The 60,948-nt window shown below is 42.7% G+C and overlaps 1 protein-coding gene and 2 long non-coding RNA genes across 4 annotated transcripts; 2 read left to right on the forward strand and 1 right to left on the reverse strand.

Annotated features, from left to right (window-relative positions):
• Positions 1-21,363: 21,363 nt before the first annotated feature.
• LOC308593361 lies at positions 21,364-27,034 on the reverse strand. Its single transcript, XR_014010914.1, has 3 exons — positions 26,241-27,034; positions 22,089-22,299; positions 21,364-21,441 (listed from the first exon to the last, which is right to left on the reverse strand). It is a non-coding gene; the product is annotated as an uncharacterized lncRNA (long non-coding RNA).
• A 3,513-nt stretch (positions 27,035-30,547) lies between these two features.
• Positions 30,548-40,750, forward strand: TMEM200C (transmembrane protein 200C). 2 transcript variants are annotated; one of them, XM_081205614.1, is made up of 2 exons: positions 30,548-30,688; positions 36,277-40,750. In XM_081205614.1, the coding sequence occupies exon 2, from the start codon at positions 36,320-36,322 to the stop codon at positions 38,009-38,011; it is 1,692 nt and encodes a 563-aa protein (XP_081061740.1). In that variant the 5' UTR covers positions 30,548-30,688; positions 36,277-36,319; the 3' UTR covers positions 38,012-40,750. The 2 variants fall into 2 exon arrangements, with proteins under 2 accessions (XP_081061740.1, XP_081061739.1); XM_081205613.1 differs by lacking the exon at positions 30,548-30,688 and adding an exon at positions 30,985-31,324.
• A 12,743-nt stretch (positions 40,751-53,493) lies between these two features.
• Positions 53,494-60,525, forward strand: LOC308593358. Its single transcript, XR_014010911.1, has 3 exons — positions 53,494-53,607; positions 54,270-55,372; positions 60,210-60,525. It is a non-coding gene; the product is annotated as an uncharacterized lncRNA (long non-coding RNA).
• Positions 60,526-60,948: the final 423 nt, after the last annotated feature.

Genomic DNA, 60,948 nt, shown 5'->3' on the forward strand with positions numbered 1-60,948 from the left:
AACCTCATTCACAGGCTAAAGCCTCCTTGCTTATGTCTGTGGGAGCACTAGTGAAGGAAGTTATGGCACCAAGCCATCTGCTAAAACGTGTAATTAACTCAATGTAATATTTGCATAATAGGTACTATATACTTAAAGACTCAGTTAACATGATACAAGCAATAAAAGGACTTTTCATTATGGCATGATTGCTTATTTGATTCAGTGTGCATATCTATGTAATGAGACTGTTGATTAGCAATATACTTGAGTGTCTCTGTACTCCCTATGGCTGGTTCTTCAAAATACACCACCTATTTCTGATGACAGTCATAAGGTCTCGATCACTTCCCCCCTAATAGTTTCAAACTATTTTCGTGGTTACTTCTTATCTTAAATTTGGAGTACACCTGCTCCAAAGATGCACATTATCCTATTGTTGCAACTTGTATAAGCGACTCGTACCTCAGCCTTAATGCAACTGATTCATGGGTACAAGGCTCATCCACACTTACCTTTGCTCCACATTTCTAGGCATGGGTTCAGGCTTTTTTCTTCTGCCATTTCCCCCATGAAAATCTACTCTTTACCACTGAACACCATCTATCGAAAACCCGAATTGCTGTTTGCTCTGATTCAATGGTAAAGATCAGCAACGGTGAGGGAGAGGGCTCAGACACAGACCAGGAAAGTGCAGATCTGTGCTCTGAAAGCACAGTACAAAATGTACGGTAAGTGATGATGAGCCCACGGCTGCTTCAGAGGAAAGAAAAATATATGAGGAGATCCAGTCACAAATTGTTTGCACCATGTGTAGTTTAGCTTAGAATCCCTTGCTAGTGATAGATAAAGTGGGAGTTCCAGTCTTCCTTCTCAATACAAACCAATTACTAGATAAGGAGGAGTTTCACATTTCTTACTGAATACAAAACAATCTATTTCTAGTAGTCGGGGGATTAATACTTGTGTTCTGTCCTGTGTTATCTGCAGAATTTGTTACTGTGCACATTGAAAATATGCTAGAAAATATGCTTTATGTGCTTGGCAATAACATATTTTCTGTACCTATAGATTTCTGTTTTTGTTGCATCTGTTCTCAAAGATATTTTTTTCTGGGAGGCAAAGACAAAATAGGCAGAACCATATGTGTAGATGCTGGGCCACACACACAACCTATCATGGGCCAGGTTGCTCACCAAGGCAAGATGGTTTGAGCATATAACACCAATTTTGGCCAAACTGAACTGACTGCCAGTTAGTTTCCAGGCCCAATTCAAAGTGCTGCTTTTGATTTATAAAGACCTAAATGGCTCAGGACCACAGTACCTCAAGGACCACTTCTCTCCATATGAACTGACCCAAACCCTGCAACCATCATCCGAGGCCCACAAGCGGTCAGGAGGGCGGCAGCACGAGAACTGTGGTGGCTCCCCATTTGTGGAATGCTCTCCCCATGGAAGCTTGTCTGGTACCTTCGTTACATATCTTTAGGCACCATACAAAATCATTCCTCTTGTCCCAAGCCTTTGGCTAATTAAACAATTAATGGCCTTTTAAACTGTGGAGGTGGGCTATTGTTTGTCTGTCTGTTTGCTTGCTTGCTTGCTTGCTTGCTTGCTTGTTACTATGTTACACATTTTTGTGTTTTTATATTGTAAACCACCTTGGATGAAGGGCGGTATAGCAATGTAATAAAAATAAAAATAACGTGGAACATTTGGCCCTCCAGATGTTGCTGGACTACAGCTCCCATCATCTCCGACCATTGGCCATGCTGGCTGGGGCTGATGGGAGCTGGATCCATCTGGAGGGCCACAGGTCCCCCCACCTCTGACTTATTGCTTCCTATTCTAGATGCAATAGAGCAGGCATAGGCAAACTCAGCCCTCCAGATGTTTTGGGACTACAACTCCCATCATTCCTAGCTAACAGGACCAGTGGTCAGGGATGATGGGAGCTGTAGTCCCAAAACATCTGGAGGGCCGAGTTTGCCTGTGCCTGCAATAGAGGATGAATGCCCAACGTATGCACAAGTGATTTTGTCTTTCCCATCCACAATTAGCCATTTCACAAATGCATAAAGAAAAGAACATGGTGGCAAGGTCAGTGCAATGCAAACATGCCAACGGAGCCCATCCAAAGCTCTTGCCAGTGTGTTTGCACTGCATGGACTTTGCTGACAACTCACCCATCTGTGTCCTGGTATGCAGTGGTGAATCATCTGAAGAGAGGTCAGGCGAGTGCCACAGCCCCACTGTGCCTTCTGCTACTGGGCAAGAGTAGTGGAGGCACCCTGCAGGCCACTTTGTTTATCAAGACTGATCATTGATGGTCCAAACCTAAATCCACTAGCCTTTAGACCAGCCTTCTCTGATTGGGTGCTTTCCAGTTGTTCTGGACTACAACTCCCATCAGCTCTGGCCATGCTGGCCGGGGCTGATGGGATTTGTAGTCCAAAGCAATCGGAGAGCACCAAGTTGACGAACACTGACGTAAATAATCTCACATGAAGGATGTCAGCCTTGGTATTATAAATCAGTGTTTTATGTATTGCTCTTCTAAGTCTCCAAGGCTGAAACTTGGTATATGCATATTGCAAATCCCGGGGGTGGGTGCAGTTTAATGAATGTGTTTCCTGCAATGTGCTCGCTATATCTTGCATACTATAGCAGAAGGAATAAAATAACTCCTAGTTGCAATTTACTTCTCAGGCAGTAAGGGACTATGGTAATTCCAGGATTAGTTCTTCATTTGAAAGGTCTGTTTGCTATATCTAGGGCATTAAGCAAGCCCTAGTTTGTAAATCTTCTGGTATCCCCCCCCCCCTTTTAATTAACAGCCTTAAATAGGACTGTGAGATTATAAATTAGACACAACATGTTTTCTTTTATCAGGTGCCAGCTTCATCACAGAGACACAATTCTGAGTACGATATGCTCTCATTTGACCATTTCTAACTAACCTGATTTGAACACTTGGATTGCGTCCTGCTTTCCTCCCTATTTTGTTTTTTCTTAATAGGCTGCAGTGTTTTCTTCAATCAACCAAGGTCTGCTTAACGGCCTGTAAGATTGTTGCAACAAGGTTTCTTTCTGTTATTAAGCAAACATAGTGCATCTTTAAAATTAAAAAACCCTTATGACAGAAAACCTAGCTTATGTGTTATCTTTTATCTTGCATATGGAAAGGAAAATATTGATGATTTCTCATTAATTCCTCATCTTACTTGATTTTTGGTTTGATCAGTGAAGCCAATGCACATCATTATCAACAACTCATTACTTTTTGTCTATTATTTGTGTCGCTGACCCCTCCTCCCCCTTAGTCATTCTAAGGCTGAAATTGTATGTGAATTAACCTGCAAGGAAGCTCCAGAAAAGTGAGACTTATTTCCGGGCAAACATATTTATGCCCGTAGGCACTTACCAGGGAGTATGTGCAACAGAAAACTGTGGCGCTTACTTCTCAATAGATATGTACAGGATTTCACTGCATGAAGTTCTGGTTTTGAATGCCCCTGCCACACTCACACACTAAGTCAGCTTCTCAAGTCACAGTTTCTCAGTTGCTGCCCTCTATTTGCTAATCATTTAATGCTTTCCCCTATGATTCCTTTTTAAAAAAGATTAATTATTATTATTATTATTATTATTATTATTATTATTATTATTATTATTATTATACATCAAGGTTAAGGTACATAAAAGTAAAACATACAGAACAATATTAATAAGAAAACAAAAAATGTGAGACAGTCACATATTAAATCAATGGCATGTATGTTCCGAATCTATGTCAAATATACTCCCAAATGTTCCATGACTACTGGGATGATGAAGAATACCTTCAAAGTTAATTATATGCTCAATAAATTTATACCATATGACATAAACTTTATCTGTTTCCGGACCATTTCTTTGAGCCTTTACTTTAAAAGTAAGCTTTTCCAGCAGAGCAATTTCCACATTTCCTTATACCACAGACTCAGCAAGTTGTAGTGTGACTGCTTCCAAAATCTGGCGATTATGAAATCTAGTTTTGAATGCCCCAACCACACTCACACGCACTAAGTCAGCTTTGGGCATTAATCAAGTCACAGTTTCTCAGTTGCTACCACAATAAAGAAAAATATTAACTCTTTACAAATAATATTTTGAGAATTATAAAAAAGGTGACAATGCCGACTGAGGGCTCATTTGTATATTTTGGCCAGTTATTTGGTTCATTTCATTAAAAACCTCTGACCAGAATGTGAATGTTTCTTTGCATGACCACCACATATGGAAAAATGTACCAATTTCACCACAATTTCTCCCGCAACTGGGGGATAAGGGTGCATTAATTCTATTCAGTTTGATGTTTTGGGACTACAATTCCCACCATCCCTGATCACTGGTCCTGTTAGCTAGGGATGATGGGAGTTGTAGTCCCAAAACATCTGGAGGGCCGAGTTTGCCTGTGCCTGTTTTAAAGAGTTTCCCCTCATTCTTGCTGAGACTGATTTAAAAAGAATTCTAAACCAGACGGCTTCCCACTGATCTCATTCCTCTGTGATTCATATGCTTTTCCCTTTCTGCTTTCTTTTTTCTAAATACAACAAACAAGACATCAAATTAAAACACAACATAAAAATAACCATAAAGGCAAGAGGGGTAAACTACAAGATAATAAAAAAATCAAGCTTTAAAAAATAATAACAATAAAGCTTAAAAATGAATGGAGAATAAATGGTGGGATACAAGGTTCATATTTATACAAAATGTATCAAATTATTCATAAATATTGCCAAATAAAATAGTAGTAATTTGTGAATCATGAGATGGTTTGGTCATGTGAGTCATGAACAGTCTCTAAAGGCATACTGTACAAAGATGTAAGATGTATGTAGGGTCGCGGGAGGCGCTGTGGTCTAAACCACAGAGCCTAGGGTCAATCAGAAGGTCGGCAGTTCGAATCCCCGTGATGGGGTGAGCTCCCGTTGTTCGGTCCCAGCTCCTGCCCACCTAGCAGTTTGAAAGGACGTCAAGTACAAGTAGATAAATAGGTACCGCTCCAGTGGGAAGGTTTCCGTGCGCTACTCTGGTTCACCAAAAGCGGCTTAGTCATGCTGGCCACATGACCCGGAAGCTGTTTGCAGACAAATGCCAGCTCCCTCGGCCTATAGAGTGAGATGAGCGCCGCAACCCTAGAGTTGTCATTGACTGGAACTAACGGTCAGGGGGTACCTTTACCTTTACAAGTATAGGACTGCATCATCCCTTGTGGCATGTATCTTATGATTCTGTTTTTCATTTTCCTACTGAAACTGAACTGAGCACATAGTCTCCCCTTATTCATCTTCAAATTCTGTCTTCTTTCCTACATCTGCTCCCTCTTCCTGTGTCAAATTCTAGACAGTATAAGCTTCTCAGGAAAGGGGCTTAGCTTTTGTTCATTACACGATAGCAGCCTTCCCCAATCTGGTGCATACAATTCCCATCAACCTCAGCCATCATGGTCAACAGTTAGGGATCATGAGAGCTGTAGTCCAGATTCCTCTGGGCGGGGCTCCTTGGTTTGGGAAGGCTGCTCTATTAGCACTTTACAAAGAATAAAAGGAATAACAGAAAAACGGTCATGTTGAGTTTTGGCAAATAAAATGAAGGTTGTGTTATTATTAGGATAAATATTTGTGCCATCTTTTTCTGCCAACTCACTCCCAAAGACTGAAAAGATACAATAACCTCTCATTTCTAATATACATTAAAAACTTGGGACAGAGCCTAGAAAAGTTTTCAGACATCACCTTTAGCCATTTTCATTTAAGTTAGTATATAATTATTTTTCACTTCCCATGTAAAACAAACAAAGGAGAGACAGAGAGAAAGACTTAGCAAAAAAAGGTTGACCTTTCTTGGCATCTTTCCCTACTCTGGCATGGCAGATATTTTGGAGTATAACCACATCTGGAATAGGCTGAACACTGTTTACTTAAACTGAGGGACCAGCTACCCTGAGCACAGCAGTCTTAACAGGACAAGGCCTCCATTTTCTGGATGTTCACCCTTACAATAGGGGAAATTCCATGACTAGTAGGACATCAACTGGAATGGGTTGTGAGATCACTACTATCTTCTTACACGGTTAATCATATAGATTATTTTCAAATTACTTCAAATAATAATACTTTCAAACAATTGCATTATTATTATTATTATTATTATTATTATTGATAAAGAAGACTAAACTAAGCAGGTATAATGCAGCATGCGCAATAGGACTTAGGGGCACATTTTCAGTTAGGCTCTTTGCGCTATCTCTGCAGGGTGTTAATTCCCACATGGGTATGGCCATTTATTATGCTACCTGACTTTGTATGCAGTTTCTGGAACAAAAAAAATATACTGTATTTTTTGCACCATAACACTCACTTTTTTCCTCCTAGAAAGTAAGGGGAAATGTCTGTGCGTGTTATGGAGGGAATGCCTACGGGTGGCATGCCTATGGATTTTCCTCCTCTAAAAACTACGTGCGTGTTATGGTCGGGTGCGTGTTATAGAGCGAAAAATACGGTACCTTTCCCAATTGTAAGAAACTGAAAAATTGATGCCTTAGTCATCTCACTCACCATTTCCTCTTTTTAATCTGACACCTAGGAATCCACATTATCTTAGGCCCCATCTATACTGCACATTTGAAGCAATTTCACACCACTTCAAACACCCATGACTTCCCTCAGAGAGTCCTGTGACATGTAGTTTGCCAAGAGTCCTTAGGAGATCCTGTTCCCCTCAGAGAGCTACAATTCCCAGACTTCTCTGGAAGTATGGAGAATTTATTGATAAACCACTCTGAAAATTGGAGCTCAGTGAGGGGCATAGGGCTCTCCAGTTCTCTATTGTGCCAAGATAATCTTTGACCCTATTTCTGCAGTCTAATGTGTTAGCTACCCCATCAAATTTGGTGTCATTTGCAAATACTCCTTCATCCAAATCACTTATAAAGAATTGTAGAGGTACAATTCTGTGATTCTGTGTTGATCAACAACTAACTGAGGACAGTACTAGGAATGTATGTACGTCCCTCAATCCATTCCCACATTCATTTGCATTTCATTCAGTATTTTCCATTTTACTGCAACTGTTTTATTTTGCAGAAGTCTTTTTTGCCATTTGCCACTATATATCTCCCCTAAATGGAGTGGGTGAGAATGTTACAAGATCACAGGCAAGTAATACTGTTTGAGCAAACCATATAATAATGAGCAAATATGCAAATGACAATTTCAAGCTGACATAATGTTTACTTTTTCTTGAACTATAACACCAATTTAATGTGAGTTATGCAAGAAACTGTATTATAAGTCCACATATTTGACTTAGGCTCTTGTGAACAGCAGTTCCCAAGATGCAATCCTTATTATATATTGGCTAAATTAATATCTCAAGTATATTTTTGCAGTTCTAATTTTACCTAAATATGAATTTGTATGCATAAATACAGATAAATATACAAAAGAAAGTAATAAAATAGTTTTAAAAGTCTGTTTTAGCAGTTACTTTTCCTGCTTCAGATAATGATCTTAGCATGGGTACAACGTCTTATTATTTAGGGTTACAGTCCCTTTGTTAGGGAGGGAAATCTGCATATAGAAGCTTCCATGCCCAAAGCAATCTCCAGAACCCATTAATAATCCCATGGATAATGCCAGTGGACCTCTGTTCATAAATTGTAATGAAAGAGTGTTTAAACAATGCAGGCTAGTCTGGCCTCCCCTACCCACTGCCAGCCTATTCCCTATCCATGCCTCCTCCTGTACTGCCACTCACAGCAGACATACTTCCTTGCCATATGACCATTTGGACGATGCTGGAAAATGCATATTGATGTCAATGGGTAGAGCTCCTCTGTGCAAGGTGGGTCTCTGCCTGACCCAGTCAAGGTCCCTTCACATATAGTAGAGCTCTATCCAGACACACCAGTATGTGTGGAGCTGCTTCTCCATAGTGCCATTGGAAGTGATTTGTTGTATCAGTGGCAGGCAGCAGGGTCTGTGTCAACTTTGCTGAAGACGTAACTTAATAGAAGGATTGTCTGCTAAGGCCTCAGCTTTGTTCAATAGCAGCTGACAGGGTGGGGTGACACTGCTCACCTGGCTTCTCAAGCAGAGGTTGCTTGAGAAGGGCCTTCTCAGTAGTGGCGCCCGCCCAGTGGAATGCCCTCCCATCAGATGTCAAGGAAATAAACAACTATCTGACTTTTAGAAGACATCTGAGGGCAGCCCTGTTTAGGGAAGTTTTTAATGTTTGATGTTAAATCTATTATTATAATTCTGTTGGGAGCCACCCAGAGTGGCTGGGGAAACCCAGCCAGATGGGCAGGGTATAAATAATAAATTACAATTATCATTATTACCAGAAGTGGGAAGGACAAAGAAAGACAGTTTGTTGTGGTGCACAGAGACATACCTAGGCTCCCTTGCACCCTTGGCAAGAAGCCATATCAGCACTCTGCTGATGCCTTTGTCCATCCACTGTAGCCTGGCAAGGAGATGTATCGACACCCCTCATATCCAGAGAAAAGCATGACACAATTCAATAATCACAAATGACTCGTAAACTAGGCATTTAACAGCACAATCCAATAAAGCATAGCGGACCCTGAGGATCATCAAGATGACAGAGTTGATGTACACCATTATGAAATACAAAAAATCATACAGAGGTCGCCCCCCCCCAAATGTACTGAGCCCTCCCTCCCCCTGTGCCACATGTTTGACACACCATAATGATGTGCCAATGAGAACTTTGCAGCATCACTTCCCCAAAGGCTGGTAAGTCTGCGAACAGCCCCAAAGGAATATCCACATCAGGACCCAACTAACCTGGAGAGCATGGATGGGTTCTTCCTTGCACCTGTCTAGCATCTTGCCGTGCTCATTATTATGAGATTACTTCGTATCAAGTTTCGCTGTACTTCGGCTGCTAACTCATTATATATATTCTCCAAATAGCACAAAACAGTTAAAGTAGAAAGTCACAGATAGCTAGCAGAAATCATTAGTGTGACGGGGATGCTTGCCTTACTTGCTAACTTTTCTCATTATCTTAAAGCTTGTGAAGATGACTAGGTTAGGGTGGGTTTTTTTATCCTCCATTTTATCAAGTTCTGTTTTCAGCAAACAACACAGACGAGACCTAATCCTTATCAGATTAGTGGGTTTACCTTCCATCGCTATCCTAAATGTCTTCCTGCTTCCGCTCACCCTTTTCATATGTCAGTGAGCCTCACTGAGGCATAAAATGTTGTTAGAGAGTTCTGAATGCCTCTGAGTAGAGAGGAGAGAGCTGTGGCACATGTCGTCTCTGACCCATTTTTCACTTTTCTCACCCTTCTCTGTCCACCAGTGTGTGATTCCATCCCCTGGAAAGGAGGGGAGGAATGAAATTTAAAAGGCCTGTGTGACTGCAGCTTCTCTCCAAGGGAAGGAAGGGAGAACTCTTGCAAAATAGTGCAGTGCCTCCACTTTGATCCCTTTAAACCAGGGGTGGGGAACTGGCAGTCATCCAGACAATGTTGGCCTCCAACTAGTGATGGAGTAGAAATTCGATTTTGTTTGCATTCTAATGAGAAGCTACCTAATTTGCCTAACTTTTTATTGGCATGTTGTCCCCAACTAGTTTACAACAGCTGCGAGTAAATGCAGTTGGTGTGGGAGAGCTTGGTGCTTAAGCATGAGCAATAGTTTGGAGCCAGACTCAAACCCTTGAACTCAGGGGTTCTTGTGGGACTAGATATAGCTGTGGAGCTAGCCAGAAGCTGATTACTTACTTACCTTCTTACTTACTTACTTACTTACTTACTTACTTACTTACTTATTTACTTACTTACACACACACACACACACACCAGTGCACACTAATTTGATCCTGTATGTAGGGAGAGGAAGCACAGAATTGTAGCAAGTACTGGTCTCCTAGAACCAAAAGAGGTATGAAAAGGGTGGAGGAAAGGTTGACTTCATGCAGACAAAGTCTCTGCTTGCTTGGGGAAAACCCTGAAGAAGAGGGGACTTAGCTGGCTGCAGGGAGGTGGGCGCTTTCAGTCTTGTAACTGATACATAAGACAAGACCTCCTGGGGATGAGCTGCTGTGCTCATTAGGCCTGACACTCTGCCAAGTCCGTGCAGATCGTTTTCTTGCTAATAACTTGCAGTGTGATATTTACTGCTGGTTCGCTCCTGCCAATTGGAGCGCTTCCACCCCCACTGTCATAGTCATTGCCCACCATCTGCTGGCAAGCCTGGATGTAGGAGGGGCAGCAGAGGGCACTTCGATCAGGCTTCACTCAGATCTAGAACTTGGCTTGGCTTTGGGCATGCAGCAGGGCTTCTGAATTCCGGCCAATGCCACTCCATGCCACCTAAGAAGGCTTCCTCCAAACAGCGGTAGAGCATATGCCCAGTAGTATTTTTGAGGGATGCAGTCAATTTCTGACATACACAAAAGGCCAACTCTGGTAAATGGTAGACTACAATCTACTGTGTTTGCAGTGCTCTTTAGAGCTTGTGTTAAAGACGCTATTATTCCCTCTGGATATAATTACCAGTTTTGTATAAGTCCTAAGAGAGGTCATATTAATCACTGAAGCAATGGAAGGCTTGAGGAAAACTCTGAAATCACTGAAAGGAGGCAGAGCAGGATTTTGGTACAGCAATTACTGTAAGAATAAAACATTTTCAGATGACTGCCCCACCAGTAATTTTACAGAATGTTCTAATTAAGGGCCAAGAGCCATTCTTGTTGAAACCAGCATAGCTTGCAATTTTACCGCTCAGCTGTTAGTACTTATTTTAGCCTGAAGTTTGGCATTAAAGCCAACAGCCCAATATAAAATATTCTGGTTTTTTAATTTTTAAAAAATGTATTTTTGTGTTTTGGGCCAAGTTTATTATTCTATAGGAAACAGAAATTGTTTTTGTGCAGCTCTAGGCTACCAGCTAGTGCTGTTTCTATGAAATTTGGGGACATGCTGAAAGGCTACATTAGCTCAGCCCAGAATGCATGCCATAAGATATGTCCAGATCAATAATGTGAGCATATGTTTTTATTGTTTATTATTCATTTGCAACATTTATAGGCTGCCCTGTAATAAAGATATAGGGGACAGCCTGTGGCTTATTGGTAGAGCACTGGAACTGCATGCAAAAGAGCTCATGTTTGATCTCCAGCAACTCTAAGGCTGGGAGAGACTCTTGTTCAAAACCCCTGGAAAGCAACTGTCAGTCAATACTGAGCTAGTTAGACCAGTGGTCTGACTCAGTACAGGTCAGCTTCATCCGTAGGAATGCGTTCTTAAAGTTGTCAAAGCGGCTCGTAACAAGAAATGAAGCAATTTATGATTTAATGACTTAAAATAATGTACTGATTGATAGAACATAAAACTACAAATTGTTGGGAATAAACTCAATTTAAACACATGACAGGGCAAGGGGGCTGGGAAAATAAAAAGTAGGTGCAGCTAGGAGATTGTTGAGAGGGTTATCACAGAAAAGGCCCTCTTTTCTATTGTCACCCACAGATCCTCAGGTCAGGGGTTCTTGGGTCGGTTTGTGATTTCAGTTATTATTTGTGGTTTGTTATTATTTTTGTATTATAATTTTAAATTTCTGAAATTCACAATTTGACTTCAAATCTAATAAACAAATTGACTTCCCACTCATACCTCCACATTAAACCCTTTTTCCATTCTTATCTATTACAGAAATTCCTCTGCTACAATTGCATAATCAGTTTTAGCGTAATGTTAGATTATGTTCTCTCTTTGCGTTGTTTGGTTTCCACCCACAAATGACTGTTGTATTTCATAATCACAGAATTGTAGAGTTGGAAGGGGTCCTGAGTGTCACCTAGTCCATCTCTTGCCCTGCAGAAATCCTTTGCCCAATGTGGAGCTTGACCCAGTAGACCTCATGCTGTACTGACTGAGCTTTTGTCTGTATGGATGATGGTTTGTGGCCAGGGGAGCTTTTTTTCCAGCTCAGGTGATGCATTCCCTTCTGGGCAAATTGTGCAGGGCCAGAGGCAAAAGAGGACAAAGCAATAAATGCGACTTTTCCCTTTGTAAAGGAGGCTGCTCACACATCACTCTTTATCCTCCTTCCAGCAAGCAGGAAGCATGATTGGAGTTCAAGAATATGTTCCAGCCAGGTGAAAATGCTCAAGTAGGGTGCCAAGCAAGGATGATAATGGCTATGGCTCAGAAGTGTGTGTGGCCTTGTCCCAAAGGCCAGATAAAATGGCACAGGGTCTCCCATCCACAGCTTGTGGTTTAAATAGATAGTTTCTGGAAAGCAAATGGCCTATTTTTCATGATATTGCTGGGCAAAGCAAAGAGATTTAGGGATCCTGCCATATCCCTGAAGATCCAATGCACAGCTCTGGTTGTCCACTGCACCTCCTGTTTATGCAGCAGCTCAGCATGTTGTTGTTTTCTCCATGCACCGCAACCTTGGGGAGGGGATTGGGAATGGCAATGAGCAACACACCCCACCTAATCTTCATGGCGAGCCGCCGAGGTTGAGCTGCTTGATGCCTCGAAACAGTGACCATGTGGAGAGATTTAAAGCAGCCATAACATGTGCAGCAGCAGAAAGAGAGAGATGTCACGGCTGAGTTCATTCATAAGCAGAAGAGAAGTTCCCTAAGCTCTAAGCTGCAGATGGAGAAAAGACCAAATCTCCTGAATAAACTCCACACAGTTAAATTTTGATAACAAAATAAAGTAATGTTACAAACCAACTTTAAAGGTCAATGCAACTTTTTTTTTTTTAAGGGCAGATTCTGCAATTTAACCTAAACTGAGAAGTTCATTGCTTCCCTATTTGCTCCAGTGAAATAAATGAGACTATTTCTGGAGCTGAAGCACTACTTAATGGGATAGAGTTGGATTGCAAGAGAGGAAAGCAATTAACTAATAGCATTTGAAAGCTTTGGCTTTTCCTTTGGTCCCGATTAATAAGAGAAAGGTCCAGCCTGTATCCAAATAGTGCATATATATATATATTATTTCACAGCTCACAGAGAATACAATGCGTGCCATGGGCCTGCCACATCTATCACTTAAAGATTTGTGTAATTCATTGCATTAAATCCTGTTCTCCATCTGCCACAGGGGAAAGCAAACTGGATCCAGCAGTTTGGTTTTTTAAATACACAATTCTATAGTTTAGTTTCTTCCAGTTTATGTAGAGTCCTTTTTCTCAGAGTATCTTCAAAATGTTAGCAAAAAGATTTATGCAAAAGAACTTCCTCTCCCTCTCCTCCCCCCCCCAATGCCCTCTGCACCTCTCCTGCCTACCACACCAAATCTGCTCAGGAAGGGTAGGGAAAAGCCCAGATCAGAGGGGGAGCAGGGTAAGGGGGGCAGCAAGTACTGTTGCATGAGCAGAAGTCACTTCTTTGGGAAAAAACTTTGTTGGATACAACTCAAAGTCACAAAATAAAAAGTCTCTTGAGGTTTTCTTTGTCCGTCACGCTACATCTGGAAAACAGCAAAGTATTGCAATTCTCAAAACATTCATAGCTCTTTCTTAATCATACCGTTTTAATACTTGATGCTGAAACAGTGTAGTAAGGATGGGCATGCTTGAAGGACATATCTCAAGTCAGTGAGCTGAACTGAGAAACAGACAAGCAGGTTTCTGAGTAGCACATCAAAGCAGGAGGTTTCTCTCTCTTGTGTAATATGTCATGAATGATCTGCCTGATTAATTACTCACTTGCACTTAAGCACAACATCTGAGACCCAATCTAATAACATTAGCACCCAAGAGGTTTTTTAAAAAAGAATGATGTCAACATCAGGAACGCAGCCAAGCATAACCCTTTACAGAAGGCTCTGTAGAAGGGGGTGCTCAGGTATCAGCTAGAAATCAGTGGGTAATCTAAAGATTAGCAGAAAACTAACAGCAGCTCACACTGTTCTTCTCATAAGTAACCTTTTCATTATCCTTTGAAAAAACAATGGCAAAATTGCCATGGTTTGCGTTGTAAAAAACACAACTCCAAGAGTAATGTTTCAAAATTGACTATATGGCACCATTCCTCTCAAATATAAGAGCAGTTCTTCAGCTCAGCTTGTTTTATGAAAATCTACTTACTTGATCTTTATGGATCAACATTTTTGAACGTTACAGGCTCCACCTTGTAGGAGGCCACTGGAAGGGCTTTTAGATACAAATACAACTCGTCCTGCGCTTGGTTGTGGATAAGGATTGCTAAGTATTCTCTTTGGGATTTCTTGCCTTAGCAGCCAGGAGAGGGGCTTCTTCCTGACACACCCGTGCCTTCAGCAATATTACATGCCTTAAAATAGGTAGTAAACAATCATTCCAGTGCCATTTGGGACCCCATTTGCATCCCCTGTGGTGTTGGCTAAGTACGTTCAACAATCTGAGCATTTGATGGGGCTGCAACAAATTTAGTCAGCGGCAAGGAGCAAAGCTTGTATTTCAGGCAGGCAGTCATTTGTGAGATCACTTCGCCCACATAGAATTGTAGAGTTGTTACTCCTTTCTCTTGCATGGGCTCACTTACATCTGATTGCTCTATCTAAATAGTGTTTGACTAATAGAAGGAAACTGACTTAGGTCTGTTGCTTCCTCTTTAATATACCGTAAATCTGGATTTCCATGTGTCCAGCTAAAATAGTGATGGCCATTCTGTTCTTGTGTAATTTACACAATGTGTCTCTCTGCTGGTCTTACCTTTTATGGGAGATGGAGAGCATGAGAGGAATTGTGATAACCTTCTTAACAGCATATAGAGTATATATGCAATATAGTTGTAGTTTGCCCATGTCGTGAGTAGACTTACTTGGCCTGGTATCAGAGTCTTCTCTGTGACACAGATGACATATTCTTGCAGGATAATGAGTCATACTTTCTTTTAGCTTTAACCTGAAAACCTTCCTTTTCTGTTCTCTGAATAGTGATTGACAGTCTCACTTTCTCTCAGCATTTTGTGACACTTGTTTTTAAGAATGTTTATATAATTAGTCTATCCTCCTTTTATTTCTTTCACTGAAATTAGACACCACGAAAGAGTCACCAATGTCTGGAAACTCTGATTCATGGCTGTTTTTGATAGAAGAGGTCTTGCCGTGTTAACACATCTTCCATTTTAAGTTCTAGCAATCACAATGAGATAACCTGCTGAAATATACTGATCTTTCTTTAAGAACAAAAGCCCTGCATCAGTTAATACTTATATGTGGGAGTTGGAATATAAGTAGTGCAATTTATGTATCCCACACAAGCTGAATATCGAACATATGCTACAATTCATGAATGATAGGCAATATTACCCAAATTGACTTTGCTTGTGGTACATGTCTTCCCCTTCCTTGCAAGCTCCCTGCAGCCCTCATGCACCCTAAGAAATCCCCCAACCACCCAGAGCAGATTTCAGGGTTTGGGGTGTGCAGAGGAGAGGAGAGCATGTAGAAATCTTGTTGTGTGAGCAGAAGTCCTTTCAGCTGGTGCAATGCAAAAACCTTGAGTCACAGCAGGCTTTACTGACAAGGGTGTGTGGCACCATCAACGGTCCTCGGCTGCAGATCTATGGGATCATAGTGAGATGTGAGGGGAGAGGAGGTTTCTCAGATGCTTGAGAACCATAGTAAAAACTTGAATCTAGCTCAGTACTGAATTGGCAGAAATTGGTGACTCCAAAGTATGTGGCACTGACATGAGAATTGGTATTGTTTGCTGCTGCTGTCATGGACCATGAATCTGGGAGAAGCCCACCAGAAGATGGTGGGGAGGCTCAAACCTGGAACCAGTCTTGGATTGAGGGCTAATCCCCATGCCTGTACCCTAAACATCTGGCTGCAAGGTATAGACCAAGAATATGTTGTTTGGATTGGGAAGCTATGGAGAACTCAATCTGATTTTTTTAAAAAAATGGCTGATTGGCAAAAAGCAGTCTTGGGAGGGTTGCAAGGATGCTTCTGTGACTTTTGGAGACTGAAGATGCTTTAGGACTAATACTGCTGGGCTACAGACTGCACACGTTCAGGTGCAAATCTTTGGGTGGGCAAGTGCACATAAACTGCCTGCAGCAAGGACTTGCATGCCCACTTTTCACACTTAAGTCGTATGCCCTAAAAGGGACAATTGAACATGAACATAAACACTACAGTGAGATGTGTGAGCTGGCTGCCGTCTGATGCCCACACATATTAAATGTGGGTGGGGTATGCATGACTACCAGCTTCATATTTTACACAAAACCAGAATATGTGAGTCACTTCTGTATCCTGATCCACCGTCCCCACTTTAGCATAATGACCAAAGCTTTTGATAAAGTGCTGAGTAATTTGGTGATGAATCAGACTTTACATACATAACACCCATGGAATACTTATACAAAATGCCAAGCACATCAGAATGACCATTGCCAGTTGTAATGAAGAAAATAATTCAGTAGATTAGCACATGGGTGTCTACAGGAATTTTTCAGGGATGGGTGTATGAAAAATAAATGCTCCAAATAAACGTGACTAGAACAGGTATAGCATTTCTGGTACGTCAGGTGAGTGAGAGGCAGTGAGGCTTGGGTAGCCCTGGCTTCCGGGCGAAGACTAGGCATGGCTGTCAGTAGCACCCATTGAATTCTATTGAACAAAAATAAAGTGGAACAAGTGGCAAAACTGCCAGAGGAGGTAGCAATACATCTTCTGCCCCCCCCAAAAAAATGGGTTACCAAAGGCAGCAAAACATTCAGCCCATGTCACACGGATGTCTTTGAGCACACACCTGAATTTTATGCCATATAAGGGTCAGAGGTTGGCCTTGCCCAACACTGGAACCTGAATTCTCATTGGATAAGGAGCAGGACCCCCAGCACATCTCCACTTTGCCAGCGACCCTGAAGTGCCACTTGACTGGGACATCCCTGACCCACATCAGCTTTCTAGGTTCCTGGTCAGCTCTCTCTTTCACAGACACACACTCACACCGCTTCCCCTGGGCCACAGGAACAGAGGAGATGGCAAGCTGAATAGGAGCTTCTGCACCACCACCAAAGTGCTTGACTCCTCAGGAGAAGGGGAAGCACATGGAAGCACCTGTCCTGTTTAGCACTTGATTGAGAACCAGGAAGGGGTGAAGCTCCCAACTCCTACATAATTCTCAGTCCAATCTGTTTCTTTGCTGAATCAGCAATAAATGAATGTTCACCTCTTTAAAATGAAACATCAGGCATAAATCTCACTGTCACCTACACTTAGTATCCCCACTGCTACCAGGAGAGACTGCTTCTGGGAGAAAATGTGTGTCTGCAAACAACACAAAGATTCACCTTGCCATATGCAGGTCCTCTCCTTACTCACTACTCAAATACTTATTTCAGTTTTGTCACTTTCACTTCAAAGCAACTCTCCAGTTTTCCACAAATGTAAATGAGAACAGATTTTTGTTCCTTACATTTACAGTGCTAGCCAGCATCAAATCCTAAATGATTCCAGGTGTTTTGAAAACACAACTCTCCAACTGTTAAATCACTTCTTTGCTAATGTCGAACATATTTTTCCTAATGACAAAGTATTTAGTCAGAACATGGCATTGAAATATTTGTAATTTACTGTCACCAAAACTTCTAATACCACAATACGTGCTTTGTTTCCTAAAAATAAAACAAATCCCCTTTTATTGCAAGACAGGCTTTCCTAAAGGACTCTCCACCCACAAGCCCAAAACTATTTTAACCATGGCAACTTAAAGCAGTAAAACTGCCACCTGCTTTTAATTTTGCACCAGCATATTATTTGCAGTCCATCCTAACCCAAAGGCTCATGGGACAGCCAGTGTGGTCTAGTGGATAGAGTTTGAACTTGGCCTGCAGAGTCCTGGTCTCAGATATCCAGTTAGCCCCTTTTTGCTTCACCTTAAATGAGCCTGTGCCAGCCTACTACTCTACAACTTTCAACTATAGCTACAATGGCCATGGTGGCAGGAGCTAATGGGAATTGTAGTCCAAAACATCTGAAGGGCACTGGGTTGGCAAAAGCTGCCTAGTGGTTTATTTTAACTATTATTTTTAAAAGAAGAAAGGGTTAGCGTCTTAGGAAGAGGAGGATAATGTGTGATAAAATTATGAATGGTCCTGGTAACATATTTATTTTCTCAGGTATGTTATGACGATTTGAAGTGTTAGCAGCAGCTATTTGTGTAGATAAATTTTATTTTATGTATTGAGATTATAGGGTTAGGAAGAAATAAGCCTCTTACCCATGTCAATTTTTATTAAAAGCTCCCCCTGCCTTGCAAAGGACCCTGATGTTATCACCCAACCTCCTATTGAGTAAGCAGCTTCAGGGGAATTTTATTTAGGAATATGATATGGAGACAAATTAATTCCTCAAATAATATAGCCCCTATCAGATCACATTCCTCCTCCCCCAAATTGCATGCAAGCACATGTGCGCACACAAACCTACGTCATATTTTTGTCCATTGATTTCAATAGGTCTACTCAGAGTAAGACCTAGTCAGACAAAACCCAATATGTCTAGTTTGTCACACCATGTATATTGTTGGCAATTAACTCTCAGAATAAACCAGTGCTTTCTATATTATTGGATTCCACCAAAGTAGTTGAAGACTATAGTTTGTGCAATTTTGATTTTCTTTGAAGATTGTGATACAACATTCTATTGAAAGCAGCTCTAGTGTTCTAATTCCTCCTTCATCTTTACCCTGCTTCATTGTGTTCATATGCCTAAGTGATTTCCAATTTTTAATGCTGTTAATGTCCTCCCACTAAAAAAAAAAAAGTTCAAACCAATTGTATTTGTCACAGATTAATAAATCCTCTTATTATGAGCAGACAAGCCAGTGGTTACATTTCTAACTGAGCAATCTGTTAGGTTCAATTTGGGCTATGTGCCAGTGTCATTTTAGGCATAGCAGAGCAGAGCAAAGCAATTGAAACTGCCCAACATATAAATAAGGTAATGCATGCGGATTACTGAATGTCCCTTCTTCGACATTTTCTATACACAACTCAAGTTATGTGAAAGGGAGGTGACCCTGATGCTCTCCATTTCACTGAATTCACTTCAATAATAATAATAATAATAATAATAATAATTTATTATTTATACCCCGCCCATCTGGCTGGGCCTCCCCAGCCACTCTGGGCGGCTTCCATAAAAACCAAAAATACAGTAAAATGTCATATGTTAAAAACTTCCCTGAACAGGGCTGCCTTAAGATGTCTCCTGAATGTCAGGTAGTTGTTTATCGCTTTGACATCTGCTGGAAGGGCGTTCCACAGGGCGGGCGCCACTACCGAGAAGGCCCTCTGCCTGGTTCCCTGTAGCTTTGCTTCTCGCAGTGAGGGAACCGCCAGAAGGCCCTCGGCGCTGGACCTCAGTGTCCGGGCAGACTGATGGGGGTGGAGACGCTCCTTCAGGTATACTGGACCGAGGCCGTTTAGGGCTTTAAAGGTCAGCACCAACACTTTGAATTGTGCTCGGAAACGTACTGGGAGCCAATGCAGGTCTTTCAAGACCGGTGTTATATGGTCTCGGCGGCCGCTCCCAGTCACCAGTCTAGCTGCCGCATTCTGGATTAGTTGTAGTTTCCGCGTCACCTTCAAAGGTAGCCCCACGTAGAGCGCATTGCAGTAGTCCAAGCGGGAGATAACCAGAGCATGCACCACTCTGGCGAGACAGTCCGCAGGCAGATAGGGTCTCAGCCTACGTACCAGATGGAGCTGGTAAACAGCTGCCCTGGACACAGATTTGACCTGTGCCTCCATGGACAGCTGTGAGTCCAAAATGACTCCCAGGCTGCGCACCTGGTCCTTCAGGGGCACAGTTACCCCATTCAGGACCAGGGAATCCTCCACACCTGCCCGCCTCCTGTCCCCCAAAAACAGTACTTCTGTCTTGTCCGGATTCAACCTCAATCTGTTAGCCGCCATCCATCCTCCAACCGCCTCCAGACACTCACACAGGACCTTCACCGCCTTCACTGGTTCTGATTTAAAAGAGAGGTAGAGCTGGGTGTCATCCGCATACTGATGAACACCCAGCCCAAACCTCCTGATGATCTCTCCCAGCGGCTTCATATAGATGTTAAAAAGCATGGGGGAGAGGACAGAACCCTGAGGCACCCCACAAGTGAGGGCCCAAGGGTCTGAACACTCATCCCCCACCACCACTTTCTGAACACGGCCCAGGAGGAAGGAGCGGAACCACTGTATAACAGTGCCCCCAGCTCCCAGCCCCTCCAGACGGTCCAGAAGGATGCTATGGTCGATGGTATCAAACGCCGCTGAGAGATCCAGCAGAACTAGGAAACAGCTCTCACCTTTGTCCCTAGCCCGCCGGAGATCATCAACCAGTGCGACCAAGGCAGTTTCAGTCCCATGATGAGGCCTGAATCCCGACTGGAAGGGATCCAAATGGTCCGCTTCTTCCAGGCGTGCCTGGAGTTGTTCAGCAACCACTCGCTCAATCACCTTGCCCAGGAATGGAAGATTTGAGACTGGGCGATAGTTGGCCATCGTGGCCGCATCTAAAGATGGTTTTTTAAGAAGCGGTTTAATAACCGCCTCTTTCAGCGGGTCTGGGAAGGCTCCCTCACGGAGGGAAGCATTCACCACCCCACGAAGCCCATCGCCCAGTCCTTCCCGGCTAGCTTTTATAAGCCAGGATGGGCAAGGATCCAGGAGACAGGTGGTTGGTTTCACTCGTCCAAGCAGCCTGTCCACATCCTCGGAGGTAACAGATTGAAATTGATCCCACTCAACTTGACTAGACAGAACTCTAGCACTCTCCCGCCCCGGCCCTGCTCCCACGGTGGAGTCTACTTCTTCCCGAATCTGGGCGATTTTATCTGCAAAAAACTTTGCAAAATCATTGCAGGAGAACATGTGGCCCGTACTGGGCCCCGATGTTGCAGGTGGTTCCGCTAAATTGTGAACCACCTGAAAAAGTCTCCTGCTGCTGTTTTCTGCAGATGCAATAGAGGCGGTGAAGAAATTCTTCTTCGCCGTCGCTATCGCCACTTGGTAGGCTCGACGTTGAGCTCTAACCTGTGTCCGGTCAGATTCGGAATGAGTTATCCGCCACCGGCGCTCTAGCCGTCTCAACGATTGTTTCATTGCCCTCAGATCCGTGGAAAACCACGGGGCTGTCCGGGCTCCATGCAATCGGAGAGGGCGCTTCGGAGCCAAACAGTCAATAGCCCTGGTTAACTCCACATTCCAGCGGGCCACCAGGGAATCGGCTGAAAGGCCATCAACATGGGATAAAGCATCCCCTACCACTCTCTGGAAACCATTTGGATCCATTAAGTGGCGGGGGCGGACCATCCGAATTGGATCATCAATATTGTTACAAGCCACCCCAATCTCTGCCGAGTGGTAGAAGCGATTTCAAGAGTCTTGGTGCCTAACCAGGGTTGTGTTTCTGTTGAGAAATCAAGGCATGGTGCCTAGTGCATTTAAGAAATATGGTTTATTGGCACATATCTACACCTGAGATCACAGCATTTACTTCCCAAGAGGGGCTTGTCCTTCCCAGCAGTGCAGCATGGGATTCAGAAGCATCCTAAGTGCCACCCCCCTTTCAGTAACAGCCTGCTCCAGCCAACCAGTATGGCTGCTGCCCTTCAGCCCCTGCATGAAGTTCTGCCCACTTCCTGCTCCTTCGTCCCAGAAGCTCCTGCTCCCAAAAATCTCTGTTGTAAAAGGGCGTCCACCTTTCCCATGGTGACATCAAACCCCATTACCCTGGCAACCTCCCTCTATGCCTGGCAAAGCCTGCTGCCTGCTTGATGACTTCCACTGAGGGGCTAATGACTGGCCATCAGCACCATTGTTTATTCAGTGACCCATCACCTGGCTGGCCTCATGAGAAAGTTGGCTGCTGCTACTCCTGGCTCTTGCTAAATTCGGGAGTTTATGAGTTTGCTCAAATTCTGACCCTTCACTGAACGTAGACAGTTTGCTTCACATAATTCATAACAATATTTTCAATGACTTGTTTCTAAAAATCAGATAGAGGGTGTAATCTTCACCTTTCCAGTCACGCATAAGCAATAAAATGTTATTTACCCTTAAGCAGGTCTTGTAATAAAAGAATACACCTTTTTTGGAACTAGGAAAAATGAAAAGTGTCATTTTTCTTCTAAAATGCCATGCACAATGAGGCATGAACTAGGTGTAAAGGTTTTCACTTTAGGAACTGCAGGAAGCACACACGAAGCAATGTTTATCTTCTGCATATGCCCACCGGCATGATGGCTTTCTTTAGACATGCTTGCCTCTGTAAACAAAATTCAGTAAAAGAGACAGTTTTAAAACATTCTAGCATCAACAGCAATGATGCAAGTAACCTCTGATCCATATTTTGTAGACACAAACATTTTCTACTAGCAGAAACCAATATTTATCTTTCTAAAGGTGATTGATGTCCACAGAATACTTTCCACCATCTTTTTAAGGTCAGAAAAGAGACTGGGATCTTGTTTAGTGTCAAAAAGTCTCTGTCTTGTTTATTTGACCTTGCTTTTGCTAACGCTAGTAAAACAATGAAGAAATGGATGGTTAGATCTGCCTAAAGCAGGACTCTTCTTGAAGCAAATGAACTTGAAAACTCGTATCTCATTTCCAACCAACCAGTGACCCCATGTGAAAGATGTCCTTAGGATGCATATTGTGGTTTTAGTGATATGTACAAGATGTCAAACAGAACATGTAGGATTTAACCACCCTGATGCTGCTCGCCTGTTTCACTTCCTCCTAAAGGAATATTCCCTATGTATTCCTATGGCATTTCTGGACATAAACACACACAGAGAGAGACATAAGAGTTTGTCTTCAATTTGTTGTTTCTTTCTTTGATTTTAGTTAAGTTGCTATTTTATTGAGTCATTTATTTTACTGGTCATCAGAGTTGAATTCTGACTTTAATTCAACAAAATGATCACAGTTACTGTATGAGCATGCTGTTGAGAAGTCCAAAGAACTTGAAGATTATAAAAGTGCAGGATGTGAAATAGATGCCGACATTTACATTGAGAGAAAAGAAAGCTGCTCCCAAGCAGGATCCAGTGAGAAGGGGAAATCACTTGAGGGAAACTGCACATACAGAATACCAGAACAGGGTGAAGAAAATGTTACTTAGCCAGGCAGACATAGGAACAGTTTCCTATAGTTCCATGACAGCTCCGCAACAGAGAAGAATGAAAAGAGCAGGAACAAGGACATTGACAGATACGAAAACGGAGCATTTGCACCTAATACCAGTCCAGTAAGAGAAGTGGAAGCCTGAAGAGAATCTAAAGGGGGGGGGATTGCTGTCCTGTAGCCCTCCAGATGTTGCTGGGCTACAAGACCTGCCATTTGTCACCATTGGCAATGCTGGCTGGGGCTGATGGGAGTTGGAGTCCAACATCTGGAGGACCACAGGTTCTCCATCCCTGATCTAAAGATGTCACTCATCCTTCGCAGGGTCATGCTTGCCTTTTAAAACTATATCAATACTGCCCCAGGCAGCCAAGGAGACGTTTCTTTCGGAATGAGCCTGGTGCTAAGTATGCTCATTTCAGGTGCTTTCAAATTAACTATGGCCCTGTATTGATGGTATCACTTGGAAGCTTTATAAAATGATATAAAAGCAGTGTATTTCTAAGAAAAACACAGTTCTGAAACCTGGCTTGTAGACAAAAATGAACACAATGCAATCTCAGAATAACAAAATAATGAAATTCCACTCATTTTCTTGACAGGATATTATGGCTATTTTGTAATGCATAGACTGACATTAGCCCCTGAGAGATTTTGGCTGTACGACAGCCCTGCTAAAGGCTTTAGAATGACTGTTCAAAGCTCCTACATCTGCCATCACATACAACTGAAAGACTTTGAAGGTCTTGCCTTGAGTTACAGTCAGCATTCAGGGACTTGCGCTTTTTAAATACCCTTGCCACAATTTCTTAGTAGGCATACTGAAATTGCTTCTCCAGCCATATTCCGCTTTTTGCTTACAATGACATTGGATCTTGATCTATTGACTAAAAGCTTCCTGGAAAAACCCCCTCTTTCATCACATTAAAACTCAGTGCACTTGTGACGCAGAAATTGGTTACAGAAGCCAATAGGATAAACTAGATTTTCTTGCACCCATTTGTCTGCAAGATGGCCTTGCACATGAAACAGTATGACAAAGGGGACAAAGTACAAAAACACACGATGCACTTAAGGTTGTAATTCTATGCCCAAAGGCAGAACAATCCTAACTATAGCAAGCCATTATAATTAACTATATTCCAAATTCCGTTTAGAAGTCTCTAGGAGGGGCTGCTCTTGAGACCAAGTTTTGGGGGACTGGGATACAACCCAGCGAAACAAGATCTGGAACACTTGGAAACCTCTGCTTGCCCTGTCTACCCCTGCCACTCCCTGGAAGGTCCCTTTTGGGGGGACTTAAAGCAGCATGATTTAAAAGGTAAAGGACCCCTGACAGTTAAGTCCAGTCACAAACAACTCTGGGGTTGCGGTGCTCATCTCGTTTTACTGGCTGAGGGAGCCAACGTTTGTCTGCAGACAGTTTTTCTGGGTCATGTGGCCAGCGTGACTAAGCTGCTTCTGGCAAAACCAGAGCAGTGCATGGAAACGTCGTTTACCTTCCTGCCGCAGCAGGACCTATTTATCTACTTGCATTGGCATGCTTTTGAACTGCTAGGTTGGTAGGAACTGGGACTGAGCAACGGGAGCTCACCCCGTTGTGGGGATTCGAACTGCCAACCTTCCTATCAGCAATTCCAAGGCTCAGTGGTTTACACCACAGTGCCACCCGCATCCCTCAGCATAATTTACACCAGTTTAAATTATGCCAATTGAATTCAGGCTGAGCTGGAGTGAGAAATTTATGCTGGTTTACTTGTGGCTCATCTTGGATGAAAGCCCAAGATGTGCCAAATTCAAATGCTCTCATCCTGTTGGATCTTGGGCTTCGATTGCACCCTTACATGGTAGTAAGCCTGTTCAATTCAGTAGGGCTTACTTCCAAATAATCAAGCAGAGAGTGAGGCTGAAGGTGTTCTTCAGTATTGTAATGCCACCCCAAAGGATCTGCTCTTGGATTGCAGCAATGCATGGAGGCACTTTCCACTTGATAAAAACAGAGCTGCCACTTGAATACTTCAGAGAAATTGTTATTGTACGGAAAAGTAGCAAAAGGGTATCTAAGAAAACCTTCCTTCAGGCTATCACAAAACTGAACTGGGGTTGCTTTGGAGTAACTATTTTCTGCCTGAACATGAAATTACTCATCATGGGAGAGACTGGAAGGCAGTTTTACATCAATTGTCCCAGTTTCTAATAATGTACAACTATAATGAGTGACTTGGACAAACCTAGTTATTTGTCAACTCTTAACTGTTGCAATTGTGCGTCACTTTTCATTATGTAACTGCCAACAATTGTAACTTACTGCCAACAGATTTACCCTTGTATGTGTGTGAGAAAACATTTGAGGGCGGTATCAATTCATGTAAACATGAAAAGTAATGTGCAGACAGGTTCTTAAACCTATGCAAAACCTCAGCATGCATTGTTTTGATAATATACATAGTTTTGTCTATAACCTGAATAATGCTGTAAGTGATTATCTTCAGTAAAACATGCACATTTCCACATATCTGATGGCCAATTTTTAATTCTGACACACATGAATTCTCCTTTACCATAATAAAAACATTCAATTTCACCATATACTTTGTCTTTAGATAAGTTCCATTTTGTTAACACTGAACTCTCTTTTATATATTTTGATGTAAATGTGACTTTAAAACAATGCACACAGCACTGCTAACATTGTCAGTAGAGGTTAATTCAGCAAATCACAGCAACCAAAAAGTAAATCAGCCCCTTACATGGCTTGCCATTCCCTGCAAGCCATGACATAAGGAATTCGAGCAGCAAATGTGTAATCAAAAGATAAAGAAAAGTTATTGGGGGGGGGGATGTGTTAGCATCATGATGTATATTACCAACATTGGGAACTTGCTATCAAAAATCTGATCTGTGATTGCACCATTGATTTCCTTGCAGGGTACAATCAAAGCCTGCTGTGTTCAGATTCCTAATGTGTCTTATCTGTTGATGACATTTTCATCTTAACCAGCACCTGAACTGACATACCCTTGACTTGGTATGATCAGAACTATTTCTGTACAAGAAAAGTCACTTAAGCAAACTCACGTATTTGGAAAGCAAAGATAGAAGTCAAATGTTCAGCTGCTTACACATCCATTGGTTTGGTCTAAACTTCACTCTAAAGGTAAAAATATCACTGATATGCAAGAGATTCCTCTTCCCCTTAAACCTCTGAAGGCACTTCTCTTTCAAAGTCAGGAGGTCTTAAGGGAATGCCTGGCCAGGCTGAATTATTGATGTGATGGAAGTCTCCTGTGGAAACAGATGCTTCCAGTTTCTTCCGGTACCCTGCTGCTATTGCTGGAAACAAAGCAATTTTTAAAAAAGAATGTAAGTCACAGGATTCATGTTCAATGAAACAGTTCAAAGATGTGTTTGATTCATCATGTTTAAAAGTAAATATTCAGCTTTAATACAACACACTGGTGCATAAGACACATTTCACGCACACATTGACTGCTTGGCATTTTCCCCAAGATAACCCACAAATTAAATTTGAAAGCCATATAGCGGGATATATCTTACAGTGGCACTCCTATCTATATCTACTCAGAAGAAGCTCCAATGGGACTTACTCTCAGGTAAGTGTGTATAGGATTTCAGCTTGAAATTTATGGGTGATATCCAGTGCTTTTTCTATAAAATGTGGTGCTGGAACTCACCACAAACACCTCCCTCAATCTCTTAGAATGGCAATAGCACCCACCTGAGAGGTGCCAGTTTTGAGTTTGGGTAAGTTCTGGCTGAAAAAAAGCCCTGGCTGTATCCAGCGGCACTGCAGCGGCACAAAGGACGTTTGTCCACTGAACTGAACTTCCTATCTCCCTCCTGTCCCTTTCAGCTCTTGTGGGCTGGATGATCAGAGCAGATTTTGGGGAGATTTAGGGGCAGAAGAGCAAACAAAGTTCCACTTGCAAATAACCCATTATTTCTAAAATGAATATACTGGGAACTTCCTCTCCGAACTCCTTATTTGTCACCTCTTTCTTAAAATCCTTTCTTAAAATTCACCTTTAAAAAAAGGCTTTGATTTAACTTATTGGCGGTAATTGCATCTTCTCACAGTCACACGTCTACTCAGAAGCAAGCCCTGCTGAGTTCAGTGGGACTTTCCACCAAGTGAGTGTGTGCAAGAGTGCAGCCTAAATATAAAAAAATAGGAAAGTCACATTTAAACTCATTTTTCAGTTCTTCCACCCATTGTTGAGTTCCATAGTTCTAATATGCCCTTATCTACAGGCACCTGGGATTGAATTGGCACAGCATACTTAGAAGCAAGCTTCACAAGGCACTAAGCAGAACAGGGAAAGGAAAAGCTGTTTGATTAGGGGCCAGAATGTCTTCAGCTTTACAAAAGGCTAGATGCTGCCGGGCTCCCATTTTCAGAAAGCCCATCCTTCAAAATAATAGTATGGATCACCTTGCTTTACAGGCAGATTGTCTAGAGTTAGGCCTCATTCTGTCAAATGTTTTTTCACACGAACTATCCTACGCCATCAAACCATGCAGAAGATACAATCATTCAGATGCAAAGATGTGGTTACACTAATAAAACTGCAGTTATTTTTGGTGGTAAGGAGGACAATTTTTTTTAAGAATGTTCAGAGCAGGGTTTGTCATTAGCCAGTTTTCACTGTGCTAGTTCAACAAACAGCCTCGCTGTTAATACCATATCTTATTTGATAAATCCTCTAGCCATTGCAGTAGCTGAAGGGATCATCAATACGACTACAGCTACAATTTTCCAATGTACAAATGCTGGTTAGCTAAAAGCCTGATAAAATACTAATCTGCAAGTTTTTTGGGGGGTAGGAAAGAATAGAGCTCTTCACTGCTCCCCAACTGCTATAAAAATAAAGTGTTTCATTTCAATATCTTAGCTTGATATTCTCTTAGATATGTTGTAGTATACTTTGTGGGAATTTACATATTCTGAATACAAGTGTATTATACAGAACAATCGCACAGCTACCTTATTTGTTTTCCTCCTTATCTGCCTAAGTTCATTTCTCCTGCCTGCAAGGAAGCCTTGGGGCCCTTATACGCAGTGCCTTCACCGTCCCTTCAGCTGCTGTTTTCGTATCCCTTACCTTTTCAGAGTTTCTCCCGCATTTCACCCCCTGCCATTGATACACAGCTGCTGCTGGGATTCAATCAGAATTTTTCCCCTCAGGAAAATGCAATGCACACACCTTGCATCCAGTAGATAACAGCGATGCCAGCCTGTCTTTTAATTTCAACATTGTCTGTAGCAGGTGCAGGAAACCCAGGGTCCTTTAACCTCCTCTGCGAGGTTGGTTCTCATATCTGATAATGGCTACTTACTGCCCAAGGAATTGAAAGTGCTCTTTGGAGAGCAGTGCAAATGGGAGGCAGGGCTGTTGGCACTCTCTCCCTGATAAACTGGCCATAATGCTCTGCTTATCAGAAGGAAAAGTGATAACATCAGACAGGGTTTCACACAGCACAAGGCAGATAATTTGAGTTTTTAAAGGAGAGATGGCCATCCCCTAAATTTCTCTAAAAGTCTGGAGCCCTTTTCAGAACCAAGTAATACTTGCCGAAGTATTCCCTTGACTTTTTAACAATGTGCAAGATTTGAGAGAGAGAAATCACCCTGATTTCAAATTTTATTTATTTTTTGAACTGGTCAGTCACCAGGCCCGTAAACCAGGTGAACTACATGTTTGCCTGAATGTATGTCCCACTATATTCAATGGGGGTTACTTAATAATACGTGTGTTTAAATTTGTACCCCAAATTAACAGAGAGATAGCAATGTTAGTTACTTGCAAAAAGCAGTGTCTTGAGGCACCTTGAAGACTAACACAAATGTATTGTGGCGTAAGATTTCATGGACCAGGGCCCTTTTCATCAGATAACTTCATGCATTTCATGAAGCGGACTCTATCCCATGAAAGCACATGCTGTAACAAATTTGTGATAAGCCCTTAAGGTGTCACAAGGCACTTATTTTTTGCAGAAGAAAGTGTGTGAGAGAGCGCATCTCTCTCACACACGCAAGCCCCGCAGTTTGTAACAATTTAGGTTGCAGAAAAACAGTCTTGTTGTACCTTAAAATACTTTCTCTCTCCACAAGACTCTGTTGTTTTTACAACCTAAAATAGGCCGTACAAAATGTAGGACTATGGTGTGTGAGAGAGATCGTGTGTACTCGATGTCAAGCTTTCAGCTTTCTTTTACAAACTTTAACCCAAAATGGTTTGTTTGTTTTTTGAAGAAAAACCACACATGTTCTTGAAGAAAACGATAATAAGGCTAATATGTATCTATTCATAAAACACATTCATAAAGAAAGCACAGTCACGTAAGAAGACTATTTTCAACGTTTACAGCCTGCCCTCTCCCAAACATCTTCAGCGTGGCTCCCAGAACAAAAATGTTAACAACAACAAAAAGACCATGCAGCATTAAAATGAAACCCGACTTCTTAATAATAATAATAAGAAGAAGAAGAAGATCATTTCCAGACTGTAAGTCACAACAGATCTACTTTGGAGCAGCAGAACCACCTACTCCAATGAAACTATTCCTTTGTAACCTGCTTGAACACTGCAACCCAAGAAGCAGGTGTGTGTTGGGTGGGGTGTCGAGGTGGGGTGGGCAAATGAAGCGGGGTGCAAAGGAAAATATCGACGTAAGCTTGCAGGCGACAGACAAGGGATCCCAAAACTGGTTGGTGGTCGTAGATCCAGGCGAGTGCGTGGGATGGGGGCGGGCTGAGTTGGGGGAAGTGCCTCCCCCTCGCCCCCCGTCCCCTCGACGGCTCTTGGAGGCCAGCAAGCGGGTCCCCTTCCCTTCCCTTCCCGCCGCTCAGCCCCCTTCCTCGCAGCCGGGGGTCATGGGCGGGGGGGCGGCGGCGGCAACTAGGCCACGTGGGAGGAGGAGGCGGCGCGGGAGGCGGCGAGGGTCTGGTCCCTCCTCGAGCATCGACGCGGGGAGGCGATCATTGCCATCCTGCCGCAATTTCCCTGTGTCATGGCTCCGGTTTCCTAGCAACAGCAGCGAGTCCGGCCGGCAGCGGCGGCAGCGGCAGCGTCGAATCAGCGGCAGCAGCAGCTCCGTCGGGCAGGAGAGGCGAGCGGCTTCCCGCGGCGGCAGCAACCACAACAAGAAGCGGCGCCCGGAGCAGCGTCGCGGAGCGCCTGGAGCAGGGCGACCCCCGTCGGAAGCCGGGCAGGATGCCGGAGGGAGCGGGAGGCGCACTTGGCCGCAGGAACTGCTCGGTGCCGCGGCCGCTGGCTTCCGTGGATCCCCGGCGGCTGCCCATAGCCATACAATCGCGGCTCCTCTTCTAACCGGGATCTGTACCCATGAGCCCGAAGGGGCGCCGGCGCCGGAGGGGGGGCTCCGGGGGGTTGCTTCGCTTTCCGTCCGAGGTGTCCACTCGCCCTGCTGCAAAGTTTCTCCATGGTTTCTCTCTGGGCTCCGAGGAACTTGCCTGCGGCTCCCACGCCCCGCGATTCTCCCCGGTAAGAGAAAAGAGATGGAGCTTCCCCGCTTACAAAATGCTGCCATTTTGAACCGTAAACTCACCCGGGGATCCTCAGCAGCAGCAGCAGCAGCAGCACCCCACCTCGTCCTCCTCCCTTCTCCCCAAAAGGCTGGGCTGTAGGAATGGGGCTCCGCCAAGATCTCTCTCGGTCCCTTCTCTGCACCATCCTATCTTTGTGGAGATCCAGGAACATCACTTTGTGATTTCATCCCCTTCCTGAAAAGTGGGGTGGGGGTGGGGAGGGACACACACACACACAGAGAGAGAGAGCCTGGCGCTTTGAAGGTTATGAAATGAGGTGCCCGGCTAAAATGGTCTCCCAAATGGGCGCAGCCGCGCAGGTGACCCCCTTTCAGGCTGAAAGCACCTTGGATGGATTTGCTCCAGGAGTGAGTTTTAAATCTGGAAAGTTGAAAGGGTGGGCTGCTCTTATTCGCTGACTCTCCGATGCAAGCTTCTTTTTCACTGCCAGCTTTTTTAGCCCTCCGATCCGCAGCCAGGCTGGCTGCCCCTCATGCAGAGATTGTCAACAGCGTCGCTCGAAAACTCTCTCTTCCCCCCGTAGGGACTGGCAACTTTGCTAATGACACGATGTAGGACAACAAAGCCCCAGGTATGTCAACCACAAATGTTTCATTAGCCTCTGTCCCTGAGGCAGCCCACCCTCCCAGGGACGCAATAATGTTTAAACTCTCGCTGCAAGCAGCTAACTCTTTCCCAAGGGCGAGCAGCTAATTTGCGCAGGTCAGGGTTATTTACCCAAATGGAGTGTATTTTCATTTATGCCAGAGAGAATAGCAGAGTAAGTGGCGTAACTCGGTTATTTATCTCAAGATGTTCATCTGTCTTATAGACTTGAAATATAGCTGAAAGCCTGGGAAATAGAGAAGATCTCGATTTTGGTTAACGGAACTATTAGCTGGTGTAGATCACATTGGGCTATATATCTGAGTGTTCTCTAAGTCCTGAATTCTTCCAGAATTGGGGCTATTTCCCCATAGCATAATAATTAACAGAAGCTTTCTTTTTAGGAAACCCAATTGCAGGACTCATTCTGTTATGCTCTTCTAATACTGTTTTGCAAATATCATTTAAGCATGTGTTTCCCCATCTAAGTTAATGCGGATCTTTGTCATAGTACTGTATGATGATTTTTTTTCATTGCATCAGAAGCTGAAGCATGCACACATGGAGATTTAATCAAGCCCTATTAATGAAGTATCTCCCCTCCCCCCCATCCAGCTACACTCTATAATAGTCAAATCATACCAGAGAAGAGGAGGGAAGGTTAAACTGGCTGTTTAATTACTTTAAGGTGCAGTGTAAGGACTAGGAATGCTTTTGTGAGAAAATGCATGGAGTTGAAATGAATCAGAAAATTGTTGAATCTGGGGATATTTGGGAAATGGGGAGGTTTAGCTGATGAAGGAAATAAGATTATCTAGGATGCTGACTTAACCAGATTTCAAGGCAAAGGATTTAACTTTAGGCAGCATGTTGAACTGATTGCTTTTATCGTTCTTATAATCTATTTTGGACATTCTGGGGAAAGTAAGGAATTCTTTAGTATTTTCAGACTGTCCTGTTGAATATACAGGTGTCGCTTCATTATGCTTAGACTATGAACCCTGATTTCATGAAAATAAATACCTTGCAAATTATTTCAGGCTACTTTGTCAACACAAGAACATGATTTGTTCCCCCTAGTGATTCAAAGTAGTGCTCCATCTCATTTTAAATCAGGTTTAGCACAGAATCTTTCTGTTTCCATCACATTCTCACATCGATGGGCTGAAAATTCACTGGTGTTACATAACCAGTTACCTTGAACATCATACATGATTCCAATCAGGCAGATGTCCAGAGGATATCCTCACACCTTAAGCATAAAGGAGGATTTGTCTAGGTAGTAAAACAAAATAGATTCAGAAGGATCTGCTTCAAAGAAACATTTCTAATGATGCTAGAATTTGGTTATTTCCTTTGTTCATTGACAGCTAAATTTCTCATTCTAGTTTTATAAAAGCACACAGCCTGTTCAGTGCAATAAATACACGCATGCCCAGTGACCTAAATAAAACAATTAAAGTTGCCTTTCTAGTATCATTTCCAACGTTTTCTACTGGAAATGCATTTTTCTTTTGCATGGTAGATCACCATACCTAAGTCCCTTGTGTAATGTAACCTTTTGGCCTCATTCAAAGAAGATGCCCTGAGGCTCATAAACAGCTTAGCGACTCCTATAACAAAACAGGAGCCTCCACATTCATAATGAAACAGTACAGATTATGAAAGCCAAACAGTCACTCGTGGTGTGATTAAGGCCACATCAGGCTTCCTTTCCTACCCTTAACCAAGATGGGATGCATTTCCTTATTATTTTACCTTAAGATGCAAGAAAGTGCTTGTATAAGGAACTTTAAAGCATAGCTGAGTTGTCTCTGTAAACTACTATTGGTAGATCAGTGTAAGGTTTTGTTTTGGATTCTCTTTATAATGTAGCTCAACCTAACCCTTTCATAATCAGCTGATGCATCCATTTTCGACAAACCTCCCACACTTTACCCACAGGGTATTCATTCAGGAAAGTACAGTCTGCAAAACAAGGACAAAAGCTCCATTCAAGAGCGAGTGCTTTCTTCCACCTAGCTCTATGAGTGTGCAGCTGGAGTAGATGGTTAAGCCCGTGTTAACATGGTCAGGGAATGCAGGTTGGAAAAGGAAATCAGGATTTTGCTCCTACTCCTGATTTCCATGTGTACAAATAAACGGGTGCACCCTCATTCTGGCCCATTATTCTTAGATCTGTTTTTGGCTTCAGTAGTCCTGACTAGATTTAGGAGAGAGGCAAAATAGGCAAAAGCTCACAAGTGAAGTTTGGGAATTACTTAGAGTACAACCTTCCAATGAAATCTTTGCATATTTATAAGGACACCCTATTATTTGTAGGGTGGAGCCAGCCTGCAGCCTAATTTTTAGTCTACATCAGAAATGAGGGGGGATTGGTGTGGGGATTAACAGACATGAAGTATCAATTTGTACTTATCAAATAAAATACTTGGCATTTCATGCTCTGAAACTACAGAGGAAATGGGGGACAGGGGCAATTGGAGAACCCAGAACAAAAAAGGAGGAAATGAACAGGAAGGATGTGACTCTGATGGGGTAGAAGAATGGGACAGCTTGAGAAGGTGTTGGAGGCTACATAAAAGGAGGCTGGGACTGTGAACAGCACATATTGCCCACCTGTGTGTTAAAGAAGAAACCAAAATCCCTGCTGAACCATGGACCTCTTTGTGTTGAATCCATCCCAGTTTCTCAGTTCATGAAATATAGATGCTAATACATTTTGTATTGATTCACACAGAGCCAATGGCAGTAAATCTGCAGGAGTTTGGAGGGTTTCTACAAACCTGCAGGTCCAGGATGAAAACAAACACACAACCACTGAAATAAACTTTGGCTCTAGAATGGGAACTTTCTAGTCTTTCAGATGATGTTGGATTCCTTCCATCTTCAGCTCCAGTCAGCACAGCCAACAATGAGCATTGTAGTTCAGCAACATCTGGAGGGCCACAGGTTCCCTGTTCTTGTTCCAGCTGCATCCCCGCACCCTGCCCGGCCACTACCCAGTTGTTCAGCACAACAGATCTTGAGAGTGTTTGTGAAGGTGTACAGCGCCTTTGATTCTCTGAACATCACCTACTGAGAAAGTAAAGGCAGAGGATATTATTGGGTCAGGTGACCAGGAATAAGTTTTAGGTCTGCTTGCCCAAGGCAATACTTCTATGACAGCAGAGGGCAAATGAAAGCTTGCTCTCTATAGTGAAGTCAATTTAAAACTCACCCCAGCTAACAGACAGGGTAGGGGATATTGGGGCTACCTTTTACCTTTATAGTAGTTGAGCAGAAGTTGGGGGAAGAGGGAAGGACCATCAGCAAACATTTTGTGCAGGACAAAATGAAGGAACATTCGCACTGGCATGCTATGGATTTGGATTCTTGCCAGGGTGGAGATTAAGTGAAAGCTAGTTAAGAGCATGCCATGTGTGGCCTAGTGGGGAAACAGAGTTCTAGGGTAGACTCTTTATTAACAGTGTGGTCCTATATGTATCTGCTGAGAGGTAAGCCCCGTTGAGTTCAATGGGACTTACCTCAGGTTAGTGTGTGTGTATAAGATGTCATATATTTTGTAGTTAAGTATAGTTATATATTTTGGTTGTTCATAGACTGCTTTTCCACATGCATGCATTCAAACCTGTGTTTAACACATAAAAAGCAAATAACCTGAGCAAGTTAATTTAACAGTAATACATTAATCACAAATCTGGTGCTAAACAATAGCAGCAGCACCCAACCAATAAAGGCAAGAAAAACTAAATAAACTCCAAAAGCAAATGCCTTGTCTAGCCACCTAATAGTGAGAAAAGAAGGAGTTTGCCAGATGTCCCCAGGGAAAGAATTCCACAGTTGCTGAGCCACCACTGAAAAGACCCTGCACCTGACACCTGTCAAGCATATGGCCAGTGGCGGCAGACCTGAGAGCAGGGTTTCTGGAGCTCATTGAAGGGCATGGGCAGTTCAATATGAGTGAAGGCAATCCTTCAGGTACTGGGCTGTTAGCAACCTTTAAAGGTCAATAACAGCACTTAAAATTGGGATCAAAAACAGATAGGCAGCCAGTGCAGCTTATACAAAAATTGGCATCCTCTGTTCTGATCACTGAGCAGTGGCCAGCATCGTCATGAACACATTTAGCATCAGCTGCAGTTTCTGAACCATCTTTAAAGGGAGACCCACTTACAAAACATTATAATAGTCATGTTTGGATGTAACTAAGGCATGTGTAACCAAGGGTAGATTTGCTTTCTCTAGATATGGATGTAACTGGTAAATCAGTCAAAGATGATAAAAGATTCTCACCTGCACATCCAAAGACAATGGCAGGTTCGAAAGCACCCCCAGAAGGCACACTTGTTCTTTCAAAGCAAATACAACCCTAGCAAGAGCACACTGTCTCCCTATGTCCCCAAACAACAGTTTGCACCTGATCCATACAGCACTGCTCTAAAACATCATGTGGAATTCAGTTAAGGCTGCTTTGCCAGCTATGCTGCCAGCAAGAAGAGATTCCCTTTCACTAGCCCAACAACTGCCTCTCATCTTTTCTCCCCTTTTCTTTTGTTTGCAAATGCATACAGGGCCTTAATCAACCTTTTATTAATTTATGCTCTGCAAATTAAGTGCCCTGCTACTGTTCAGCAAATGCACAGATAGCGACATTAAGGCCAAGTAGTCAGTTTGGCAAGTGGGTTGCGTCTAAGTGGCTATTTTTGTGGTTAGCGTTAACAGCAATTGGCGGGCTGTTGTAGACCTGCCTCCGTCTCGCACACACGTCCTTGTGTCAGAGTGATTAGTCACTAGTGACTGAGCAGATTTAATAAATGAATGTGAAATGTAATGTGCAGTCTTAAAGGGACTATGCCGTGTGGGCGGCTTTGCAATCTGGATCGTCCCCAGGCTCTCATGATCTTTTTTTTGTTTCCATTCCCTGTTTTCCTGTAGGAGCCGGAGTATCTGTAGGGAACAGTGCCCAGGGTAGCCAGCCATGATCGCCACTGGAGGCCTCTTGAGGATCTCAGCCAGAAAACAGGATCCCCTGCGGCCTCAGAGCCAAGTCCCAAAGCGCAAGCGCAAAGCCAAAAAGAAACGCAAGAACGACGTGGTGGTGGTGAAGGGCAAGCTCAAGCTGTGCTCCCTCTCCGGCCTCATTGCTCTTTGTGGCATCCTGGTGCTTCTCGTGGGAATTGCCTTGGCGGTAGTAGGCTACTGGCCCAAGCCTCTTTACCGGGCAGGGAGCACTGGGGACAGCCAGTTTTTGCCAGCACATGGGACTGCCTCCAAAAGCCGCTCCAGGAACCAGACGGAAGACCCGGGAGAATCTCACCCAGAAGGCTTGGGAGCCAACGCCTCCTTTGTGAGCAGCAAGAAGGGTGTCGCTCCTTCTCCACCTGCCCCCTCGTCCTCCTCCACTTCCACAAGCTTCCTCTTCCAGCTTTTCTCGCGGTATTTGCATTCGGACAAGCTCAAGGTGCTCGGGCCTCTCATCATGGGCATTGGAATCTTCCTCTTTATCTGTGCCAATGCAGTGCTCCACGAGAACCGGGACAAAAAGACAAAGATAATCAACTTGAGGGACCTGTACTCCACTGTCATCGATGCACACAGCCTTCGGACCAAGGATGGGGCGCCCTCAGCTCCTGTCGCCCCAGTTCCTATCAACGGCTTCATCAACTATGTGCAGCCTCGAGGGCTGGAGCTGAAACCTGGCAGTGGCCCTGCGGAAGCCCTGGGGGCTGCTGGTGTGCTAGCCAAGGGCAGCTGGCACCCACCCGTGGGTGCCCCTCTGTCTCCTCCAGACTTGGTTTCCTCGCCACGCTCCTCCTCTTTCTCTTCTAGGCAGCCGCAGCCGCCCAGCTTGGCTGAGGCTGTGTACAGCATCTATCGGGAGAGAGCTGCCTTGGCCAGAACTGCTCGTAGCCCACCTTGTAGCCCCCCAGATGGCTGGGACCAGCATAGCACAGCCAGTTCCATTGTGGGTTCCTCGCTCAGCACTTTCACTTTGCTGCCTCTGGCTCAGGGGGAGGCGGCGGAGGGAGAGCGTGGCAGCTGGCGGAGGCCGCTGGGGGAACGAGGGGCTAGGGAGATTCCACGGGGAGATGTGGAGCTCAGCCTGAAAGATCTCAGGAGCAGCTACATGGACACGGGGCAAGGGTATACAATGCTGCCCAGGGCAGGCAAGCGCAAATTGGTCCTTAGACGCCAGAGCACAAGCTGCCTCCCTGATGCCCGGAGATCCTTCTCCCCAGAACCCTCTCAGACTCTGGACAGTAGCACAGACCTCGACTCCAGTCTTTTAGTAAAAGCTTCATCTTCCAGCTACTCCAAATCCCTCGATTTGGGGGACTCTCCCCCTCCGACGCCACCTGTGGACAGGAGAGATTCTCAGAGCTCTCAGTGTGATCAACACAGAAGCAATAAGGGCTACACCCCATTGGAGGAGACAGGCACCTCCTTGGAATCTGTTGCCAACACCCCAGCCCATAAAACCCAGGACTGTGAAGCGATCCCCGGTGGGGAAGCTGGCCCCTCGGAGGGTCCCAGCAAAGAACAAATGGAGCAGCGGCCTTTGAAAGTGCAAAGACAGTACACAAATAAAGAGAAACTTTTTATGATCTCCAGATCAAATGCCATGGCCGGGCTGGAGGAAGGAGACCCGGAGAGCAGAGGCGTGAATTAGATCGGAGCGAAATGAAATGGAGGCAAGCACCAGAACAATTTGTGATCCTTCTGCCCCCTTGTGGATCTAGGAACTGGTCAACATCCAAAGAGCTTGAGGAATGTTCTTGTGGAATGGCATCAATAAATTCCTGTAGATGTATTCAGGAACGAAAGGAAGAAAAACACCACCACCATCTAACAGGAGTTTGTTCTGTTCAGTTGTGCAACTATATTCCATGCAAGCCAAATTGTATTGCACATTGACAGCTGAGTAAATTCTTTGGATCAAAGGAATAGAACATTACAATAATTGTGGCACTTTACTGATTTTTTTAAATTCCAGTTGCCCCCTTTCATTCTCTCTCCATCTCTCTTGGCTTTTGCCATGGCACTTAACTGCACACTCTTGTCCTAGCTTCAGATAGAGGTGAATTTCAAGTCAGAATCCCTCTCTTTTCCTTCCTTTTAATGTTTGGTTAGAATGATGAAGTACTATGGCAAAAGTGAGAGGTGGGAAACAGCTTTAATTTTTGTAAAAGTGTCGGCTGAGGAAAGATTGGAGATGCCCTATGGCCAGCAAGCTGCAATTCTACATTCCTAAATTCAAGTAATATTACTTTATGAAGTATTATTGCACATGTATGAATCAATAGCATTAATAAGCATTTTTAATTTAAATAAAATATATTTACAATGAGAAAGTAGATTTAGCTAATGTTTCATTTCTGACTAAATTCTTATTAATGAAATAAGCCTTGTTTTCAGTGTAGGACTTTGAATTATAATTTTTAAAGACAAAAAGGCAGGGGAATAGGTAGGGCTGTGGGTCGGTGAGTGTTGAATTAAGGAGAACAATGGTAAAAACTTTCTTAAATGAAGCAGAAAAAATGTGGTTGAGTTAACTAATTTAAAACTTAAAAGTCTTCTGCAGGTGGTATAGCATCAAGGCAAAATAAAACACTTAAATTCCATTGTTTTCAAGAAAAGAGACAGTGAACCATGTGTATAACACTTCTGAAAAAAATTAAGTTACAATACAATTCCATCTATGGTAATTCAGGAGGAAGCACCAAACTGGACATGATGTTAATTGCATGTATGTAATGAATGCACTTAAAAATAAACAGAATCCACACACACCCTCCCTGGTGCATGGTTGTTCAGTGGCTGGGGAGAGGTTAACCCTTCCTTTCCTGCCATGCTAAAATCCTCCTCAGTTGCATCAAGACAGTGTCTTCACCCACTGTGGTCCTGATGCATATCAGTGCTATCCCCAGCTGCTGTTTACACTGTTATTGTTATTATTTTATGCATGTTGACTGCATTCACACAATTAACATCAAATCTAGTCTGGCCCTTAGTTGCATTGTGTTGGGTAGACCTTGCTCCTAGGACAGTGTGCATAGGATTACAAAAGTTAAAAATGCGTAACTTTAATAAATATTTGCGCTTAGAATTGTAGCCTTGCATCCTGGTACCAGGTGCACAATTTGGAAATGTCCTACTGAAATGAAAGAGATTGAAGTCTAACTAATTTGTGAGGGACAGGGTACGATTGCCAGGTTAACTTTTAACATGCTTTAGCAGTTATGAGATGCTTTTAGTATCAGTTTCATCCCACATGCATTTACAAAGACAAAGTAGAACACCTGAGAAGTTGTCCTAGCAAGTATTCTGATGCAGCCGGTACCAGCTGGCCTGTGTCTCCAGAAATATTAGTAAAGTGACACCAAAGAAGGTAAAGTGATACTAAGAAGGTAAAATGCCAGTGTTTTGGATATGGTACTTAGCCCTGATTTCCATAGGTATATCCACCCTCCTTTGGCATTTATTCATTGGTGGCTGTTTCATGCATGCAAGACATCCCTTAATGTTGCAGTCACAAAGTGATGAATATACATGCATGAATTCAGCCTTAGGTGGGGTTTATTAGATGGTGCTGAGGCAGACAGGAGAGGATGGAACATCATGTGTGCAACTAGAGAATAGCCCAAACCACAGTGTTCATGAATTATGTATATCTGTGCTTTGAAGCTATGGATATGTACTTGGAAGTAAGTTCTATCACAGTTAATGCATTCAGTACGTTTAGATAATGTGGTGCCAGCCTATACCAGTCCATATCAAACTATACCTTGATTAAATCTGTCTATCTGGTGCCTATTTGATTATGGATTGGACAGTAAACTACATTTGACGTTAGTATTCTGACATTTTAACTGGGATTTAAAACAGGGTAGGGCTTGGGTTTTCGTTTTGCCCGTTAACATAAATCGTATGAGCAATAATGTGCAAATAAAAAAAAACTTTTTTGAAATTCTGGGGAGTGGAAATGCTAAATGTTAATTTGAGACGTCAATTATCAGTGTTGGTCCCCCCCCTTTCATTTTTTAAGAATCTGAAAGATCTGAGATTTAGGGCAGGCTTATGCCTTGAAACCACAGGGAACAATTATGAATGGGTTAGCTCCATAGGCAGCAGTAATATGTAAAACAGCTTGCTCTGATTATGGATAGATTTTCTGTGCCAGCCCCAAGAACAACCAAGAATATGCAGTTCTTGTGTTAACCAATAATATGTGGGTGATCAACATGATCCATTGCTTCCACATGCTGTGTTGGTCCCGCAGAGCTATATTTTTGCTGAAGCATTCCTAACAGCTTCCACATGGTGACTGTAACCTAAGAACTGCCCCTTGGTAATCAGATTCCATTACTATCAGTTCATTTCAAATAAATACTTAATCTCAGAAATTGTATGTTAAAGTTTCTTTTTGAGATGCTGCTCCAAGGAAAGCCCCTTTCCCAATGTAGACTGACCACTAAGTAAGCTGCTCATCTGAACATCAACACAGTTCTCAGTGAAATTTATTTCCATGTAAACAGCTTAGTTCCCCTACAAGCCAATGCCAACGGATAAACGCTCGTTGTTGCAGTGTGGCACAACACAGTGGTGTACTGTCATTGTGAGTCAACCAGTATCATCACAACAGGATGAGTAATTAGTAGGTGTGGTGCAATATAGTTACAAAGTGGTATGAAATTAGAAAAATGTTACAGAATTAGTCAACACAGAGCCAACTATTTTGGCACAAGCTGATGATCTCATACTACCAGCCCATTCATATGGGATTGCACCCGAGAAGCATCAGGAATCTGCACACAGCCAGGTTGTGGTTCTGGTCTAGATGCAGATATCCTGGAGCACCACAGCAGTACATACATTATACTCCAGTCTGTGAAGGCATCCATTTCCACCACCTGTACTACTGAACATCTGGTTTGTAGGAGAAAGGAGGGCTTCTTGAAGACTACTGCTTACCGGTACATCCAGGTCCGTAGCTCAGGATGAGAGTCAATTTGAATGAATTATGCATCTACTATGAAACTGTAAGCAATAATCACAAACAAACTGTATGTACACGGTAGTTTGAATTCTGATAAGGATTGCTTTTTTCTAATGGATCCATCCTTTCCCTCCATATATTGATAGCCTGTGTTTAGATGGATGAGTTAACAGCTTGCATTCTCCCTGTCAAACATCGGTAACATAAGAAGAGCCTAGCTGGATCAAGCCAAAGGCCCATCTATTCTCACAGTGGACAACCTGATGGCCATGGGGAAGCCTGCAAGCAGAGCATGAATAAAACAGCATTCTCCCCATTTGTGACTTTCAGCAACTGGTATTCAGAGTCATGCTGCCTCAAGCAGTTGGGGTAGAACATAGGCATCCTGACTAGCACTCACTGATAGCCTTATCCCCTAGTGCTTCATTAATGGCACTCTTAAGCACATTTCTCTGAGATGCCTCCACTGAGATTGCCCTGCTGCTCCAGCTTCCGTAATCTGAGTGGGCAAGAGGGTGGCAGGGACGAAAATGGCATAAGCAAACTATGAGCCCGGCCCAAGGGCTCGGCTGCTCAGTTATTTCAGGGGCAAATCTCTGCAAGAAGGTTTAGAACTATAAAAATAAGCAAGACAAAAGGAATGGATGATTGGAGCATTAGATTGCAATCCTATAGAAATTTAGGTGGGATTCAATCCCAAGGAACACAATGGGACTATTATGCACTGCTGGTCTTCCTCTTATACAGTTTTTCAGTTCAGGCATCTGTACAATTTTAACACATCCCTTGGGTGTTAGTTCTTGCTTTGTTAATGCTTTAGGAGAGACTAAAAAGCATGGGATGCTCTAGAGAACCACCATATCATCATCTTCTGGGTCTTACTAATTCATCTTATCATGTAGCCAGCAATCACCACAGTGCTGACATCCCTTGGGACCCTGCAACAGCCATTCCTGTCATGTGTATTCATCATACAGTTTCATTTTGCTGTCTACTTCTCTGAGCAGAGCCTAGTCCCAAAGACAACCCGTGTCTTATTAGTGAAGAGAAATGGAGACTCATGCTGTCCTCTGTAATCACAACTGTTTATTTACAGTTTCCAGGACCAACCCAATAAATTTTGCTGCCTGAGGTTAAGGACAAGATGGCAACCTTCCCCCCAGTCCACAAAAGTCAACCAGACTGGCAACTGAGTCTCTTGCATTCAACATTAGTGACAGGACAATATCCTTTACCAAACCTGAGGGAAGCAGGCTAATTTACAGAGGCATAGTAGTCTTCATAGTACACACAGCGCTATCCTCCAACACCTAACCCCCCCCCCCAGTGTTCACTGCCTAAGGCAACTACTTTATTCTGCCTAGTGACAGAACTGGGCCAGTCCCTTTTGCAAGTTGGGCAAAGGGGCAGGTACCAAGCATTCACATTGTACTAGCCCTAGAACAGCATCAGTTGCTAAAAAGCAAGACCATACTCTCACCCAAGACTCCTTGCTAGTCAGAAGGGAAAACTCAAAATATGTTTCTTTGGCCAGATTTGGGGGGGGGGCGAAGTGTGTGTGGGGGATATCTCTGAAAAACACAACAAAACACCCACTCCTCCAACTCCCTCACATCTGATGAATCTCAAAGAGGCAAAAGGGAAGACAAGGAAGACAAACCCTCAGTCAACAGTGGCTAATTAGTGACAGAGTAAAATTCTTCCGAAGTCCTGCAAAGCAGCAGCAACTAGCAATGGCTCAGTAAGTCAAGTTTTAAGGGTGAGAGAAAAAGCAAAGACAGGGGCCATTTGCCAATAGCTCCAGGAGAAGCAGCCGAACAAAATAAAAATGGCATCATTCAAAACTGGCATCAATAATACAGTGGTACATCGGGTTACGAACTTAATTCATTCCTGGGGTCCGTTCTTAACCCGAAACCATTCTTAACCTGAGAAGCGCTTTTGCTAATGGGGCCTCCCACTGCTGCCGTGCCACCGGTGCTCAATTTCCGTTCTCATTCTGGGGCAAAGTTCTCAACCCAAAGTACTACTTCCGGGTTAGCGGAGTTTGTAACCCAAAGTGTTTGTAACCCAAAGTGCTTGTAACCTGAGGTACCACTGTAATGGCTTCTTTTGCCCACCCCACCACTAGCCTCATCAGTTCTTCCCTCAACAAACCCTTACTTCTGCAGATACAGCTTAGTGTTCTGGAGGAAACAAATTGATAATTCTGAGTAAACTGTCTTTCCCCCCTCCTTCTACACTCCCTTTTAGGCATAACACAGGTCACAAATGCTGGCAAATGAGAGTGACTCATATTCTTCAAAAACCTCTACCTTATGTTAATTCATTATCTGTCCCTGGACACTAAACAGGACAAAATGACTCAGTATAGTGACAGACAGACAGACAGACAGACAGACAGACAGACAGACAATAGCAAGGAAGTGAGGCTGAGGCATTTATATCTTAAAGACAGATTATGCTACAACTTTATCCCTGAAACAAAAAAGATGTTTTATTTTAAGAGACAAAATTAGAGTTCATATTCATTAGAATAAGAACCAACATCTTTAGGACAGTTGAATTTTCAGACTTCCACAGGCCATTTGCTCTGGAGGGACTTTTCTTTTATGCACCTGCTCTCTGCATGTCGACATCGCCCTGATGGGCCTACGGGGTGCTGGTGGGCAGATGGTTCTGTGCCGCAGCAGGAAGCAATAGGCCGTAATGGCCATCTGGTCCCTTCCAGTTCTACTCGCCATGCCATGAAATAAATTGCTCAAGGATCAAAGCTTGATGACCCAAAACTGAGAACGGCAGTGCAAACACATTGATGTGGCAAATACTGTTGCAGCAGCACGGCCAGGGCAACAAGCCAGTACCAAAGTTCAGGAAGGGAGCGTAAATATTTATGGTGGTACCAATATATATTTCTTCACAAGTGGCTAGATGAAAAGTTATGGCTTAGTGTTGTGGAGGAAATGTGCCGTAGTTTATTCCAATAATGTGCCATTTAATAACCCCTTGCTAAACTAACTTACCAACATGATCTTCAGATAGCTGGGCTGCTCTCCCCTGCTCTTAATCCCAGCCTCGGCATATCAACCATATCCAGCACAATATCCAGTTATTTTTTTAGCTTCTCATTACAGCATGGAACCTTGCAACAGGAATATTGAGAGAGAAAGTCACCTTGCAGTGACTCTTTCACTACACAATTTATTATGTAAATTGGCCTACAGTGAAGGCAATTCAAAAGGCTAATTCAATGACCCAACTCCAATTTTATGTTGATGAAAGAGCACATGTCTCAGGCCACGTCTCCTTGCAGCTGTAATGTGCAAGCCCTCTGTCAGGGCTCCTTGCACATTTGATTCACAATAGGAATTGGGGGTGTGGGTGGGGGCGTTGTGTAATTAAATTCAACTTATATGCCTGAGAACATTTCCTGATTTATTAGCAATGCTGTTAGTTTTGGCTGAGAAAGATGTGTTAGGAGACTGGAGAGCTATTTAAAGCAAGAGAAGAATCCTTTCTGAGCATTTCACTAACAACATGATAGATATATTCCATATTGCTGACGTTTATTTTAATCGCCTGCCAGAATGCAACAGCGTGTTGAAGGATGATGCGTCAGAAAGAGACTGTGATTCCAAAGCACTATTAGAAATCCCTGAAGTCCGCAAAGAACACAAGCAATGGAGTGAAGAAATATTTAAGCTGGCAGCAAAAGTTCATTTTTACAACTCATTTATTCATAGAAATATCTCCCTCTAGTTTGCTATGTTTATTACGCGATATAAACACAAACTGAGAAAGGTAGAAGTAGATTTGGCAAGTCTGAGCTGAAGAACTGTGGGGTCTGATCATCTGTTTGTTCAACTCTGCTTCAAAATGTCACACATTTTCTACATGAAGCGCTCAGTCTTGTAGAATATACCATATAAAGTATATGTGATGATGGCACATATATCACTTCTGTTATTCTATTTCTCACAGCCTTTTCTATAAAGCAATATGGTAAAGTGCAGTGATCAGCCATCCTTAGTTTTCATGCTATTTCTCATGTGCTTGACCACACTTCATATTTAGTTGGGGTGATCTGGAGTTGTCTCATCCTGATCCAGCTGAAGCCAAAATCAGCCCAAATTGGGTCAACTAAGGTCTTATCCACGCTTAACTTTGGCCCTACTCTTTCCATGCTGATATATGGACTTTAAGGCTCTGTGTGCAATGTGGATTTTTTAATTTTTTTAAAAAAAGATATTTATTGCAAATTTTAAACAAAGAAAACAAACCAATAAACATATAAAATACCATCACCATACACCATAATACAGACAACAGAAAAAAAGTTTAGAAAAAAATAGACATGACATAAGAAGAGGGGAAAAAAATGCAACAGAATCAATTTATCCTTAAATCTTATTTTCATAATCTTAGGACTTCCTCACATCACCCTTTCCTGCGTTCTCAGTCATATAGTTATGGACAGCAAATTATTACCTTATTTCAATTCTTATTTTATAACTCTCAGATATTATGTCCCAAATTTTCAATATTTTATCATGTACTGAGCTGCTTAGCTTAAACATAATATTACTTCAAATTTTCATCCTTTTCTTAGTCATCACTTATTCGTACATCATACAGCTAAATTACTGATACCCTGTTGTTTTCTATCATGCATTCTCTTAGCATTCATAGAGCTTATAATGTTTTTGTAAATAGTCCTTAAACTTTTTCCAGTCCTCTTCCACTGTCTCTTCTCCCAGGTCCCAGATTCTGCCAGTCATTTCTGCCAATTCCATGTAGTCTATCAGTTGCGTCTGCCATTCTTCCAGCGTGGGTAAATCTTGTGTCTTCCAGTGCTTTGCGATGAGTATTCTTGCTGCTGTTGTTGCGTACATAAAAAAAGTTCTATCCTTCTTTAACACCCCTTGGCCTACAATGCCCAAAAGGAAGGCCTCTGGTTTCTTCAGGAAGGTATACTTGAATACCTTTTTTAGTTCATTATAGATCATTTCCCAGAAAGCCTTAACCCTTGGACATGTCCACCAGAGGTGAAAGAATGTTCCTTCAGTTCCTTTGCATTTCCAGCATTTATTATCGGGCAAATGATATATTTTTGCAAGCTTGACTGGGGTCATGTACCACCTATATAGCATTTTCATAATATTTTCTTTCAGGGCATTACATGCTGTGAACCTCATTCCGGTGGTCCATAACTTTTCCCAGTCAGCAAACATAATATTGTACCCAATGTCCTGTGCCCATTTTATCATGGCTGATTTGACCGTTTCATCCTGAGTATTCCATTTCAACAGCAAGTTATACATTTTTGAAAGTACCTTGGTCTTAGATTCTAATAGTTCTGTTTCTAATTTCGATTTTTCCACCTGGAAACCTGTTTTTTTATCCAAGTTAAAAACCTCCCTGATCTGAGCATAGTGTAGCCAGTCTCGTACTTTGTCCTTTAGTTTCTCAAAACTCTGCAGTCTCCAAGTATCTCCTTCTTTTTCTAATATTTCCCAATATTTCGGCCATGCGGCCTCCATATTGAGTCTTTTCTGAGCCTTGGCTTCCATTGGTGACAGCCACCTTGGGGTCTTATTCTATAATAAGTCTTTATATTTCATCCAGACATTAAACACTGCCTTTCTGACAATATGGTTCTTGAAAGCCTTATGGATTTTTACCTTGTCGTACCACAGATATGCATATCTGTGGATTTTTTATTTTGTTGTGTTTTGCCAGGATCTTTCTGGGCAAAAACTCACTCTTTGAAGCTGAACTGGAGCAAACATCAATTTGGGTTTTCTGCAGATTGTTTTTTCTCCAATTGAGCTTTAAAGAGTGGGTTTTCACTGTGAAAGCATAGGAGCAGGAAAAAAAGGGTGCTCAGACATGGAGCTTTAAATAACAAACTGTGCCTATAGAGCAGAGGAAAGGGAAGAATGGAAAAGCCCTAAGTTCAGTATCTGGGCTTCAGCCTGATTGGTTGCATAGCACTACCACCTAGACTCCTTGGGACTGAAACCACACTCATATATAAAGGCTTCTTAAAGCTCACACCTTGGGAGTGAACCACAGCACAATCAAGCATTAACAGAAAGGGAGAAGATTCATCAACGTCAAATACTGTATCATTATTTTCACTTTATAAGCACTTTTCCACCACTTTCCTTGCCCAAACCATAAATATGTCCTTCCAATCAATCTGCAGGCATAAAAGCAAAAATCAACAACATCCTCACTTCTAGAATTTGAGAACCCCAATGAACTCCAATATTTGACACAACAGTTTCACCACAGGATTTAGAATGAGATGATAAAATGGACAGTATTATGCAAGCTTGTTTGGACATAATTTTTATTCCTAATTAGAATGCTGGGTGGCTGGGGCAACCCATTATTATTACTATTAGTAGTAGAAGTAGTAACACAGTGAGTTTTTACTGTGCAAACTGCAAGTTGAATGGTGAAATGTAAGTTTTCTGTTTCACATGACAAAAAAAGCATAGCAAATATATAGGGACCTTAAAATTAACACATTGTGCAAATTTCACAAGAGAAAGGCCTCTTAAAGATTCTAAACGGGTGCATGTTTAGAATGTATTTGCTATGCTCCACTGCCATCTGTCTATAGAAAGTTAATTAATGAGCTTTAATAAAATAATGGCTGCTTGGGAAAATGCTTGTTAATAGGTCACATCATCGAGTCACATTCATAATAAGAGGTGTAATTAAACAGCTGAAGAGTCATTAAAGATTTTGCTTCTCAGTGGCTGTTCTGTTTTTCTGGGGAAACACTTTCTCTGGGAAAATTACTTTGTATTGCCTTTTAACGCTAGTTAAAATGAAATACAAAGTAGCATACAAAAGTAACATGCATAGTAACAATACAAAAGCAAATGTGTTTTCCTCCTCCTCCCAGTTCCTGAAAAGAGCTACTCACAAACAGCACAATCTGGACCGAATCCAGAATAGGGATTCCTAACACACGAACCAAACAGATTTACAAGAGCCAGCTGCAGTGGAATTGCATTGGTAATACATCTGAGCTCTTTTGCTAAAGGTGACCGACTTAACAAAGTATGTCTGATATGAAGCTTCAAAATTAAAAATGTCCCGTCCCCCCCGAGCCTAGCACTACATTTTGGGTCCTTTCATAAGTCTGCCTTCTCCACATTAAGCAGATTGTGACATCACAGCTCAGAGCTATTTGGTCTGATCCAGCATGGGTAGCACATGCTTAAAAAAGGGTTCCCATATCTCAGTCAGGGGTGTGTGTGTGGGTGTGTGTGGGTGTGGGTGTGCTTTCCGTAGGCAAGTTGCTGCAGCTAGCACAGTGGTGGTGCTGGGGTAGCCTACATGGCCTTCCAGCTGTTGCTGGGTGGGAACTTCCAATATCCCTGACCATTGGTCATGTTGGCTGGAGCTGATGGGAGCAGAGGTCCAACAACAATGGGTGTGGATGGGTGTGCACAGACTAGGCGCCCATGATCTAGCACCTGGAGTTCCATGGGGTTCCCAGAACTGCAGTGAAATAGCAACAGGCAAACCACCTATGCTGCCACATGTGATGATCAGTTGGGAGAATCCGAACAAGGGGTTCAAGGTCTGGGCAAGCAGCTGATCACTGTCAAGACTGACTAACTCATCTACTTTAATTCATTATTATTATTAGGCTGTTAAGTACTCCTTGCTCCAGACTGTAACAGGGTGGGGGGTGAAAGCAGCCCTATTTTTTTTTAGTTCTGGATGCCCCCCCCCCCCGGATTTTATTCTATTGTCTGTTCAGGATTCTCGCCCTAAACAATTGTGAGAACACCATTTAACCTTCTAGCTCAGGAGAGACACTTCCTTTCGTCTCTCCCACCTTGTGATTTTTCTGTCTTATATTATTCTATCTGCTGATTGATTAATGGCCTTCTATTGTACTCTTCTATTATATTTTGTTTTAATATGCTATTTGCCACATTAAGGGGTTTTTGGACTGAAAAGCCATATATAGCAGCAATAACATCTATTTGGTGGAGAGGTGCACTCAGACACACTTGCACAGCAGAACTCATGATTGTGTGCTCATATCTTTGGACAGAAGGAACTCAATTCTTGGGAGAAGACAACACCATATTATAAACCTAGTTTTTGAAAAGCTTAGTGAAGACAATGTTTGTTATTGTTTCTAATGCATCTTTTAAATTTTTAACTCCACAAGTTTGATATCTAGAAAAGTAGCCCATGTCAATAATTTGGGAGTAAAATTCCATTAAAACCACAGGCTGTTATTCTGGAGCAGGGGTGAGAGGACCTGTCACCCTCCAGACTCCATCTCTCATCAGCTCCAGAATAATGGGAGTTGGAGGGCAATGAGTTTCATCAGCTGCACTCCAGAGCAATAGATGGTTCCTTAAAAGTTTATGTAGGATTCTTCAAGTAACAAAGGAAACACTTTTCTACCCATCTCCCCCTACAATGCATAGCCCAAGGAGCAAACTTGCTATTTTTACATAATGGATTTTCAGTTCAGATGAGGCAATGAGGATGACCAGGAAGCGAGGCTTGCGCACCCTGGCGATGCTCCAGAATCTTCTGCCGCACACAAGGGTTCAACAGCAGACATGAATGTTCTGTGACAGACAACAGATAAAGTGCTCCTTGAAACAAAGTCTGGAAGCCGCTGGCCTATAATGTAGGCCTATTCCTGACAGTTGACATGGCCCTAAAAAAAATCCTAAAAATCTGGAAATAAGCATCTAAACTACCAGCATTTGCCATTCATAATGATAGAAGCAAAACTGCTATTGAAAGGTATTCCTTGCAATGGGTACTGTGTATTTCTCCATTGGTGGGACTTAAAGTAAAAGGCCCTTTGGCCTGTCAAATAAATTGTAAATCTCTTTCATTTCTTTTTACTCTGTTTTGCTAGACATTTTCAATTTGTGCCATCTGCTGGTCAAACTATATCACTACAGTTGGCAAAACCGTTTCAGTTAGAACGCTTCCCCGCCCCTGTGACTTAATTTTGCCAAATCACATCACTGGAATTGCTTGCATATCATCATGACTTGACACAGGACTATTGCAAATTATAGCAATACCACATATCTCTGAAATGAATACACTTTTAGATCATAGAGGTTACAGGAATGAATAATAATAATAATAATAAATTTTTATTTATGACCCGCTCTCCCCAGCCGAAGCCGGGCTCAGGGCAGCTAACAACAATAAAATAAGACAACATTTTAAAATCATTTCATTAAAAAATTACTTCAAATCAAATTGATGGCAACCATTGGGTAGAGTTCTGTGAAGATTGCCATAAAGAATATCCTTCTTCAGTCTAAAAGCCAGATTGTCCCAATAGTGAATTATTATTTTTTTAAAGCAAATTCCCATTAATTCAACCTCAAAATAAAGTCAAGGAACAATGGTGCTTTAGCCAAATGCTTTAAACAAAAGGTGACGATTTTTCAAATGTTTATTCCCCCAAGTGGATAAGCACTAGATATCATGTGCATATTGCTCATGTTTAGACCAGCGGTGGGGAACTCCCATCAGTGCCATCTGGAATGGCCCAACCACCAGAGATTATGTGAGCTGGACTTGAGCACCAATATCAGGAGAATCACATGTTTCCCACCCTGGTTTAATCTCTGAACATCCTTTCCTGTTTTCTCCTTAAGCAAAGCTTGCCCTAAAGGCAGCTGACCGTCCCCTTTGCGGTTTTTCCCAGCTGCAATTCTGCACAGCCCACAATGTTTTTCCATTCAGCAGTGGCAGTTTACATCTACTTCTGGCTGAGGAACTCTTTGTACCTTGATGCATTAATGGCTTGTGGCTGAGGAACCTTTTTGCTTGCCACAACTTTTCATAAGTCATCATCTGTTATCTTTGTGTGGTGCCCCCCCCCCCCCCGTTCCTAATCCTTAGCCTTTAATGCTGGCAATAATTCAGGTACTGACTTGGAACAGAGCTCTCTGTCTGCAGAGAAAGTTTGACGCTTGGCTCTCGTTTCGGTGTCTATTTTAGTCATACCATTTTCTTCACTTGTGGATGCATCTCCATCAAGATTTCCTGCTACTTTGTAATCCCTCTGAACAGCAAGATAATCGTCTCTGGGCTTTGTTCTTGTATTGTCACACATGCTGCCTTTTAAATGGACACCAGGAATATTCTGTTTTGGAACATCAACCAGCTGCTCTTTTTTCTTATGTCTTCTGGAATTGTTGGACATGCATTGATGGAAGATGCACAGTGGTAATAACCAGAAATCTGCTTCTTTTCATGAATAGCGCAGAGATCAATTTGCTTTAAAATCTCTGCGCCAAAAGGACTGCCTTCATACTTTCTATAGAGATCTTCCTGAATTTTTGTAAAGCCCTAAAACATTGGAAAATACATTGTGTATTACACACTGTGTTTTTGAAACTTTTTTTTTAAGAAACAGAGTTTGTGTTTTTTTAATCAGCTGCCCAAAGACTACAACATTTTAAATGTGGTGTATGATCATTCCTGAAGTGAGAATAAGTAGCTAACAGAATCTCAATATTTTTGCTATCAATATTTTTTACTTTGTGTGTTGTGTCATTTCACTTTCCAGGAACGACTTGCTTTTTCTGTGCACACATTTGATACTGTGGGCATAAAAAGGATGATTTGATAACATTTATACTGCTTTTGTAAGCAATGCCTTTGAGTAAGAATACACACACACACACAGCCATTGTTTGGACCCTAGTTTTATTAGCTACAGCTTGGTAGAACCCCAACACCATATGGCTTTCCTAAAATCAACAAACTAGATCTGAGATTGAAAAATCAACAGGTATGTACATAACTGTCATCCAAGGAAAATCCACAACTTATTTTATCTTTCTCAGGTGTAAAACCCTCAATGCATGATTCTACCTCTATAAACTTTTTAGCAATTTTGTTTAACTATGTCGCAAAACTTCTCAACAATATTCTTGGATCACTTTCACAGGATCTTTTTTCCTCATAGCTCCCCCCACCCCACCCCCCATTGTTCAGTTTCATTTGTTTCACAACTGCATTCTTCCACATTAAATAACACTATCCTATCTTGCTGTTTGCACTACACAATGGGCCTCTTTATTCAGGAAGAAAATATATTAAAGTGAAGCAACGACTCAGGAGTATAATGTAGAAGGTGCCTCATTCTGTGGAGTGGGGGAGGGGGGAGAAGAAACAAGTGCTGAGAGTTACATCTTTTGGATGACTGATTAACACCAAGAGTAAATTTGGAAGACGGATATTACAGCAGCCACAATGTGCAAAATGAAATGTCAAAGTAAAACACCTCTTAATAAATATCCTCTTCTGCCACATATTAATGCAAAAAACACTCTCATTGAGTCACTGTAGTCTAGACTTCCTGTTCAGTGATCTTTGTCATTTTCTAATTGTAAAAGCATAATAACTTCTCACCTCTCATGCTTCTGTTCTCTAGTCAAGTTCTTTAATTATGGGCTCAAATACAACAAGGTCTAGAGAACTTCATATGATATGAGTATGGTAATTGTACTTTGAATTCGCAAAAGCTTCCAACCCATCTTGCAACAAGGATGAGACAACACACACTGAATGCCAACCAGTTCCAATAGGGCTTGAGGGTTATGGAGTCCTTCACTGTAGCATAAATACATGTCCCTGCAACAAACTGCCCATGAAAATATTTCAACTGTTACTACAGCTGTACAGGGAGATATAGAATTTGGAGAGAGAAAGGGGCAGACACATCTGTAAAAAGTTTTACAAGTAATAAAATGTAATACAAACAAGAATCAGCCCCATAATAACTTCATGGCAATGAACGTTGAGTGACAGAAAAGGGAGGAGGGCTGAAAACACGGATGGGTGAGAGCAGTGCTTTTTTTCCTGGGGGGACAGAGGGGTATGCATACTCCTAAGCATTTTGTGAAACTTTGTGTTTTGTCCATTTACTGTATTTATTTTTCCTGATTTGAACTATAAAATGGTGATTTTCTTGAGTCAAAATGAGAGTACCCCTAAATATTTTTTTAGGAAAAAAAAAGCACTGGGAGGTAGAATAGAATGGAGTGGCTGAAACAAAGAGAAACACAGGTATATATAAAGGGTAGAAAGAACCATCTCACTTTCTCGAAATGTCACTTCCTGGTTCATACTGACACAGCTATTTTTTAAATTTTCACCAGGGATATGAGAGAGAGAGAAAGCTCACACAGCCCATAGAAATCAATGGCAAAATCCAAGATTTTAAGATGGAAGATGACGTGGGTATTTTGTGACATAGTGAGAGCTGCTTCAGTTTCTCCTTGTATGATCCACTTCCTAAATATAGATACAGTATTAGGATCCCTACACTGGTCAGAAATGCCCCATGGGAACAGGTTATCAGACAACATGGACTATCATTCTAACAAATTTCAGCAGTTTTCATATAGCACTAAAAACCCAAATTTGGAATAAGCAGCAACCCTATCACTTTGTTAGATAAGGCTACCTGATGCAGCTTATTCCATTTATTTAGTGTGTACATTGCTAAAAGGGGTGTGAGAGAGACAGAAAATGGCAAATTATTAAGCATAATTGGCACATATGCTAAAAAGATTCAGCCAAGCCACTGGTGCACAATTGCTCATTGGGTCTAAATAAGGCGTTGATATCACACTTGGCCTGCCTTCTATAATCTTTAATTACATGATCACATTTTTACAGAGCTCGGAGTTAATGCTTGTAGAAGTGCATAATTTAGAGGGGATCAAATGTTAATCTTTTTTTAGATGCCAAATGAGTCCTTAATCTTTTTTAGATGACAATTTAGTCCTTTAACTGTTATACTTCTTGATTACTCTTACCACGGAATACCAGCCAGATGGGCGGGGTATAAATTATTATTAGTATTAGTATTAGTTTTTGTGTTTCTTTTTCAAAGGGAGAAGATCCTAGAGCTATGTCCAGCAGATGTGATGGGACATCTTCCTCTTCCTCCCCCCCCCCGCTCACAGGCTCTCATGTGCCCCTCAAGTCTGCTCCTAGGGGTCGTCCTCTGAACCCACCAGGAGCAGAATTTTGGGGGGTGGGGTGTGACGCAGGGATGCGGAGAAGAAGGGAAAAAACTATGCAACTAAATTGACATTAGGTTCGGATATCATTATACCATTAGATCCTGATACCATTATATTGTAAGAAAAACACTGGGCCCTAATTTGAATAGTAGAGTGCTTGGTATTTGGTGGGCGGGGCTTGTGTATTTTGCTCCAGAATCAGCCCCTCTCTTCAGTGTGTGTTCAGTTAAAACTGTCAGTTAAGAGGGACCAACTGCCTCTTCTTGTTTCTTGCCTCAGACTTGTCTCAGGGTACTGTTTTAGTTTCTCTCAGACATCATGTTATTTTGCTACAGTTTTCTCTCAGTTTATTATTAAAACTTGTTTACATTTACGTGAACCACTTACTTTTCTCAAAGAAAAAGAAACTCTGCTGAAGAATGGTGGAATATCCTAAACTTGGCTGAATGAGGGGATATTCCCAGTTTGCCAAGAGGACTGATTTTGTTAATCATGCCACAACACAGATATCACCCCTAGACATCCAACGTTTCTGTATAATTGCTGAATTTAAACAAGTACTTAAGTAAGGCTCAGAAATAACCAGGGAAAATGTAATGTACAACCTGGTGGGAAAGTACAGCCAGCAGATGGCATCAGAATAGCTACTACAATGCTGTGTCTGTAGAGTCATCTGCATATCCCTTTTAGTATCTCATATTCAGCTTCTTTGCAAAGGAACCAAAATATTTCATTCTAGTATCCCTTTCCTGTGCATTTTTCATCCATCAAAACAGGGAATTTACTTCAAAATGATGCTTGATGCAGCACCACAGCATATCTGGCCAAATTGATCCAGGCTCCAGCTTAACACATCCTCTAGGACATCTACCACCTAACTTCAAACATTTTGACCGAGCCTGACCTAGAATGAACTGGATCAATATTGTGCTGCAAAAAGTCTGCAGGAAGAAAGTCTCTCTCAACCCTGGTGAGCATAGGTCTCCTAAGGACAGTGCTTTTTTCTGGGGGGACGCAGGCGTATGCATACCCCTAAACATTTTGTGAATCTTTGTACTTTTGTCCATTTACTGTATTTAATTTTCCTGATTTGCACTATAAAATGGTGATTTTCTTGAGTCGAAATGAGAGTACCCCTAAACAATATTTTTTTGGGGGGAAAGCACTGCTTAAGAATGTAGGTTAAGTAGTACTTCAACTGATACAACAAAGTTGCTTTGACAATGTGGCCAGTGCTGGTACGGCTATTTTGCAACCTTGGCCAGGCTAACTTCTTGCACACATGCCCCAAATTGTTAGTTTCTATTTTCAAAAGCAGATGTCTTGTAGAAAACAATGAAATTAACAAAACTATATAACCAGAACTAATCCTTATAAAATTGTGCCCCTCAAAGGTCAGTACTGCACCCCTTTGAGGTCTGCACCCTTGACGGCTGCCTCATCGGTCTAATGATAGCACCAACCCTGAATGTAGCTCCAAATCTTGCAACTATTTTTAAAAAGAGAGAGAGAGCATTTCTATGTAAGAAAATGTATAGGAAAAACACAGATCATTAGGATTTTCTTTTTCTTTCCCGAGTAAACATGCAATACACCTGTGTAAGGACTGTGGACAAATGCACTTCCCAGCATTTTTGTATGTAGCAGAAAGAAGTGCAAAAATTGACACATGGTTCTAACTCATTTTTTCACATCAAAAATTACAACATCTAAGGTGGCCATTATCACTTCTTAATGTTGTGTCTATTAAGCTCAGCAGGACTCCTCGTGAATAAAGGCAGGATAAGGGAATCAAGGGCAGACAAACAAAGACATGTGTTTCATTATATTAGATAAGAGTCCTGAATCAGAATTTGAACAATTCCAATTCCACAGAGGGCTGAGATTTATGTGATGGGGTTGCTCAGCACTTAGAATGACATATTTATGTCCCTTTTTTCAAAGCACAAAACACTCTGAGCTTGTGTTTTGATTGAGGAAGTGGCGGAGGAAAGAGGGTCCAGCTATTTCTTCCCACATGGTTTATCTAAATAGCTCAAGCTCCAAAGCTGTTGTTTGCAACCGTGTTTTCTCCCCCCTGGGCAAATAGCAGCTTTGGGGAAGAGGATTTAGACTGGGAAACCTGCACAGGAGTATTAACTTGCTTGCACTGCCCCCATAACCACTTCTGTAGCAAGGTTCATGTTAACTGCATTCCCCCCCTCATGTGGCTGAGGTCGAGACAGGGCCATTTGTATAGGGTGTGTGTGTGCAAGCCTAAGACAAAGACTGTGACATGTTTGTTCTATCCCAGAGAAACGGAGCTAAGATCTCAAACACACACACTGAGGCAAATTATAGGAATGAGGGATGGATCCCAGCATAGTGCAAGCAAATGGCTTATGCAACTGACTCGATGCAAGGGTGCTGGGATAGCCCCCAGTGCTACTATATCAACACTAAGAGGGGAATCTGAGGGAATTATCTTCATCAAAGGGGGAGGAAGGAAGCCAGGCATAGTCCACCCTGAGATATAGAGTGGATGAGGTTTGAGAGGCTGCCAGGGCAGGGAATTAACATTTGGCCCAGCCTCTGCTTGATCACAACATTGAGGGAACAGGTTGGGAAAATAATAAGGCATCATTAAAAGTCCTAGAGAATGGTATGCTGGTGGCGCTGTGGGTTAAACCACAGAGCCTAGGACTTGCCGATCAGAAGGTCAGTGGTTCGAATCCCCACGACGGGGTTAGCTCCTGTTGCTTGGTCCTAGCTCCTGCCAACCTAGCAGTTCGAAAGCACATCAAAGTGCAAGTAGATAAATAGGTACTGCTCCGGTGGGAAGGTAAATGGCGTTTGCGTGCGCTGATCTGGTTCGCCAGAAGCAGTTTAGTCATGCTGGCCACATGAACCAGAAGCTGTACGCCGGCTCCCTCGGCCAATAACTGCAACCCCAGTGTCGGCCACAACTGGACCTAATGGTCAAGGGTCCTTTACCTTTAATTAGTACTTAATTTGATGTAACTATGGGCTCGTCCACACTTCCTTTTATGCCACATTTCTGGGCACAGGTCCAAATAGTGGTTGTTGTTTTTCGCCCAGTGCTTTCCCTGGGAAAATCCATGTTTTACTGCTGAATCAGAGCAAACGGCAATTGCAGATAAATAAAAAATAAATACAAATGCTCGTACACAGACCTGGAAAACCCAAATGTCAGGGGGCTGCATCAGCTGCATGACGAGTTCACTGTGGTGAATTCAGTCATGCAGCCAATCCCTGCAGGATGCAGCTTTGCCAGCCCTAGACTCAGGATAAGCCCTGAGCGCTGGGCTGGCAGAGCTCCTTGCAATGCTGTCAGGTGATGTCAGCCTATCAAAGTGGGCACACACAGAAGTGTAGGAAGAGGTTTGTGGTGTGTGTGGTCCGGCCCGGGTGTCATGACTGTGGGGTGTGTGTGACAAAATGGCAGGCGAGTGGGCAGCACACCTGGCGCCTGGTGGCAGCAGCTCTTCTGACCCGGCAGCAGAGAGCAGCCCACCTCAGCCGTGGCGAAGCACACCTGGCTGCAGCAGCTCCATTGCCGGGTCATGTCTGACCCGGCTGCGGAGAGCAGGAGCACAGTGAGCAGCAGCTTCCCCACCCCTCTCCTACCCTGAACTGTGGCACATGGAAGGGCACCCTCTGCCCCCGCCCCCCTCGGGAGTGCCCCCCATGCTCCACCCCCTCAGGAGCACGTCCGCCCTGGGCAGCACGGGAATATGCTTCTCCGCTGGGCACACAGGGATGGAAACAGATGAGGACATGGCTTGCCAGACCAATTAGGTTTCCCACCACTGGATTAATCCATCAATTTAAGCAGGGCTGGGAAGCCTCAGGCCTAGGGGTGGTCTGTATGTGTCCCTCCAGGCTTCTTTCTCTGACTGTTGGATGTTCCTCCTGCCACATGGGCCTTGCTGCACATACTCCTTGAGTGTTTTTGTCTGAACGCCTCTTGCTTGCCTGAATTAAAGCTAGAGTAAACTGTGAGTGTGTGTAGACACGGGACTAATGTGCAAGTGTGGAATCCACATTTACTCCACTCACATTGACCTCTGGCCCTGTTGACTACAGATGTGTGGCCCCCAGAAAGGGATGCATCCCTCAGGCTGAAAAGGGGTTTCCCACCCCAGAATTCAAGCCTGCAGCACTAATAATAAAAAGGGGGTTATGGAATATAAGGACACCATTGTACACCAGGCCACTTGAATGCCCTTGAACAGCATGTCTATATGCTTAACTTTTTTTGTTGAAGTATAGAAAATATTATGGTCTGGTTTTGGTGCCCCAGAAACATAAGTGCATTTTTAAGTGAACAAAACTGAACCACACCAATTAGAATTATAACTTCTTTTCAGTGCATGTTTAAGCTTCTGGCCATTGGGACATCCCTCTCCTGGTTAAATTCATTCATCTTAATCCTAAGAATGCTATTGAAGGTTCTTTCAAAAAGCATAGTATTTTTTCCTGCAGCTTTTCAGCTACGCAGATGAAACAGACTTGGAAAATGCTGAGAACGGGCTGTGCAGCTCAGCAAAAACAATGTCTTTAAAAGTGGCAAATTTAGTCATCTGAACGGATTTATTTGCCATCACAGTTTCCCACTTGGGAAAAGGCACAGTTTCCCACTTGGGAAAAGATAAGCAGCGTTTCCGTGTGCTGTTTTGGTTCGTCAGAAGCGGCTTAGTCATGCTGGCCACCTGACCCGGAAGCTGTAGGCCGGCTCCCTCGGCCAGTAAAGCGAGATGAGCGGCGCAACCCCAGAGTCGGTCACAACCTGACCTAATGGTCAGGGGTCCCTTTACCTTTACCTTTAAAGGTCCTAGAAATAAGGTCTACCTTTGACAGGAGAGTGTTTTGTTCAGAAACACATTTTTGCAGAGTCATTCTTCCAATGAAGGAACACTTTGTATCGTTTGCATTTATTATCTTCCCATCAGCCTTGCTACTGAGTGCATTTCAGCTGTGTGCCCAACATTATCTACTTAATGGAGATTTACAAGACAAAACAAAACAAAATACACCATTAGCTCAACATCACTCATTCCTATCCTCCTGCATTTCTCCCTAGACAACAGAAATATTGTCACCCTCAGCCTTAGAGTAAATATCTTTATAAATAAGCTCTGCTATTTCCAAGCTGAATGAGAGACATCAAATATCTGAAGAAATACTTCATACCTGACTGGCAGAAGCTCATGGTCAGGGAACACTTTCTTCCACTAATAAAGCATTCGCTTCACGTCCTGAGAGTGTGTCATTATTGTTTCCTTCTGCTTATTATATTGACCTCATAAAAACACACAGCTATTCCAGGAAACAAGGAAGACAGCATTTGAGCAGGGAAAACTTAATCTAATCAGAGCCACATTTTTACTTTAATTGTAAAGCAATAAAACCCAACCAAATCCTATATCCTACTGCAGTTAAAGGTTAGAGCAGCATATCATGTATTTATGCTGCAAAGTCCCAGAAGCCTTGAATGCTACCTGACATAAATCTTGCAGCCAGCTGAACATTCCCCAGAACCTCTTTTGCTCCTTTGGTGGAAACAGCTCAGGGCTGCATTTCCGTGCCACTGATATAAGCAAAGGCAGTAAAAGCAAAACTGCAGTTTTGAATCTCAAATCACTTTATTCTCAAGTAATCCTACTGATTTACTATGGAGTAAATGGTTTGCAGGCTGCAGTTTATGCATACATGAAATGGTTACCCTGCAGCCTATATAAAGTTCTTTCCTTGACTAGAGATAATACCCTATTTCTCACTCTCACTCCACTTTGCCTAAGGAGCAGGTGGGGACGTGGAAGATTCATTTCCTGCTGGGGTCCTTCCATGCACAGAATCTGCATTTGCGATTCTGTGTTCACTCTACATGATTATGTCTGCATCAAACTGTTGTTCTGCGGTGTCAGTAGGCACAAATTGTCTCAGCACCACGTCTTCTATCTTTTTTCAAAGAGGCATGGTTTTGACATGGCAGTGACATTCCGAGCAGCCTAACTCTTTACCTTGGTTTGATTTAGATTTATTGTATGTCTATGCCACTTTTCATTCAAATGAATCTCAAAGCGGCTTACAAACTTCCACACACTGTGGCTATTACTTTCTAGTTAGTGACACATTAGCAGCATGGATGTTCAAATTTTATATATATATAAAAAGGGTTAACAAACCTTTTGTTTATTTTTACTTTTAAATGCAGACATTGATGTAGTAGCAATTACATGAAGAAGTGCTTTCGTGCAAGTAAAAAATATTGATTTTTAGAATGGCATGCTCAGTTGGTGTTATATATGTTAGAAGTGCAACATCTGGGATCATTGTAGCTCAAGAGGTAGCTCTGCTAGTGTTAAATTCAATCAGCCAAGAGGGAATGTGTGGAGGTGTTGGTTATCTAGCAGGCAGAGTAGCATGATGTTTGCTGAGGTAGCAGGTGCCCTAGATGGGGCTACACTTTCTCTGAAGGTGCAGGTGTGTAGCTTAGATGTACCTTTTGATCCATTATTGTTGCTTGAGGTTCAAGTGGCTTCA

This window comes from Podarcis bocagei, assembly GCF_964188305.1.
Source record: "Podarcis bocagei genome assembly, chromosome: 8".
Taxonomy (NCBI): domain Eukaryota; kingdom Metazoa; phylum Chordata; class Lepidosauria; order Squamata; family Lacertidae; genus Podarcis; species Podarcis bocagei.

Bases quoted from the DNA above. Each gene is read 5' to 3' on its own strand.
- TMEM200C (XM_081205614.1), top strand. From the start codon at position 36,320: ATGATCGCCACTGGAGGCCTCTTGAGGATCTCAGCCAGAAAACAGGAT.